Source organism: Styela clava, chromosome 4 (genome assembly GCF_964204865.1).
Source record: "Styela clava chromosome 4, kaStyClav1.hap1.2, whole genome shotgun sequence".
Lineage (NCBI taxonomy): Eukaryota > Metazoa > Chordata > Ascidiacea > Stolidobranchia > Styelidae > Styela > Styela clava.
In genome coordinates, this window is record NC_135253.1 from 7,100,619 (window position 1) to 7,172,078 (window position 71,460).

The 71,460-nt window shown below is 34.6% G+C and overlaps 9 protein-coding genes and 1 long non-coding RNA gene across 11 annotated transcripts in view; 5 read left to right on the forward strand and 5 right to left on the reverse strand.

The window, feature by feature from the left end:
• Positions 1–10,053: 10,053 nt before the first annotated feature.
• Positions 10,054–13,329, reverse strand: LOC144422228 (prolyl 4-hydroxylase subunit alpha-2-like). Its single transcript, XM_078112208.1, has one exon. The coding sequence runs from the start codon at positions 13,065–13,067 to the stop codon at positions 11,706–11,708; it is 1,362 nt and encodes a 453-aa protein (XP_077968334.1). The 5' UTR covers positions 13,068–13,329; the 3' UTR covers positions 10,054–11,705.
• A 2,950-nt stretch (positions 13,330–16,279) lies between these two features.
• On the forward strand, positions 16,280–17,935 carry LOC120327039 (uncharacterized). Its single transcript, XM_039393420.2, has 5 exons — positions 16,280–16,316; positions 16,606–16,789; positions 17,132–17,210; positions 17,309–17,429; positions 17,729–17,935. The coding sequence occupies exons 2-5, from the start codon at positions 16,620–16,622 to the stop codon at positions 17,812–17,814; spliced, it is 456 nt and encodes a 151-aa protein (XP_039249354.2). The 5' UTR covers positions 16,280–16,316; positions 16,606–16,619; the 3' UTR covers positions 17,815–17,935.
• Positions 17,936–20,101: 2,166 nt separating this feature from the next.
• On the forward strand, positions 20,102–21,846 carry LOC120327047 (uncharacterized). The gene is made up of 5 exons (XM_039393429.2): positions 20,102–20,169; positions 20,577–20,751; positions 21,064–21,142; positions 21,242–21,362; positions 21,644–21,846. The coding sequence occupies exons 2-5, from the start codon at positions 20,582–20,584 to the stop codon at positions 21,727–21,729; spliced, it is 456 nt and encodes a 151-aa protein (XP_039249363.2). The 5' UTR covers positions 20,102–20,169; positions 20,577–20,581; the 3' UTR covers positions 21,730–21,846.
• Positions 21,847–22,131: 285 nt separating this feature from the next.
• LOC120327284 (uncharacterized) lies at positions 22,132–25,852 on the forward strand. Its single transcript, XM_039393739.2, has 5 exons — positions 22,132–22,451; positions 24,397–24,536; positions 24,760–24,859; positions 25,404–25,524; positions 25,710–25,852. The coding sequence occupies exons 2-5, from the start codon at positions 24,403–24,405 to the stop codon at positions 25,799–25,801; spliced, it is 447 nt and encodes a 148-aa protein (XP_039249673.2). The 5' UTR covers positions 22,132–22,451; positions 24,397–24,402; the 3' UTR covers positions 25,802–25,852.
• Positions 25,853–26,580: 728 nt separating this feature from the next.
• LOC120327023 (phytanoyl-CoA dioxygenase, peroxisomal-like) lies at positions 26,581–33,871 on the reverse strand. The gene is made up of 7 exons (XM_039393400.2): positions 33,612–33,871; positions 32,221–32,397; positions 31,810–31,947; positions 31,178–31,259; positions 29,014–29,195; positions 28,219–28,368; positions 26,581–27,403 (listed from the first exon to the last, which is right to left on the reverse strand). The coding sequence occupies exons 1-7, from the start codon at positions 33,669–33,671 to the stop codon at positions 27,215–27,217; spliced, it is 978 nt and encodes a 325-aa protein (XP_039249334.1). The 5' UTR covers positions 33,672–33,871; the 3' UTR covers positions 26,581–27,214.
• A 1,439-nt stretch (positions 33,872–35,310) lies between these two features.
• On the reverse strand, positions 35,311–45,694 carry LOC120327011 (acetyl-coenzyme A thioesterase-like). 2 transcript variants are annotated; one of them, XM_039393386.2, is made up of 13 exons: positions 45,380–45,693; positions 44,846–45,011; positions 44,574–44,704; positions 42,387–42,485; positions 41,682–41,875; positions 41,022–41,129; positions 40,482–40,601; positions 39,747–39,882; positions 39,086–39,289; positions 38,083–38,225; positions 37,297–37,443; positions 37,019–37,151; positions 35,311–36,279 (listed from the first exon to the last, which is right to left on the reverse strand). In XM_039393386.2, exons 1-13 carry the CDS (start codon positions 45,458–45,460, stop codon positions 36,148–36,150), a joined length of 1,794 nt encoding a protein of 597 aa, XP_039249320.2. In that variant the 5' UTR covers positions 45,461–45,693; the 3' UTR covers positions 35,311–36,147. The 2 variants fall into 2 exon arrangements, with proteins under 2 accessions (XP_039249320.2, XP_077968203.1); XM_078112077.1 differs by lacking the exon at positions 39,086–39,289 and having other exon boundaries at positions 45,380–45,694.
• Positions 45,695–50,456: 4,762 nt separating this feature from the next.
• Positions 50,457–51,515, forward strand: LOC120326962 (uronyl 2-sulfotransferase-like; the record flags this gene model as incomplete). The annotated part of the gene is made up of 1 exon (XM_039393323.2): positions 50,457–51,515. A coding segment is annotated over one exon (738 nt), but the record flags the coding sequence as incomplete, so codon positions are not given.
• An 806-nt stretch (positions 51,516–52,321) lies between these two features.
• Positions 52,322–55,445, reverse strand: LOC120327045 (uncharacterized). Its single transcript, XM_039393427.2, has 4 exons — positions 55,204–55,445; positions 54,639–54,794; positions 54,305–54,501; positions 52,322–54,052 (listed from the first exon to the last, which is right to left on the reverse strand). The coding sequence occupies exons 1-4, from the start codon at positions 55,382–55,384 to the stop codon at positions 53,933–53,935; spliced, it is 654 nt and encodes a 217-aa protein (XP_039249361.2). The 5' UTR covers positions 55,385–55,445; the 3' UTR covers positions 52,322–53,932.
• Positions 55,446–61,963: 6,518 nt separating this feature from the next.
• Positions 61,964–62,514, reverse strand: LOC120327118 (uncharacterized). The gene is made up of 2 exons (XR_005567487.2): positions 62,297–62,514; positions 61,964–62,125 (listed from the first exon to the last, which is right to left on the reverse strand). It is a non-coding gene; the product is annotated as an uncharacterized LOC120327118 (long non-coding RNA).
• Positions 62,515–67,858: 5,344 nt separating this feature from the next.
• Positions 67,859–71,460, forward strand: part of LOC120326867 (choline/ethanolamine transporter FLVCR2-like) — a 3,753-nt gene continuing 151 nt past the window's right edge. The window contains exons 1-3 of the mRNA XM_039393220.2: positions 67,859–68,737; positions 68,914–69,584; positions 69,954–71,460. The exon at positions 69,954–71,460 is cut by the window's right edge and continues 151 nt beyond it. Of these exons, the coding sequence (XP_039249154.2) occupies positions 68,439–68,737; positions 68,914–69,584; positions 69,954–70,348 (1,365 nt within the window). The 5' untranslated portion in view covers positions 67,859–68,438 and the 3' untranslated portion in view covers positions 70,349–71,460. The remainder of the gene's footprint in view (positions 68,738–68,913; positions 69,585–69,953) is intronic.

Below are 71,460 nucleotides of genomic sequence, written 5' to 3' on the forward strand. Positions count from 1 at the left end.
ATGAAATTCAGTGATGGGCACCCATTATGCGTAAGAAAGGCACGCATAAAACATCCCACGTAAAAAACATATACATGTCAAATCATGTACAAACACAATTAAGTCTAGTGAGAATTTTGCTGCTGTTTCTTTTCCAATATAGGGTTGCAAACGAGGCCTCAAAGAAGTTTCTGCAACACGTAGCTATACAACGGCGTGTAGCCGATTTCTTTGCTTTGTTTTAATTAGAGCTAGTGGTGAAAATGTTTTTGCGCATAACGCACAAGTAACTGGTTGAAAATACAGACAACAGTTTGATTGTTCGATTATTTAGCGATGTGTATTCGTTATCAAGAGATCCAAAATTGTGATTCGTTTTTAAGTATGGACTGTGAAGTAGAATCACAATTTCAATCAAGCTTTAATCGGGTTTGCCATATTAATCCCTCTGCAGTTGATCGGCGCATCAGACGAAATGAATTTACATTGCAATGACAAAGTTGTAGGTAACTTGGCACCAGGCTCAAACTACTGTGCCTGCTCAAAATACTGGAAAAGATATCAGCGGCCCATGCATTTTTGCGCGTCTCGTGACCACCTGCAGGGTCGCAACAAGTTCAGATCTCACTGGAACATTATACTGTTCTTGACTTTTTTCTGGTTTAATCAAAGAAATAAATATAACGTTTTATATGTGTGGTCATATTAATCAGTGAAAGGTGTTTTTATCATTCAACCTTTGGACAGAATGCTTCCAGATGCGCGCTCGGCTGTACCTTTCAGAGAAAAGGAAATGCCACTCGGTTTCGACACTAACTAACCGTGGCACATCTAAAACTAACGAGCGTCGGCAATTTTTTTTGTATGATCCCGATTCTAATAAGAAGTGTTTCTAATCAATTCGGGTGCTGAATTAGGTCTATTGCCACCGTGCAAACGTTGCAACCAAAAATGGTACTTAAATATCGACCTTCGGAAAATTACGTTTATATCAACTTTCATTCATAATGTACTTTTTTTTACCTTGGTCATTCACTATAGATTAAGCACCAATACCTAGGCTTACCATACGTCCCGCTTTAGGCGGGACAGTCCCGCTTTTTAGCGTCTTGTCCCGCCGTCCCGACAAGTCAGTCAAAAGTCCCGCTTTTGCGTTCAGCCATCCAGCATAATACACGAACATGTTTTTGTTAATGATGTTGCTGTGTAGCGCAACGCTAGCCTACTTAGTGAAGGTGAATGCATAATTTTGTTTGTTTCGTTGTTTCCCGCTAACATTGTTAGCGAACGTATCACATGTAAAATCAATTCTAATTGGTCTTGTTCGGACATTCACATGAATGTAACATTGAACAATGTCTTTTTGAAGATGTTATCTACAGAAAAGCATGCTTAGGGAATAAGTAAATACTCAATGCTCATTATTCTTTGTTCCTTTTGCTGTACATAAAAAAATCTAAATTCGGATCATTTGTATCGTTAGCGTCTATTCCTTTCTATTTTTCGAGCTGAACCCGATATTTAGACAGAGAATATGCGCATGAACTCTCGATGACAATATGGTCAATGAAGACAGCCGGGATGGCTTTGAATGTAGGCCTATGTAGTAAAATTGGAAACTATAAAGTTACAGGATCACAGATAAGGGGTCGTGTTTTTGGAGGCGTCCCGCTTTGAAGTTAAAAAAAAATATGGTAACCCTACCAATACCCATTATTATAAATTATTTTTCAATATATTATGGTCTTATAGTTGATTTCAAAAATAAGGTTGTAATAGAACCACTTTCACAAAATAGTATAAGAACAACTACTGTTACTTTAAACCAGGGGTCGTCAACTTGCGGGCCAGATCCGGCCCGCGACGCTTCACTGAATTATGGTAACAAAAAGCTGTTTTGACGATTTTATTCTTTACGTAACAGACTTATTTTGAGACACGTGTAGACTAAATTATATTATAACCTAACAAGTATAAAATTCACAATTACGCGCCTAATGAGTCTATAATTTAATTATAATTAGACAAATGGCAACAAAACGCAGAAAAGTTGATGCTAAGTGCAAATGGTTTAATGGCGCAGAAAATATTCTAATGGTAAGTCTTCGCGCGCTGCCTAAAATTTAATATCTGATCTGTGTGAAAAGTGTGATTCATCGGCCATCTGTTCGGTTTTTACCTCTCCAAAAATATGTGCGGCCTGCCAATGACTTGCAACCTTTAATTTTAGCCCGCGAGCAACAAAAGGTTGCCGACCCCTGCTTTAAACTCTGTTTTTTTACACTCAAATAGCCGTAAGAAATCTGCGACTAATACGGGATTTAACAAGGTCAAATGGAATGTCATGCCTGGCAATGTCGCAAGCTACCTGGCAGCAGCTAATTGATGATGTCACTAGAGAGCAACAAATTTATTCGCGTACGTAGATGATATTCTTGTGTATAGCAAAACCGCGGATCACCATAAGCAACATTTGCATAGATTATTCGAAACTTCAAATGAATATTGCCTAGTAATTAACAGAGGATAGAGTTAATTCGGATTCGATAATCTAATATTTTTGGGTTTTCTTAGTTGATAAGGATGGTATTAAACCAATGAAATCTAAAGTTAAGGAATTTCCCGTACCCCAGCAAAACGGCAGTTACGATCGTATTTAGGCGCTTTCGCATATTATCTCGGTTTTTACCCCAGTGTGCTTTTATTTTATCTTATTTACATAAATTGGCAGCCAATTATGTTAATAAGAATCAGTCTGTAATATGGACAGCCGGCAAAAAATTAGCTTTTGAAAAATCTAAAAATGCTCTGAGTGATTTTATTATGCTTAATCATCCGAATCTGATGCAGAACTTTCAATAGCCATAGATGCAAGTCTAAATGGCGTTAGCGCTATCTTACAACAAAAGATATAAAAACAACCTCTTTCAGTTTACAGCAAAGCTCTCAATATCGCTCAACACTATACATTTGATCATGAACTTCTGGCAGCCTATTTAAGTATTTGGCACTTTCGGTAACGTAATATGTACAAGGTCGGGAATTAATTATTCTTTTTGATTATAAACCTCTCTCTTTTGCTCATGATACCACAGTCTACAAATATATTCACACCAAGCGAAGCATTTCGATCACAGTCTACAAATATATTCACACCAAGCGAAGCAGTACAGTACCGGTCCCGGTACGGTTTACCGTACCTTTAGACCACAGTCTACAAATATATTCACACTAAGCGAAGCAGGACAGTTCGGTCTACCGTACAATTTGGCATCACCCCCATTCACCGGTAACCCAGAAAAACTTGCGCTTTGCAACGACTTTCAGAATCCGCCGTCACGCCAACGTTCGATGGCACGTGATCAAAAAGAGGAGTGCCTGCATATGCGTCCGCAGAACGTTCAGTGACGTCATAGCAAACAAAAACAAATCTCACAGAGCTAACAAAAATATTTGAAATAAATAAAAGTAATAGCCTTCTGAAAAAATTTCATCTTCAACCACTGAAAATTTCAAAGCAATTGGTCCAGTAATCAAAGAGAAAAGCGGTTTTTTAATATTTCCTCTAGGTGTTCAAAAAGTGTCAAAGAACAACAAGAACACCAAGAACAACAACAAGACGATCGTTATGTCCACTAAACGTGTCCAATAAATGTGCGAAATGTTTGCATTCCCATTTTTATGGAACCTCAAGCCCTTTATTAAGCACTCTCAAATTAGTTTCGCTTTATAATTTTACATCGCCCATCTATACTGTGACGTAACAAGTGACTTATTCCACTCACTTCTACGGTCTTATGGAATTTTCCTCGCCACGAGGCAAACGCTCGTTGCACTTCATGGAATAGAGGGGATACTGTGCCACTATAGATTTAATTGTTGATGTTTTTTTCGCTATTTTCGGGTTTTGTCTCATATTGTCAAATGATCGTAAGGTGGGTATTTTATAATTAAAGTATCAGGTTTATTCATATATTTGCAGAATATTTTACGTATCGCTATATTGATCATTGTCTTATTATGTATCCTAGCATACTTGTGGCTGTTCTTTGAGTCCTTGTCAAAAACAGTTAATTTATCACTAACACTAATACCAAGACTGTTAACACTGACGACAACACTAGTTGTTTTTAAGCTTGCATTTATTGGCTGCTTTTAAATGCATCCACAATTTGTTAGCAGGGAATAAAGTTTCTTTCAAAGTAAGAGTACGGTCATTGATATTACAGTGTGCAGCACTTATAGGCATTAGTGGGATTGTTGGTGTTCATATTGCAGTGCTGTTAGTTGTCGGTGTATGGACTGAAATATTTCATTTGGGATCCAAGGGACAGGACTCGACTTTAGTTACCCTGTTATTCGGGAGTCGTGGTGCGAGATATTACCCTACGCGTACTGATTCCACAACAACGTTTATATGACAATCAATATTTATGGGTAAAATAGTATTGATAGAACAAAGCATTAACTGATATTCCATCACATATAACATTCAAGTTCTTTAATGATATACACCAGATGGACACAAAAATCTATTGCAATATAAATAGACAATTCTCTAAATAGCATGTTCGAAATAATGCCGATCGTACTTGTTTTTGAGTTTATCCAATATTTGACTCATTATTGTTCAAATTCAACTCTTTGTATCTCAAATTTACAAGATGAATAACGGGGCAAGTTGCAAAAAATCAGTCTTTATGAGTTTAAACTGACTGAATCAAATTTGGAATGACTTCTTCACACGCCTTTCTGGAATACACACCAAAAATACATTCGAGACAATGAATGGTACATTCTGATTCACTTTGGTAGTTTTTGACTAGTTTTCGAAGTTTTGTTGCTTCTAGGGCGTTTTTAACGATGTAATGTTTAAGTTGCATTAATATTTGGGATTTAATCCGGATTTTTCGTTCGTAATATTTCTCATTTTAAAAAAAGAATTTTTTCACATTCGTTGTTTTGTTTTTGTCACAGTTCCATTCCAAGTCAAGATAACGACGCCTTGAGTTGATTTTTTAAAACATTGGTTTTTTTTTGTTGTGTTTGAACTGATTTACGATCGATTGGCTTTCAAAAGAGCTTTTTTTTATCCGATATTTCTCGAACGATATTATCCTTTCAACGAGTGTGTTTTTATTCATCTGCCAATTTTATCAAGTTCTGAAAAATATACATTTTCAAGTATTGATACAAGTTGGTTTCAATATTTTCTTCTTGGCAGTTTTGAAAAACTTTTTTATCAATGGGTATACACGTTCCAACAATATACTGGTGGTGTATACCAGTGGTCGGCAACCACCGGGCCGCGGCCCATCGCCGGTCCGCAGAAAGGTTACTGCCGGTCCGCAGAGAGGTGACACAAAAACGGTCAAGGTCGTAATAAAACCTCTACAATCTAACCACAAACCATACGACTAAAAACAGCACCAAACAGTAAACCAGACAAACACAACACCAGGGGTCGGCAAACTCCGAGCCAAATGCGGCCCTCGAGCTCTTTTGTTGCAGCCCTCGAACGACCCGACATTTAATACATGAAACAAAAATTGATCCTAAATTTATTATTGTCTCTACACGGATTTATGTGGTGACAAATGCTGTACGGCGCTTGTTATGTAACAAGTAGCGTCAGTTGTATGCCGTCCGAGTTAATTTTGATTTTTAAAATTTAAAAATGGCTGGGAAACGGAGCGATGGGGGTCGAGCATTCCAAAGTGCTTGAACAGAAAAATATTTTTCCTTCTTGCGCATTTCAAAACCGGTTTGCTCGATATGCCCAGTCAGCATCGCAGTTGTTAAGGGATTCAATGTTAAACTCGTTACGAAACGAGTCGTCGATAATTCGACCTCGAGACCCGGGACTGCGCTACAGCTCATCTGTGCGACAGTGCAAAACGTGTGATGTTCACGTTCGGAAGAACATATGGCCTTGAGCAGCTTCAACTAAAATGCATTACACCTAGATTAAATTTCGTACTCGCTTGTCAGATCATTATTTGGACGACAAGTTGCCATAAAAACATCATTTTTCACATTGATAATAAGTAAATAAAAACAATATATTGTTGGATAATATATTAAAAAAATGCCACATACACATCTCATTGGGACAGGCTTTCAGCACTGAAGGGCATCAATGCGAATGCGCCATAATTTGAAGTTTAATTAATGTAGCGATTGTTGAAGGCGGAAATGTTGCGGCCCGCGCGCTACCTGAAATGTGTATATTTGGCCCGCAAATACATGGAGTTTGCCGAAGCATGTCTGACTTCATAAACAATTGCCATGTCAGTAAGTCGCAATAAGAAAGCCCGTATTAGAATCTCTTCCATCAGTTCGAATAAGATCTCCCCAACAGAACGATCAGGCATTGTTAACTTTCCCGAAATCTTATTAATGTGAGGCCTGGTTTTCAATATTGATAACTATAAAAACGAAATATCGAAGTATAGGCTGGATGTAAGAAACACGTTACGTGTCTCAATGTCGACCATATCTCGAGTATGAGAACAGTTAATGGCCATCAAACAAATACAGATATCGCATTGAATAGCATCAGCGTCGTTTTTAGTATATTGTCAACATAAATTTCCTAATGCGTATAATTTATTGCATAGGCTTAGTTCGTTTGTAAAAAAGGTGGTCCGCCAAAAGTTTGGTCGGGCTTTACCGGTCCGTCACTTGAAAAAGGTTGCCGACTACTGGTGTATACATTCATTTTTTAAATAAATAGGTGAGCTTGCAGACGCACACCTGGAGATCCCGTTGTTGTAAAACATCATTTTGAACACTTTAAATCGATCTAACGGCGCGAGATCAAAATATTTGTACAGTGAATGAAATAGCTCCAAATATCCACGATTGATTGAAACTGAAACTGACCTCTCTCGCAACGAAAATTAAAATTACTAAAATAAAAAATACTATGAAATATTTTTAGAAACTAATCGATATATTTCCGAGGTATGCAGTAAAATAGTCTCGCGATTGACAATAAATTCAATTTTAATACTCACGTGATGGATTATAGTTTCTTTCCTTTTTGTAATACATTTTTCCTGCTGCATTTTCCTCATAATATGTTGATGCGATGTGCAAGAATTCTAGTCAGATTCTTTCACATTTTCATTTGACCCAATTTCTGTAGTCCTGATACTTTCACAACTAACAAGGTTTTGAGGAGATTTATCATGAAAATTATTCTTCAGCAGTTCCATTGTTGTTGTCGGAATCGCAATGTACGAAGTCTGGTCGGATAATTCATCTTAAAGATTATTTTTTGTTGTGGCTTTTATCGAATGATGTGTAAATTATATTGTACATTCTTTCCCCCTGCCAATAAGGTGTATCCGTTGATGCACTTGGTGATAATTCGCTACTCGTTGACCAGGAAAGCTCGGAACATTCCGAGAAACTGTCTCTGTTAACGAAGTGATTTGTGAACTTTGCGAATTATGCGAAGAGAAATTTTGAATTTGTTCGAATTTCCTTCCCGCTGTAGGGAGTAATATTTCCGAACTTACGAACGGCATACGTTGAGGGTATTCAACTGATATTTCTTCATTACTTGATTCTGCAGTTTCTGAATTATAACATCTAAATCAGTGATTCCCAAAGTGGGCGATATCGCCCCCCAGTGGGCGAAAACGATACAGAGGGGGGCGAAAAAGTCTAAGGGGGCGATAGGGGGGCGATTTTGCGATACCTGTTTTATGTTCGGCGCACTTAATTCTGTACTCTGTGTGCATTCGCAGGCTTGAATCACGTGGGCGATTATCACACGCGAAAGGATTTCTGGTCTCGTCTTCGCAGTAAGGCAAGGTAGTTTGCGTATCCCAGTGGTCGGCAAAATATGGCCGGAATAAAATAATCTTGCCCGGGACGATTCACTGAATGGACCTTTCTCCGACCTTTGACCGCGGAAAATTCTTCCCATACTTTACTATTTTAAAATTTTCGGTGCTTATTTCAAGAGTGGTTTCGCGAGTTGTTGCTTGTAAAATGGAGTATTTGTTTCAAACTATCATTCTAATACACACCATTTAACAATCTGTTTTTTAAAAGTACCGATAAAGAATTTTAGCCTAGTTTATCACAGCTATTTCTACACTAATTTTTGATTGCTGTATTTAAACTGAAACTCATAGAAAGACAAAGTAATCATTGACTTAGTTGATTTATATTCAAATTTCCGAAAAACAACTAAAAACTAACGAATATAATTCAAAAACGCGAAAATGAGGTAGTGTTCACGACCACGCCTGAAAATCTGTCTAAGTGAGAGTGTCTGAGCGGATGGGAAGGGGGGCATTGTTACGTTTTTTGCATCTTGCTGATTGGCCAATGTCACGAAGTAAACAAGGAAGTCTATGCTCGGGGAAATATCCAAACGGCGGTTTTGACGATGAAATTTTTTTATTTATAATCTACGCTCGAGGAGTAAATTACATTTCTTTACGTAACAGAATTTATCGTGAGACACGTTTATACTGAATTATACTATATCCTAACAATTTAGTGAACAGCCACTCGTTTGACGAGCCTACAATTTACTTATAATTAGACAAATGGAAACACGCAGAAAAGTTGATGCTGAGTGCAGGGGTTCAATAGCGCAATTTAGGAAGTGAAATGCTATAAGGCAAGAGTACACGGCGGTTTTTGAGGAGGTAGAACCCTGGATTCTTTCATTCCCGACCTATTATATGGTAAAAAGGGGGTTTTCAGCCGTGCTACTATTGCTATTAAAACAACGAAATCACCTTTCTATCAGTAAACGGGGTAATTTTAGATATAATAAAAAACTCGCTGAAGAACACCAAGCTCATCTATCTCATTAAAAAACACTATAAACTATGATTTGTCTTCTTATTTGGTGTGTAATATATTCGTTTCTGACTTTACTTTTTTTGTAGTACAGGGGGGCGATGAAGTTGTATAAACTAGTTTAGGGGGGCGATGGTCAAAAAAGTTTGGGAACCACTGATCTAAATGATATGAACGACGAGAATGAATCATCGCCATATACATTGCTGGCATATGACGTTCTATCATACAATCGTCATGTATATATTTTTGGTTTTAAATATTATATCAATGTTGCATTTTCCCTTTTATCGACGTTATCCAGTAATGCTTCATGTATTGGATTGGCCGGCTTTTTCTCAATTTTATTCTCTCATGACAATCTTTCATCAGTGTTGGTTTCTTCAAACTTTATGCAGCAATGTTTACCCTAGAGAAATTTCCTATTTTAGCAATTTTTCTAGACTTTTCATAGTCTAGAAAAGGCCGAAGCCAAATTCTTACAAACAGCTTCAAAATTTTATATAATATCCTTCGGATTCTTTATTTTTTCATGACATCGGAAGCCTGTTCTCAAGTTCAGCCATGGCTGTTGTTGAGAACTTGTTTTATGACATGGAATTAATGACCTTCTTAGCGTTCTAAAGATAATTGGGACGACGGCAATCCACCAACTGAAAGTTCAGCCATTACATGTCCTGCATGGTGACTGTACATTGGAACCCACGTACATTTGATTCTTTTTCGCAAAATTGAGTGCAAAAACTCAAATATCCAAGACATTTCTACCAAGCCAATTAACCTGCTTCTAGATAAATTTATTTGAGACCTGAATTGGTAGCTTTATTCGTATTTATCAATGTTCAATTACTTGTTTTCACTCCGTTTTACTATATTTTATCTGGTATTTACTTCGTCTTGGCGAGTGAATTTGTGTATAGAGTTCAATAGGCGGGGTTTTATTAACACAAGTTTCATTTAATAATTTTTAGAAACAAATAACCTATTTACTCATTATAATTTTGCGTTGTGAGGGATCAAGCAGGAGCTTATACCAATATCCGATTACACGGCGGTTTGGCGGATCTCAGTGTGGTGGCTGACTGATTGTGGATATTGAGAGTACCAATCGACAATTTATGATCTAACTAAATGATAGAAGAATTACACCGCACCCAACAATTCCAACAATGGCGGCGCGATGAAACTGCTTCAGATGTTGTAACATACTGTATAATTGATATATATATATATAAGTGGCTATTTTAAAAACATAATACCAAATGTTATTGAAAGTGCAATAAAAGCACATTCTAAACATTTCCAGACCTTTCTGTCCAATAACTCAGCTGTATGCAATTCCTGTTTAGACTAGAAAGTAGAATGTTATAAGATTGGAACAGGCGATAGGAATATTAAAACGGTGTCCATTCATCCACCCTAACAAATTAATTCTTTCCGTGATTCTCTACATAACGAATTGACTTTCGGTAGAGTAAAAAATATATTATTGTAATAAAATTGGAAATATTTCCGAAGTTTTATTGGCACTGGAAAAGTAATATCTATTAAACCAAGTAGACGATGATTTTCGAACCAACAACAACAATAGAAAAAGTTATTACCCGATGGCAACAAGGATTAGATTCAAGCAATTACATTTATTGCTTAGGAAGATAATAATATTAGACATATTGCGATATGCGACCATATTTTATGTTATAGTTTCACAGCGCCGTGTCATAAGCATAATACTATTTTTAGGCCCTGTATGTCTTCGACAAACATAACTGCTTCTTGAAATAATTAAAGGATAGTCGACCAAATCTGTCTTACGTTTCCATAACATGACATAACTTCCACATACTGATATTTATATATATATATACCAGTATATGTCACTGGGAGTCGTTACCTATAAAGATTGATAAGACATTTAAAAAAAAACTAAAGATAACGTTTTTAGCTATTATTAAATCAAATTAATTTAATAGCTAATTTAGTTGTTGCAAAACACTAAACGATCTCTTCACGTCTCTAATGTTATTCAAAGTTCTGTTAACTTGTCTCCAATCAGTTGTATATCTATTCATCAAATGCAACTGATCCAATGGATTATTCGTTGACGTTTCCAAGTTTTTTGATATTAATTCACCATCTTCCTTCATTTTCAGCAACAAATGATCTAATTCATCGAACAAATTGGTTAGCCTGTCTATTTGTTTAATCCATACTTTCAATTGTTTCATTGAGTCAGAATCTTCAGGAAAATGTTGCCCAAGAGAATCATCTGATATTGAATTACAAATAAAGCAGGACCATATTGCGAAGCATAAGCATATTGTAACTAAAAAAGTTTGCATTTTATATAATATTTTTCCTAGAAAAAAAAACGATTTTAAGATTAATTCACATAAAAAAGTAGTGCTACAGTTGGTTGTGGGAAAATATCCACAATCATTTAGGCCTTGACGAAGAAATAGGAGTAGAAAACTTTAACAAAATGACAGAAAACTTTAATGTCAATTATTGTGATACACTTCAATTTTTATTTTACTTCGGTATATACAATTATACACAGCACCAAAATACTGAAAACAATCAATATTTCGCTTATAGCATAAACATAAATTTAATAGCGTTTTAAAATAAATTAAACAGTAATAATGAAAAAAATCGAATTTCGACATATATATATAACACCTGGATTTATCTCAACAAATAATGAAATTGAATCTACGTCGTTAACAATTATATTTACCAAATTTCGGTGTAATAATTTCGCATTCTTATTCCGAATCATAGTGTTGAATTTGAAATAATCTACGAAATGTTTGTTGCTTTAAATAACTAGCTTTGCGTACTTTTGAGGATTATTAATGATGTGCATAGACCCTCTTTACGCATATTAAATATCATTACACGATTCTTCCTATGTATTCAGTCTTTTTACACATTTCTTTTTTCGTTTCTCTTATCCATTTATTTGCCACCCATTTATTTCCAACAAGAACATGACAGGCGGAATGTTTTGTTCTGTTGTCTAATGAACCTGATTTATCCAAATTGTGCCAAAACAGGGCGCTTCCTTTGACTGGGGGAACAGCAAGGCCGGGATGTAGAAATATAGTAGACCCTCCTTGCTCTACATCCGATAAATAAAGCATAAAAGTACCTATACGATTTGAAAAAGTGTATTCCTCCGTTTCATTTTTCTTGTGCCAGTCAAAGTGCGGAACATAATGCCCACCGATTCCATAGGTTGCCACTTGGAGCATTTCTGAGGGTGACATATCTAGACCGGTTAAATGCCCTATACGATCGGAAATCTTTTTCAATGTGTCGCCACCGTCCGAAAGCCAACAATTATGTGCAATTCTGGAAGACCCAATTTTTGTTACTTGTGTTTTATCTAAAACCGTTTTAGCGCTGGCAAAATGATCCATGCAAAAACTTTTCAGTTCTTCAATTTCATAATCGGATACAACGTCATAAAAACGAGCGATATTGGGGTTGTCGGTTAGAACTTCCATTTTGTAGGGCTGCAAAATTAGCCATGGATCTCGAAAATTGTCCCACAAGTAGCATTTGTATTGGTTTATATCAATTGGCAAGATTGGTTTACCATCTCGGCATAATTTCTTGCATTTCAATAAGTCTTCTTCGTGTTTTATACCATCTCTAACAAGCTTCTCGCTATGTTTACATGGAGATCCTGCTAATATACGTTCCAATGTTTCGTTGTACCATTCAAGACATAGGTCAATAACTTTTTTGCCGGTCGCAATGTCACCCATATCCGCACAATCATTAGCTGTCATGTTATACTTGACGGGAAAGCCATTGATATTACCCTGGGCCAGGTCTTTTGTTTTCAATTTGTACAGTCGTTGAACCAAAAACAAATTTTCCAGCACGGCGTACCTGTCTGTAAAATTGGGGAAAATGTTTAATTTTTCTTTCAAATCAGAAAATATTTCCTTATTTTTAAAGTCTTGAACGTCCTCATGAAGTTGTTCATTAAATTTCTCTCCGGAGGAATCATCGTCTAACATCGGAATATTATTTTCAAGCTCATATGTCGCCTTCTGTTTTAGATTTGATAAAATATTCCTTTCGTGATCTAAATCATTTTTCAATTGCCTCAACATGTCCAAGTCTTTTTTCATCATTTCCTGAAATTGAAAGGCTGTGCTGTGCCAGCCATATTTGTTTTCAGTCGCTGCAGAAATTATCCCGAGCAAAAAGATCAAAAATGCTCCAATTAGTTTTCTTTTCATGTTTATGTCACTAAACCTGAAACGCTACTGTAGAGCTTGTATAAAGTGTTAATGCTGGTCTCAAGCAACGCAAAGATTATACCAATGTCGCGCTGTTTTAAATAGCAACGAAACCGTTTGAATATCGACCGTCGTGTTTTGTTTTGTGTTTTGTTGTATCGAGTAACCGAGACTTGCCTTTTATTCTATTGTTATGATTTGTAAATCTTTAGCATTGTATTCCTAAAATCTATGTAAAGTAAAATAACGAAAAATGAGTTATATTTCCAGTTAATTCCGAGCACAATGGGAGTCCACACGAATGCTGACTATGTATGTAGCACAAATAGATTGAGTTAATGTATTATTTCCCACATTGGCCATTCTTAGTCCAGCGCGGTTTGCTACATTTCAAACTTTTTGTTGATGAATAAATTTCTGTGTTTTGAATAGCGTGAAAATATTGTTTAAATTGAATCATAAACCGTTAAGTTTTGAAATTGCTGTCGATGGTTATTTTACTAATTGACGGTTAAAGACCGAATCATACCAGTGCATACACGTGCACGAATAACATGAAACTTGCATACCTTATATACTTATATACCTCATATAAGCTGATACATCAATCTCTACGTGTTGAATTCTAATCAACTGTAAGTCTTCTGAGATGGAATGTCAAGCAATTGTGTTGGGCTGAATAACAAAGATTTTACCATAGCAATGCCATACTCGCAATGAAATGAACCAAATTTTGATAAGACGGAAAAAGTAGGCCTACATTGTTGTAAGAGCAATGTATGTTCCGTTTTGTATTTCTCGAGGTATATATGTAACATAAGAATAACGCATCCAATCCACAACTGCATCCGTGAGGTTAAGACAGAATCAGATCGGTTGGTCGATTGACCTTACACCATTACTTCAAATTATGCCAATCAATCTATTAAGCGTGTTTCCAAAATTATTATCATTCCTTTTTTATTGTTGTTGGTTTAACGAAAAGCTCAAAGGCAAACGAGTAAGAAAAGTTCATCGTTATTTTAATCTTACCCAGGCGTGAAACGAAAAGTCAAATTAGTAAGCATATCGATCGTTACAGAAATTAACATCACAAGCTCACTCAACTTGATATAACATATTATATTTCTTAAAATGCAGTTTATTATGATATTAAGACTAATCAAATGGAATTACAGTTAATCAGTAATCAATTGTTGATCAATCTATTTTATTGCATATAATGCAAAATCAAATACACGTGGTAGAAATTAATATTCGTTTGAAGAAAATCAAGCGTACTAGCGAACACAATGCTCTCTATGTACAGCAGATCACGATTATTTCCGTTAGATTATTATGATAGGAAAGGTAGGTAGGTGGTCACGCTCTGATTAGCTTATTGTTGGATATTTACCCAAACGCTTGGAACCTTGCGCTTTCGAGGACCTGCTCAGTATCTGCTACGTATTCTCTCGAAACAAATTAGCATAATACCATGCCGCAATATGACAATAATAAAATTCAAATAAAATCCATTAGTCAATAACATTAGAGAATTAAATCAGTACGGGTAGCATAAGTATGTCATGGCCTTATGAAACACGAAAACCAAAGTTTTAATACAATTAAAATAATTTGTTTTACCTTATTATACACGAAGTGTTGCACTGTTGGTAATGTCATCAGCAACTCTTGACCCATGCTTTTCTGATAATAAAAGAGTCACTAATTAATGATAATCAAGACAAATGGTACGCACACCAACGTATTTAGGTAATTCAGTCAAAAGTCCAGAGGAAGAGATACAGGAAACTGGGCAGCCCACATCCGTTAACTGTTGAAAATATAATATATTCAAACAGGCAATTTAGTAGTATTGTAATAAGCAATGATAGGAGCATGACCTGAATGCGTTATGTTGTTAAAATTAATGTTATATTGTTTAACAAATTCTTCCATTTTTACATGAAACCACATTATCAAATCCCATGTCTCAGGTTTATTATATTAACGTGTTAAGAAAGATGGCCACTTAGTTCAGGAGTCCTAAAATTTTATTTTCATAACCATGGTTACCCTGTTACAACAACCATGTTAAGGTTGAATGTGCGAGAAGGAAGTATGAAGGGTTCATGCTCTGGTTAGTACGTGCAGTAAACAATGTAGGTCATACCATTGCCGGAAAATGAATTGCCATTCTCCTCGTCATAAAATACAAAATATATATATTATGAAATATTGATCGATCAAATTTTTTATATACTAATTTGATAAGCACATTTGAAACTGTCATCTTTTTATCCACAAAAAATGATCTGTATTATTATAACACTACGGTACACGAGACAGACCTGTGATCTTTTAACTCGAGTGTTGTATTTTTTCTGTTTTCGGCGTGAAAATTTGATTCCCTCAACTAATATACCAATCGTCTTTTCATTTTTTTAAAGTAGGATAATTGTAAATTGTACTTAAAAATAGGAAAGGTCGCAATAATGATATTACCATATCTTCAAATTTTGCTATGGGGCTCAATATTCCACTCCAAACTTTCCTGGTTCTTGTAGTTGACCGACCCACGTTCATGTGGCTTTTCTTTTGATGATTTATTTTTTGGAATTGCAGTTAGCCATATGACGTTCGGTGGAGTTGTGCTCTCTTGTTAACATCACAACATGTTTGTTAAAATATTGCACACGAAATGAACCTATAGATCGTTTTGTTGTTGTTGCTGTTGTTGTTAGTATTCCTCGTGTTGTTGTGAAAAAATCTCCCTTATCTTTAATAACTAGACCAAATGCTTTCAAATTTTTAATGGTTAAAGATTGTTGTTTCCGAAAGAAGGCTTTTGAAATTAAATTTATTTCTTGTTAAAGAGTCAAATGTCGAATATTTCTTATACAATAAGCTGTATGAATTTAAATTTAATATACCTAAATCTTACTTAAGTTCCTGTAATTTCCATATTCGAAAATATCAAAAAATTAATTTATGATACGTTCATACTCAATTAAATGTTAATTTTTTTGTGTTTTTTAAAGCAATTTCACCCCCAAATGCTCTTTATTAATTCCCTTTTTTAATTTCAAGACTAAAAGGATGTTGGATTCAATATCCACCCACTTCCTTGCCTATCCGATTTATTTGGGCGAAGGCTTGATAAATAGGTTAAAGATCGTAAAAATTAAAAAAGCATGCACAATCTATAAAACGACATAGCTCTACGTACAATTACTAGTTTCGGAGATCTGAAGCAATTCAACACAAGTAAGGATACTGTTGTGAGTCTTTTTTTTTTCATTTTAGTTTGAGTTGTAAATTTCCAAATTGAGTAACCTACAAGAAGTATCTGAATAGATCAATTTCCAACTGTCCAATCTTTTCATACAATTTTTTGAGAAATATAAATCGCCATTGTTTTTGATAGAGTTATATTTTGCTCCCATTTTTAGGCCCCACTCTGACATTGTCCTGCAGAGCGACCGCAATAGCTTGGTCAATTTAGATAAATTTTTAAGATGATGACTTTTTTGTTTTCTATACACTTCTCGAAAAGAAACAAATCGAACGATGAAATTGAAAGCGACCATTTTTGTTATTCTGCTGGCTATGCTGGTGCTTGATCAAGTGGAGTCAGGATGGTTTCGTCGTGGGTGGAGAAAAATCAAACGCGGAACAAAAAAAGTATGGAGAAAGGCAAAACATGTTGCAAAGAAAGTTTGGAAAAAAGCGAAGAAATCGTATGTTAGACTCAATAATTCAATCTTAGTTTTTATGGACTACCAGACGATTACCATCCATGAATGAAATTTATTGCCGAGAAGATTCATTCATCATGTGCATTCCATGCTATTACCAGGTTTTTATTGGCCTGAAAATTATGACAGAATTCATTTCTATATACAAATAGTTCACCACCATACCACCCTAATATTATGTCACTGTCTTTGCTAAAAAAAAGTTTCTCAATCGATATTAGACTAAAAAAATGTAAACGGGGGTGGCAAATCTTCTTAAATGATTTGTAACAAAAACCAAATATTTGTATCCTGTACAATTATGAAAGTGAGAATTTTTTGCAGATTGACTGGAGCGGCCAAGAAATGGGCGATTGCAAAGCTACAGAGTTTTGCAGGAGATATGAAAAAGCTACAAGAGAAGGTATAAATCATAGGTTACGTTCGTTATATATTGGTTTAATAAATTGGCTTTTTCAGTACTATAAACCAATGTCAATTTAATTTCTTCTTAATTATCAGGATCAAGCATCATACGACGAAATAATGGAAAATCTCCACCAGGTGATTGCGGATGAAACCAACATTGAATTTGCAACAGATTTTGCGAAAGGACTGGATGAGTTTGTGAACATGGATGAAGGCGAGTAAAAAATTATTAAAAAATTCCCATTAGTATTGAAATAGTCGAAACTACAAATTAATGTGAATTACAGATGTTAAACGTGGGGCAGAACAAACCTCGTAATAAAAACTGGTAATATATATATTTCTTTAAGTCCGGGCTTTGATTAGAGAAGTATTAAATTATATAGTAATTTAGACAAAACAACATTATGTGTTGCATTTTGAGAACAATGTTATGGCCTTATATTTTATTGTTTTGCATTAAATACCAAAAAGGCGGTCAAAATGGTTTAATGGATATATATCTTTCAACAGACGAACGCTTTTTCAAACTCAAAAATGAGATTTTCAGCAATGACAATCAAAGCGAGTATGAAGAAGACGATGTACTTGTCGAATAGCTGGTTTAAGATGATCAGTGAAGCTCCTCGTCTCGGAAATTTTATGATTTATGCATATTTTTTTCACGCGTAATTATATACGGATACAATACGCAAATATATAACATGTTCATGCTCTCTACACTGAGATGGTATAAATGATTCAGGGGTCGGGTCATAGGTTGGTAGTGCAGATCTAATATCTAAAATAATTGCCTAGTCACAGCACATAGGTGGCACTGTATTGGTTACATTTGATCGAATGCATTTTAAATAAATGGAATTGTCTAGTAAAAATATAGTTTACGCTCTGATAAGTTCATTGTTGGTTATTTAATCAAACGCTTGACCTGCTCAGTATCTGCTACGTAATCTCAAGGAACAAGTTGGCATAAGACATGCAATAATACAATTCATTAGTCAATAACAGTAGGGAATTAACTCACTAGTGGTAGCATAATTTGTCATGGCCTTATGAAACACAAAAACCAAAATTAAAATACATTTAAAATAATTTGTCTTAGTGTATTATACACGAGGTGTTGCTCTGTTGGTTATGTCATCACCCTCTTTGACCCATGCTTTCTTGATAACAAAAGACTGACTGAATAATGATATGAATAATAATAAACCAAGCCATAGTATAATGTACACACTGTCAACGGATATCAGGTATTTCGGCAAAGGCCCTATGAATATAATATAGCCAAACAGCCAATTCGGAAGTATTGTAATAAGCAATAATGGGAGCATGGCCTTAATACGTTTGGTTGAGTTTTCTTATCACGTGGTCAAAATTCTATATATTTCACGTTGCTAATGTTGTATCGTACAAATTTTTTTCATTTTCACAAGTGACCACATTATCAGCCCCATGTATCAGGTATGATGTTAAAACACTATTGTTACAAAATTGTGCAATATATATCCATCAAATCAGGCATACAAATATATATAATATTGCAATATTCAATCCACTTGGAGGCATATAGGTAAAGATTGGAAGAGTTACACTTTTTCTTCGATTCATATTTAATGTTACGGGGTGTGAAATTAAAATTCGGCGTATTCAAATCTGAAATCCATTTTGCTATAATGATATATTAACGTTCTAAGCGAGCTGGTCACTTAGTTCAGGAATACTAAAGTTTTATTTTCATAATCATGGTTACAGCAATTATGTGATGGTTGAATAAGAGAGAAGGAAATGTGAAAAGTTCATGCTCTGGTTAGTGGAAGTGCAGTAGACAATGTATAATAGAAAATATCAGGACATATCAATATATTGTCCTCTTATACTTATAGGTATGTAGGTCATAACATTGCCATAAAATGAATTGTCATGCCTCTCGTCATAAAATACAAAATATATATATTATGAAATATTCATCAACCAAATTTTTCATATATATACTAATTTAATAAGCACATTTGAAACTGTCGTTTTTTATCGACAAAAAATGAACTGTAGTATTAAAACAATATGGTACACGAAGCAGACATGTGATCGTTTAACTGACTTGTTGTATGGTTCCTTCTTTTGGCGAAAAAATTTGATTCCTTCAAATAATATACCAATTGTCTTTTCGTTTTTGAAATAAGTGTTAATTAAACTCAAAGATGAAAAGGTCGACATAGGGCTATTACCATATCTTAATATTTTGCTATGTGACTCAATATTCCACTTCAAATTTACCTAGTTCCCGTATTTCACGGACACACATTTATATGGCTTTTCCTTTAACATTTGAATGAATTTTTCTGGCATTGGGGTTAGTCATATGACGTTCGCTTGTTGGATTTTTTCACTCGTGGTAATATTACAACATGTTAATTATATTATTGGACACAAAGTGGACCTATGGATCGTTGGGTTGTTGTTGTTAGTATTCTTCGTATTGTGGGTATTATTGTTGTGGAAAAATCGCCTTTCTCTTTAATCACTGGCACAATTGCTTCGAAATTTTCAGTGGTTAAAAATTAGTATTGTCACTAGAATGCTATTATTATAATAATATTAAATGTTATTTTTTTGTTGAATCTGTAAAATAATTATCGCACAATAATCTGTATAGAATCAAATCTAATATAACTAACTCATAGTTGAGTTTATGTTATTTCCGTATTCGAGATTATCGAGATACTATTTCATGATGCGTTCATACTTGGATAAATATTATTTTTTTCGTGTTTTTCAAAGCAATGTTTTGTTTTATGTTTTTGCCAATATCCACCCACTTCCTTTCCATATGAAGTTTGTTTAAGGAAGGCTTGAATAGGTCAATGTTTGTAAAAATCAAAAAATCATGCAAGATCTATAAATAGACGTAGCTCTACGTACAATCACCAATTTCGGTCTGAAGCATTTCGATACAAGTAAGAATACTGCTATGCGTCTTATTCTCATTATTTAAAGTTTGAGTTGTAAATTTCCATTTTAAGTAATCTTCAAGAAAAATATAACTAGATCAATTTCCAACTGTCCAACCTTCCATACAACTAACTCTTTTAGAAATATAAAACACCATTGTTTTTGATACCGTTAATTTTTGGTGAGCTTTTTGTATTCTATGCACTTCTCGAGAAGAAAGAAATTGAATGATGTTAGCTCTTGTTTCGTTACTAGTGCAATTTTGTTAAGGAAATTTTAAATCAGCTAAACGGGTGCGACTTCCCCAACAATAATGTCATCAAGTAATCATGAAAGATTCATGCTTTCTTAATGCTGGCTTGTGTTTTCGAAGTAATATATATATTTAAAATTATCTCATACTATTCTACAGTTACCATGAAAATGAAAGCTACCATTTGTGTTCTTCTACTGGTCATGCTGGTGTTTGATCAAGTGGAGTCGGGATGGTTTCGTCGTGGTTGGAGGAAAATAAAACGTGGAGCTAAAAGTGTATGGAGAAAGGCAAAACGCGTTGCAAAGAAAGTTTGGAAAAAAGTGAAGAAACCGTATGTTAGACTCAATAATTCTATCGTATTTTTTATGGACCACCAGACGATGATCAGCGATGAATCACATTTATTGCCAAGTAGATTCATTCACCGTGTTCATTTCATGATAATACCAGGCTCCATAGGCTTGAAAATATGGCACAATTCATTTCTTCATAAAAATAATTCAACACTATGACACCCTAATAGTATGCCAATATCCTTGTTGGAAATTATGTAAACGAGGGCGACAAAGCTTATTAAAAGATTTGTAACAAAAAATTATATATTTGGATCTTGTACAATTATGACAGTGAGAGTTTTTTGTAGATTGGCTGGAGCCGCCAAGAAGTGGGCAACTGGGGCGTTACTTGGCCTTTTGTGGGATATGAAAGAGCTACAGGAGAAGGTATAAATTGCATGTTACTTTCGTTATATATTGATTTTTAAAATTGAGCTACTCCAGTACTATGAACTAATCTCAATTAAACTCGTTCTTAATTATCAGGATCAGGCGTCCTATGACGAGATAATGGAAAATCTCCACCAGATGATCGCAGATGAAACCAACGTTGAATTTGCAACAGATTTCATGAAGGAACTGGATGAGTTTGTGAACATGGATGAAGGCAAGTAAAAACTATTAAAAAAAATTCATTAGTATATAAATAGTCGAACCTACAAATGAATGTAAATTAAAGATGTTAAATTTGGGACAGAACACACCTCGAAATAGAAAAATGTTAATATTTAACAGGAGAAGTATTACATTATCTAGTAATTTAGACACAAAACAGCATTATGTGTAGCCTACTTAAGACCCATCCTTTGGTCTTATATTTTTTTCGCGTTCGTATTAAATAACAAAAATTTGGGGGAAAATATCTATTGCAACTAACTCTTTCAACAGACGAACGTCTTTTCAAGCTCAAAAACGAGGTTTTCGTCAATGACAATGAAAACGAGTATGAGGAACAAGATGTACTTTTTGAATAACGGTCTAAGATGATTAGTGAAGATGCCTCGTCTCAGAAATTTCATGAATTATGATTTATTCATTTTTTCATATATACGGACACAATATGCAAATATATAGCATGTTTATGCACTGTACTTTGTGAGATGTTATAGGTTAAGGGGTCGGTTTATAGGTTAGTAGTGCAGATCCTATATCTATAATAATTGCCTAGTCACAGCACATTAATGCCACTGTATTGGTTACATTTCATCGGATGCATTTTGAATACATGAAATTCTATAGTAACCTTCTGAGGAAAAATTACAACCCGTCTCACCTATCTACAAAGCAGCAATAACACTTTTTTGTGTACCAACACACTCGTAAACACATAAAATTTGCGGTGTGCTAAGTTTAAAACCTTGGAGCCGACTGGGTGAATCTGAGAGTGTGTGACCTAGCTTTGAAGAATCCTATTAAAATGCTAACATGAAATAATATAAAAATTCTCATCAAAATTAAAATGAATTGCTTTGTATTCATACGTTTTTTGTGCCTGTCTCCCATTGTTGTATAGTAAACTGATATAAAGGCAGGAAATACTTACTTAATGTTGCTAGGTCAAACTATCGGGTGATATTTGATAAATCTCTATATATAGAGAAATCGAGACTAAGTGCATCATTTTACTCAACGTGGGTGTAAGAAAACTGTCGTGAAAGAGATTTCTGAGTTGGCAAAGGAACGTGAATTATTTAAAGTATGTCCCTAATAACAACCTTATTATATCTAAATTATCCAATTTATAAGTAAAATTGATAATGTAAATTTATACAATTGAGATAATCTGAACTGTGGACTGGATTATTGTTCTATGGCTAGGCCACAGAGAATCTTTGTGTCAGTTAAGATGAAAAATACTGTTAGTTTTGCGTATACAGAACAGTCGTGAAATTTTACTTTACTATATATATATAGGCTACAGCGATGCGATGCTTAACACACACAACCAGACTGTTTACTGTGGCCCGCGCTATAAATGTATTTGCAAAGAGACCTTTTAAAGTTTTAGTATTTTATATTCGTCATAAGTATCTTTCTTGATTTTTGTGTGATTGTCGCGGCCTTCTACATCCAAATGTCGGTTCTGTTTATTACGTATGTATTAAATCCTGCGCCCCGGTCGACAACCATGTTTTTTAATGAGCACAATAATAAGATTGAATTTGAAACCCAAATTTTCAAATTAATTCAATTCTGATTGCTATATTTCGTGTTGGCTTTGATCATCCTTATTGCCAACGTAAAACAAAAAGTGAACAATATATTCTACTACTCGCTCTAGGATTTGTTGTCCTTTTCTGTCTGTATTTTTCCGCCTTCTTTATGGTATTTCAGCGTTAAATAAAACATCTAAATTGTTGAGGGTTTGGTACTCAGTACTCACTATTGCGACCCGCAATGAATTTCGTCAGCGAAAGTGGCCGCGACTCTAAAGATGTTGGGCTAGGGCTACAACAGACCTGCCCAACCTTTTCGTCTCGCGGGACACTTTCACATTCACAAAATTCGTTGCGGACCGCGAACGTTTATACCAAATTGTAATACCAACTAAGTCCTGATTTCGGTATAATTTACATATTAAGTTACATAAAAGGCAAGTTCATTAACATAAAATAAGACAATTCAATTATAATTTACTGGTTACTGAGTATATATGGCTGGCTAAATATTCTAATATCAAGTTGAACATTAGAATACTGTAGCAGTTTACTATTCGAATATCTGATAACACGGGACATGAACATGACACTCGCGGGCCGCCGAATCGAAGAATCAGTCATTACGCAACACACTTGCGGATTTCTAACGACTACGCGAGAATCTACACGCAGTTTTCACTACCAAACAAAGACATCAAAATTGAGTGTTACGTTTGAGTGTTTTTATTCATTCATTTTCAGTGCTGTCTATGATACTGTCTCAATGTTTAAGTGAGCATAATGTGCGCCAATGTCGCGGGAATATCAAGTTTTAGTGGGCCGTTTCGTAAAATTTGAAACAACAATACAATTAATCAATGAAGTAACATTACATATATTTCTGGAGGAATATACTAATTTGAGTATGTGGCAATGCCATTAAGTGAATTTTATCAGAATTATTGACGGATACGAAGTGACGACATTTCCGAAATATCATTTAACGTAAACATATCATAAACAAAAATACAAACATAAAAGAACAACGAGCCCCGAAGCCAGTACCAAAGATTATGTTGACTTTTAAGTCGAAAAAGCCTAAACGATAGAAAGTAATCAGAATGAAATTAATTTGGAAATTTAAGCTCCAAATTTCATTCCTATAATTGCACTCAGCGTTCCTCCCCAATGATTGCACAACATCTTTCGAGTTCGTCGAACAGAACGCACAGTTTCGCGAAAAACGAACCTCGATGTTCACCAGGGCTCAAGACTTGACACACACGTAATAAAAAGAACCGGCATTAGGATTGGAAAAGTCCGATGGGCCGCGGGTTGGGCAGCCTTGGGCTACAGCACACGTAAATACCATCAGGTATAAATCAACCATTTCGATTGTTCATACCGAAGTGGTTTATAATGTTACTATCAATTTATATATATCGAACCACTGTGAGATATATGTAATAATATATCTAAATTTATTTCTAATGCGTATTTTAGAAAATCATGAAATTCAAAGCAACGATCCTCATTGTGTTATTTGCGTTGGTCGTAATCGAAAGTACTAATGGCGGCTGGACAAAAGCCTGGCGAAAAGTGAAAGAAACGTCAAAGAAGGCCTGGAAAAAGACTAAGACTTTGTATGCTACCATTTTCTTAAAACAAATCTGTATATTTACTTGGAACCGCGTTTTGTCTAAGGGGTCCAATGACAAAAATTCATTTATGGTAACCGAAAGGACCCATAAAGTTAATCTACCTATAGTCAATAACGCATCATTGATTTTCAATTCGAGAAAAAAATGATTCTGAAGTTGCCGTTTTTTTATCAAAACTCACACAATACATTTCTTACCTACGCAGCGCCAAAAAAGTTGGAGAAAAAGCTAAGAAAGCCCTAAAATGCACATTTACCAAGAAAGCATTGACAGTGGTAGGAGACATGAAAGCGCTATATGAAAAGGTAATGCATATTACAAAATGTTTAACTTATTTGTTTCGTAATGAATTGTCGAGTTGGTCCCTCTGACGATTTTGACACTTAATACCGTTTTTACAAAATTCTGACAAAAGCCAGGCTCTGTAAATTTCCAATATGCTAAAATAAAAATTTGCACAAAAGTTCATTGTTGCAAATATTTGTTTTCGAAAAAATTTATTCTCGCAAGTTTCCCTTGCCAATTTAGATTCTACCAAATTGTTCGTCCTCATAAATTATTGTGACAAAGAGTCCCCCGTTGAACGACGTTCTGGGGAAAATGTCATCAACATTCCACAATAAACAGGCGGGATAACGTGCAACTCAATAGATTTCTTGTTGCCGATTTTTTATCCCTACCTTTGTTCGCACAAGAATTTTGAGTCATGTACATAATCATTTTACATGATTATTATTCACTTTTCATATTCCTCTTATAATACATCGCATGGTAACTTTATTTTCAAGTAATAATTCCCAATTGTGAAACATATCATCTATTTGTATATATTTTTTTTTCTCTTTTTAGGATATCAATGCGTACAACACGTTAATGAAGGACTTCAATATGGTTCTCACTTCTAGCTTAAATGATGAAATGGCAAAAGAGGTCGCGGATGAGTTGGATGATCTGTTTAATTCAGAGCAAGGTGATTATCAACATGGTTTTATCGGGAAGTAATCACAAGAGATAATATCAGTGTATTATCGCCATTACATTATAGGCTTTTGCTCGGTATAATAATAAAAAATCGCATACCATATATATACATAGAGTTAAACTTTTGAGAAAATCGGAGCAAGCGTCCCTTACTTATTCTCTTCCATATAACAGGCGAAAGCAATGAAGACGTGGGAGCTGCTCCGTCTAAGGATGAAAAGGCACAACTACTGATGTCTATTCGACGCGCTCTTGACAGAAATTAAAAGGATGTTCACGATCACGATATCTGCATATTATTATTTTTTGATTATATATATACTATATATATAAATTTACCGCACTAAACAGCATTACTGTTACGCCTATATATAATTTAATGAAAAAAGGTCGTCTCGCGTACATGAAAGACGGGATTCAACCTAACAGGTATCTTGAATCACATCTCAAAGCAACGTTTAAACTCACAAATAAAAGATAATTTGAAAAATAGGATAGGATATACATATTTATCCCGGGGAAGAAGGAAAGCATCGGCTTAATCATATGGCGAACCACGGCCCCTCGTCCGGTTACCAGTGCAGGTCGGGTAGGGGATTAGTTAGCCAGTTATTTGTTTTCGGAAGCATGAACTTGATGGTGGAGGAAGCCGTAACCGACCAGCGGTTACGTGAACCACCCTACGGCGGCGAGGAGTCTAGCAATCCTCTCGCACATGATCATCCCCGCATGGGATTCGAACCTGCGATCCCAAGAAGGGTAATCAGAGATGCAGTGGCGAGCGTATTCCTAACGCTTAGCACGATGCGCCACACCGCCCAGCCGAATCAAACCTATTCAATGGGACTAACCATATTAGTACACCACAGATGATGACAGCTTGATCACATGGTGTACCACAGCCCCTCGCCCGGTTACCAGTCCATGTCAGGTGTGGGATTAGTTAACCAATTATTTGTTTCAGATGCACGAAGGAAGTCGTAACTGGTATCGGTTCAACGGATATGTGAATCACCCTGCTAACTCAATCTCAAAACAAAAGGAATTTTAAAATTATTGGGTTTATTATCAAATTGCATAAATAATATGGAAAATTATTAGCAAGAGACAATTTACTACTACAATTGGTTAAATCAATATAACACAAGAACGAATGTTACAATGGACTAAACACCGAACAAGTAAAAGAAATAGTAATTAATTGCATAACATTGTTAAAAATTACAGTTATATATATACAGCTATATATATATATATAACTTGCACATCATGTAAATATGAAGATGTTAATAAAACTGAAACACCACTATATTTGAAACATTTGTGAAAAAGGGCCACATACGTTATGAGCGCTTGACTTTAAAAATGGAAATGAAAAGATAGAAACGATATTACACGAAATTACAGAACAAAATTTTTATATGAAAGTACAATTATAAATAAAGCTGAAACCCTACATATCATTAGCTAGATACAAATATTTATTTGAGGCCTTGTCGTTAACATGCCTAAAAATGTTGCTAACAGAAAATTCCAAGTACCATACTCAAATGGCATCTAATGACAAACATATGGTGATATTACAAAACTGATATAGCATAAATTAAACAAATAAAATATATTTCTCCCTGCAAAAATCAGCAAAGGTGATAAATAATTACCACAAGGAAGTCATCTGATTATAAATTTTTCCTGACACCTTGAACTAACTGAAACCTGATGGAACTTATATCTTCGAAGGTGACTTCAACATCATCTCCAAACTTCTTTTTTGCAACCCCAACAACTTCTTTAGCAAGAGTTTCGTGAGTCGTACCCTCTGGTGGAATGTAATGACATTCACTGCTGGCAAAATGACCACTGATAGCCTGTTAAATGCATTAATTGCAGATGCTATATTATTAAATTTCATACTGTAATACCACATTACTTCAGATTTTCCATATTGACAAGCTTTGCTCAAATAACCAAAGCTCGGAAAATATACTTTCCAAGTCTCCACTGCTCTGTATATCAAACCAAGTGCTACAAATATGCATGTCATCACACAACTAATTACCCTGTATTTGGGGGCACAAGTTTTGAACATGACATGGAGTAATGATTATATATGAGAAATTCCTAAATTTCTTATCGAAGCAAGGTGGCTGGCCAGTTAGAGCTTCCCCCAATATTGTAGGTCATGCATTTGGAAGAAATTACTGAAAGAGTGATGCAATTGGCTCACTGTTCCAAGCGTTAGGAAGGAGCTTCCCATAGCAATTCTGATTATCCTGTGAGGATTCGCAGGTTCAAGTCCTGTGGGGTATAATTATGTGCAAGAGGATTGCTGCTGTGGGCGGCAATCTCTCCACCGTTACGACCATGCATCTGAAAAAATCACTGATTTACTGTTTCCATGCCAATCGCCATATCACTAAGTCGCCATATCCACCTTCCTCTCCGCCTGGATAAATATCAAAATCCTATTCTATTACTATACGCAACCTGGAATGATAACAAAAAAGGAAAAGACAAGAGCACTTGATTTGCCGTCAGATTAAACTATCATAACGAATTTTGATCAAGTCCGATAAGGTTCGATTAAGTGAGAATTATTTTCAATTCGCTTGTGTTTTTTTCTCTTTCTGCAAACTTCAACTAGCTTTAACATGCAGTAATTCACGAATGATGCAAAGCTTACCTTCCTATACCCTTGACTGATGTTAGTTCCTGATCCATGAATTAGAAGAGGATGAAAGAATACAGTGTCACCTTCATCCATTACCAAATGAACGCGAGGAGCATTTTCATCATAATCGACAATTCCATGATACATCTTGTTCACTCCTCCCTAGGATTATTTTTGATAATACATATTCAATAATGCTACTGAAAATATCTATAGCAGTAAGCAACTTCAATACAAACTGATCCTGCACAATTGCTTGACATCATTGTCTCAAACAAGGGCAACATGAAAGGGATTGCCTATTCTTATTTCTCCATACATAAAGATTTTATTCAAAGATGGTTTTTTTTTCTCAATTTAATGAATGCTATGAAATTGGAAAGAAATGTGGCAACAATATGTGCATAATTTCTCCTCCTATCTTTCAAGTGACATTAATGTTTTTTTCTTATATTAACATTTATTTTCCTATATCTTATATTATTTTGTGTAGAAATACCACCAATTTACTATTTTATTATCCCGTGTTGCAATATTCTACACAATACAATACTATTATTGTTGCACGTATTAAATTTCAAGAATATTTATACCCAATAAAGACAAATTTTGTTCTATATAATTTATATAAATCTCAATGAAAATTAGTAAAATAATATTGAGTATATATCTAACCAAGCAACTTATTCTATAATAAAATCAAAGAAAAATATTTGTTTCACTAGTATTTCAATTTAATTAATTTAATCGTCAACTGTTAAATGTCAAGAATGACAAGAAGTAATGTTATAATTTAACAAACTGTACCTCCCATTTTGGATACTGATGTTCTTTCAATGGACCCTTGTGTGTTCCAGGCAACACAACCAGACAACCATTGGTTCGATCAATTTTTTGCATTGCAGTCCATGAAGCAACAATTCTATCTTCAGGTCGGAATATAAAATAATGAAGATCTTGGTGGAGTGGATGACGAGATGTTTTTTTACCTAAACATGGAACAAGTTTAAAACATAGTTGCCATGAGTAATACTAGAATATTGGGCTCTCCAGAAGTATGTGTGCCAATATGGAAGTAACTAATTTTGTTTGCCTACTTTACATCAAGTTGTGTAAAGGGACGAAAGCCTATGGGCAACGGCTATATTCACTTGGCTGACACAAACAGCCCCCGAACTCGCAATAGAACTAAATGGGGAAAATCGGAATAAAATTAACCCTAACCTGGTATACATACTACAGGAGCATCGAATATTGTATTGTATTTCTATAATCAGAGTTTTCACTATGATTGGAATGCTACTTTGCCGACCTCAGTCTGTATGATCCGCAAAGGTCATATTATTTGAATTAGAGTCAAAAAGTAAGAATAGGTAATATTTAATGAATGGTATTATTCAATGAACTTGACCTGCAAGCATTGCAGGGTATTTATTAGAAGTATTCAGGGTCACAAGATAATTTTTAATTAAAAGAGTGAGTAATCTAATTTGGCATTTCTTAAAAATAACATATCATTATTCCGACAAAAATGTACCAGACAATTTGTAATAAATTTGAATAAAACATCAAAAAGAAAAAAAGATAATCAATTCAATCCTGGATCTACCTAGGTCAACTAAAAGATTAGCTTCAACAAGGGGATTAAGATTAACTGACACAAAAGATACAGTTTTTTATGATAGTTGTAATATAAATAGATTTAATACGATCATTGCTAAACTTAATAACTGTGCAAATTAGCCACATATGGAGGAAACAATATTCTGATAATTAGAAGAATAAGAAAATATACTGCCATAATTCCTATTTACTAAATTATTTTTACGTATTCCGACATATTTTACTACTTTGAACTTATTAAATCAAATACAACTTCTTGTTTCGAAATGGCAGCTTGACATCGAAATTAGAAAAAGTCTGAATCATGCATGACACAATAATTGAACTTTGAACTCCTGAGACAATACAAATTGCAACATGCTATGTTACGTGACACAGACAATGTATAAATAGAAGAGACGACCATGCACAATCAATTAGAAACGTTGAAGAGGTCTCATGTATGTATGGGTCTTGTTTGACACATAGATATACCCTATGTATAAAATAATTATGTCTGTATTTCAATCTGTTGGGTTGTTTGCTTGTTGTCAACTGTTCTTACCGAGGTCATCAGATCAGGCATAAAAAGATATTAATGATTAATTTTCAACCCAACTCACGCAATGCCTGGATAATATTAATGAGGTTGTGAAACAAAAGAATTTGAATTGCCACAAAATCTTTGAACATTTCAAGTTGAAACATAGAAATCAAATCAATAAAATATCCACAGGTACTTTGATTTAGTAGCATAAAAACAATTTTGATGTAAATACAGTAAATTTAATGATAAGTTCTATACAACATCAGGATTCCACTAGAATCAAAATTAGATACTTCTATGTCTTTTGATATTCATACATCAATATCTTATATGTTGCATTTTCGAATGGAAAGACTTTAATAAAAAAACTTTGATTATACAAACATCATGCAATTTGGAAAAATACTGAATCTTACTGTCTGCATAGAATTTTCAAATCTAATACGTTAAGCAACGTAAATCCAAATGTATTTAAAACCGCAGCACAAAGTATGCATAACACATCACTACAAAACACAACATATCGATACAGTACAACCAATTTAGCTTACGCCACATTTTGAAGTTTTGATAAAATCGCTTAATTATAATAGTTTACTTGTGACTTCCAAACCTAAAAATGAATATAAAACACTACCTGAAAGCAAAACTAAAGCAGGTAGAACTTTGAAACCAAGACCAAAAGGTGGCCCCTGGTCTATAATGACAGGAGATCAAAAAGTCTAAGTTTCTAAAAAATGTGACACAGGGTACTATGGTTTTACTATGGCAATATACCGCTGAAGAAAATAGACCAAAGAAGGAATTTTAAAAAACATCTACCTGTATCAGGAGGCTTGTTGATCAACATGGAATGAACAGCCATGATATCTGGTCCAGTTATTGCTTCAACATATTGAAGAATCTTGAAATATAATTTACTTTTAACAAATAGAAAATAATTTAAACCATGGATAAAATATTGACTTAAGATAAAATGTTGACTAGAGTAAAATGTTCCACCATTTTCGCTGCATATGTGTTAGTGTAACAGAATTGTCGTTCTTATGTTTGTGCCAAAACCACTACGTTATGTGGTTCAAAATCTTGCATCACAATTCACAATGATAAGAAAACCAATGTTTTATTGAAAGAATAAGAAAAGTTTTTGGCATTGGTCAGACAAAATGTTACAGAATGATAGTTGTAAAAGAGTGCCGTCAGATATTTGAACTAATCAATGGATCTAGTGATTATGAATTTAATATTTAGACAAATTATATCAAAGTCATATTGCATTAACTTGATGATATAGAAAAATATGCAGCTTTGAAACTCAACATTTATGTGTAAATAAGTAATACTCAATGCAAAAATTACAACGAATGACTAGCTGACCGAGTTCAGCACTAGTTTGAATTACATGATAGCAATGAAATGTGAACCTAGGCAATGCGTGCCGTGAAGTGACTCACTCTTGGTGAATGAAGATAACTAAACATGACAGGATCCATATAATAATCTTGTATCTTTGTTATGGCTTGTTCTCCTGCGACAAACTCACTTTTTGCAATGCTGACATCTCTCATCATTGTCATTCTAGGGATGGTCACCTTACAAATAAAGAAAAAAAATTTAAATGTTTGTTAGAGGCTGTCGTCATCATATAGAGGAAAATTATTATAATTAAATATAGATAACAAATAATTTGAATTAGGTAGCAATATTTGAGAACAAAATTGAGATTTGTATAATTGTTTTATTGGAGTTAGAATACGTCATGACGATTTAGAATCGATTTATATTCAAATGTATTATTCTTGTCTCTCATGGTTTATTATTTAAAATAAATATAGAAATGATATAAATCATAAAACAACACCAACCTGTTTCATACAAATTTCCTCGAATCTTTTCTTATACATTTCGATTTCATATTGAGGAACAAGCTTCTTAATAACGAGATATCCATTGTCTTCAAAAAATTGTTGCTGATCTTTTGTTAGAATTCCATTCCAATTCAAGGTGTAACGATACTTTGAAGCTGATGTTTTTTCCGGAACCTACAGAAAATGGATTAGTTTCTGAAGTTACGGGAGGCTAGTTATGATTTGCAGATTTTAGGATTTAGGTAGTTCAAAAGCTGTTTTGATTCAGGAGTTACAAACTCATTACTGCATTAACCTAATGACCCCTGGTGTTCCTGGGTCATTTTGACACCCTTCTATAATTTTTTCAATATTTCACCAACCAAAAATGCCAAAGACACCATTAATGTGTCCCTGAAAAGCTTATTTTCGTCGCTTCCCACTAAAACGCGCCCACATTACGTAGCGTAAATGCGTCCGACCATATGCCAGTAAGAAGAGAGAAAATTCAAAAAATTTCGAGAAAAAGTTTCTCACTTTTAACGCTGTGGTCGACACGTGATTGATATGCGAGAGAAAGAGTTCTCTTTTAGAAGAGCTATACGTCACCTTCAAGATAAAACAAGACTGGGATTTGTAAGTGAAGTGATATTCGTTTTATCGAAGAGCATTTGATCGCGTGCTGTCTGGTATCTTTGTTTGTTTATTATGAGCCGAAGAACGTTGCTCGCGCGTTCAAAATACTTCGTTTTCAACTAACAATAGATTATTTGGTTATTTTTAAGCTTTGAAATACTCATACAAATAAAATTGACCTTGTTGCAAAATAAAAATTATACATAAAAAAAATATGATGACATCACCGTAATTAAGAACACTCGGATCAAGCATGGGTAATTTAAACTCAAACATTTTGAGTTTTGAAATTGGTTTTGTTCACATGCAGACCACTATGAAATACTATTGACCCCCCAAAATACATTTAATTTAGCCATAAACCCAAATTATGACACAGATCAGCCATTTATGGCAGGGCCGAAACCCTAGGGTTTTAAGAGATAGATATACTTATACAGTCTTAAGTTTAATATTTATTTTTCACTCATCTGGTTACTGTACCGTAAAGTCTTAAAATAGATTAACTAGTTATTTTACGCAGTACTGCAGTACAATAATGACTAAAGTTATAATATGTAATACAGTAATATGATAGCTGGATAGTGACCGAGTGAGCTGGAATTCTCATATTTCTTATTTTGCACTGGGGAGTTTTAAAATTTAGTTGACTAACGCTATAACCGCCGTACTAAGTCTGTAAGTTGACTACATCCCAGAAGAATCAGAGAATTGGTTTTCACAAAATTAGTGGCTACTTTGAAAAAAATACTAGAAGGCAGTTCAGAACTCACCAGATTACAACCACGGGTATTCAGATGTCCACCAATAACGTTCAGTCTACCCGCGCTCATATTGAACCGACCTAAACTGCTACAAAGGACCGAAGACTGGAAGAGAGAATATATCAACGAAGATCGTCAACAAGACAAACCCGAGTTGGCTGAACGAATATTTTATATTGACAAGTGTTTACATTTGCACGCGTGGTCGCGTATATATATTCCCTCATTTACCAGTCGCCTCGCCACCATAGGAATCTTCTGACGATTGGATTTTCATATTCATCCCGGAGGAGAGGAAAGTCGTTAAGACGCTTATTCATATGGCATGCCACCGCCCCTTGTCTAGTTACGATCAGTCAGTCGTATCGGGTAATGGATTAGTTGGTCATACAAGAAATTGAAGGTGAAACCCACGATCCCTCATTTAAATTTGTGATCACGGTGGTTCTCCTGCATACTTTTTGAAGGTGCAGTAATAAACTTTACTGAGGTGAGATGAACACCACGGTAATCGCTATATCATTTTCAGTTGGAACTCGGCAACACATCCTCAATGACGGCCAATCAAATGTTCAAGAATAAAATTTTATTTTGCATAACATGTTCAGACAAAAGTTTCTACGCAATCTTCATCTCCATCGTTATGATGTTCGACACCACCCGATGCAAACAAAAGAATTTGCTATATTCACGTATCAATATGAAAAAGTATTCTATATACGAATCCAACAAGATAACAATAAAAACGAGAATATCGGTCGGAGACTGAAGACTTATCGATCGAAACTGCGGTTTCAATTCATGACTTCATAGTGACACCGCGTGTCCCATCACTAATTAATTGATAACTCCCTAATTATACGACATAATTCATCCAAAATCAATAGGCTTCTGGTCCGAGATATGATGAATGCACATGCAAAATTTGGAGCCGATTCAACCCCGCCTTCGTGAGATATCGCGTGCATCTAACAGACAAACAGATAAATATCTATCAACATACTTACCGATCTAAAGACCGAAAAGTGAAAACTCACCAGATTGATCCCTGCCTAATAAAATATCTCGGTTGTGCAAATAGTTAAATTGAATTATCGATACTTTTGAAGTGTGCGTGGTTTCTATGCAATTTATATACGTATTCATGTATATTATTGTCCTCTTATTTGGGCGTCTCTACATCACCGGTCTTTTGACACTCTACCGAACCCGCGCCGATATCATTCTTTAATTTTCCGTTCTCACAAGGCTAAATTTAAGCGCGCTGAAAATGGTAAACTCTCACACCACTTGTGGACAATTCCATCTTGCTATATTGAATTATACCACGTTTCGCTTTTTCATTTTTCTCTCGCTGGGACTGTAGTTGCAATGAAAACAGCACTACTTACAAAGAAGTCAACACTGTCATAATTATAAACACCCTGCGGAACTCGCAGAACGCTCATTGTCCACGCCATTGGTTGTGGAATTTTTGCCCAACGATCCCAAAGACTGCGTCTATACGCAAGAGCCCTCCATTCCAAACATCGAAATGTCCAAACAAATCGATTTCTTTTTCCCAAGCAACCCTATGTATGCTCTTGAGCTATATCATCGTTAAACGCAGGTTTCACTCCTAATTGGCTAAAACCCAAAGATGTTTAAGATGGCTTGGTAATCTACCAACTTTGTGCTAATTCAACTCATTTTATGTGTGATCAGAAAATACTACTGCATTAATGTTTACTTTGAAAGCTTGAAAAACAGAACCACATATGCAAGGAACATTGGTGTAGTTATGCAGTATATAACGAACATGACAAAATCAGATGAAAAATTATCAAAAATATTCATGCAATAACTGTGAATTTAGAACCTGAATTTTACAAACAAAATAATCATTAAAATAGTGAAGGATAAAACATATATATATTGTTATGAATAAAGTTGTTCATGAAATAATAAAACTATTAGATGCATATTGCATCTATTGTTCACCTTTTCAAAGTTATATGCACCCGCAATATAAAAAAATCATACAAATTATTGCCTCAGGAATAGTTCAATATTAACGAAAATGCTTGCAAAATGCCCACTGAGTTTATTCATTTTAACTATGAAAGCTGATCAGAATGGAATCATTTAAATCAATTCCTTGGCAATGAGAAACGCAAGGAATTCAATAATAATACTAAACTTCAAATTAGTGCATCCTCAAGAAAATATTTCAAGTATAGCATTATAGCAGCTAAAATTGGAACAAAAAATTTGGTTAGCCTACTTATAATATATTTTATATGTAAAAGTTGAATTTGATCACAAAAAAAAAAATTTACTTTTAGATGAAGATCCACAATTTACAAAATCTTGAATGTCATGCTACACTCTAGCATGGCATTGCAGCTTCAAATTACAAATATTTTACAGGAACACATCAATATTACAAAATGTTAAATTATAAAAAGGTAAGAACATCAAAAAATTACTGGTAGTTTTTGCAACCATGAATAAGTAAAAAGTTTCAATCCATGAAACATTTTAAAATATCATACAAAAAGAGCTATTAATCAATTAATTTATCAACAATATATTTCTCCATCTTTTTATAAATTATCGAATATAATTTACTGAATCCAGCAACGTCTCGTGTTATGTACGACACAAGTTTAGGGTTTGTTTCATTGTAGTAAGATATCTGAAAAGAACATAACATAATAATTAATGATAGAGGGGTGCAATGTTTGAATATTGGACCAGATTATGAGTACAATAGTTGTCACAGTTAGGAATAAATTGACAAGTTATCAATGAGCTACATGTCGATAATAAGAAGCCAATTATATGATGGAATATTAAGCATTGACTGTTTTAATTCAGGAGTGTGCAAACTGCGGCAGAAAAATTGTGCAGCCCGCGGAGAAGTGCCAATTTTGAATTATGTGCCCACGAAACAAGTTTTTAGTTTAGTTAATCTGTTACGTGCGAGCAATTTCAACCTCTTTGCGTATACCAGTACCTGAGTGCCACTGTCATATTAGCAAAACTAGCTAGAAAAATCCTGTTGGAAAATACACAATGTTATAAAAGCGTGTTTCTCACTGTATTCATCAAAAGTCGGTGTGACAAAAAATTTTAATAGCAGTTTTCTTTAGAATTTTTCGCATTTCAACTCAACATTTCTGCAAGGACCCCTAACAATGTCATAAGATCAATGACAAAAAGAAACAATTTTTTGTGCTTGCATCTACAGTTGAAACCCTATACCCACAAAATTAATTTGTTCCTCCCCTTCGTATGTAGAAAATTCTGTAAGCAGGGACACATTTTACAGGTCAATGCCCTAATCTGCCCGCGGCTTAACCCAGTTACTTATATCTGACCCTCTTGTAATAAAGGTTGCACACCCGTTTTAAATTAATGCGAACCCCACCAACCTCTGTATTCTGTCCAGGCTCTTGATAAATTGTGAATCCAGCACAAGCAACTTCCAATTTTTCATGATCAATCTCATTCGATAATCCACCTCCTTCGACAACAACTGATCTCATTGCTATGATATAGGGCTCTCTGATTTGATAAATAAAAAAAACGATGAGAGCAACTGGCATTACCAAGTAAAAATAGACCTTCTTACTACACATGTAAGAATGAATAGTTTGAAAAAATAATCAGCTTTTTAACACAATTTCAGAGAGTAAAAATAATGTCTCACCCTTCTATTGTTGGTTCTCTGCATGAATAAAGTAAATCAAAATAATTTCTTTTCTTCACATTTTCATCTTCGTTAACGCTTGATCTCATCACAGTGTGATAAACACAGTCGTCAACACCAGGGGCACCTCTTATCAGATCACAACTCCTGACAATCAAAGTGTTGTAAATAATGTTATTAAATAATTAATGCTATTTGAGTTAAAAAACCTATTCATCAGGGGTTGAGTGTTCTCCTAGCACTTTTTTATCTATAGAATGATTTAGTGTCATCAGTCATGAAGTTGCATAATCCTACTTATTTTGATTTGAACAAACTGAATGTACATTTTAAATCTGAAGTTTGAAATATGCTTGCCATCGCACCTCTCATTACCCTGTGGGGCTCACATTCGAAGCTGATTCGATTCGACTCCTTACTGTTATAAGGATCATAGGATTCACGCCACCACTGGCCAATTATGGCTTTCTCCACCATCAAGTGTACATGCATCTGAAACAAATAACTGGCTTACCATACCCGACATGGACTGGTAACTGGACAAGAGGCTGTGGTTCGCCATAAAATTTGATGACCTAATTTGTTCACAGTAAAAAAAAAAATTTTCACGATATTCGCATTTTTAAAAAGCAGCTTCTTTGAATATATGCAATCATAAATTTCATTCAATCTGAGTTCATGTGAATATCCTCATCTTAACTTACGTTAGAGTAAGTATAGTAATCAGATCAATCATCTTATTATAAAAGTTGGCGCTAAAATAAGAATAAATAAACTAAAACCTACTCCATCAAGGGATCCCATTGTGTTCTTTGTCGTGGATCACTGAGAATTTTGTAAGCATGATAATCTGTGACCTTTGAACTACAGAGTCTTTTATGAACTTTGAATTTTAAAATTCCGTCACTTTCAAGGGTGCTCAATGTTAACTGCAAAGCAAAAAATATTTAATTAGACCAGAGAACAAAATTAACGAAAGATAGACAAGATTTCCTTTTTCACCCCTGGGAAGAGGAATGGGATAAGGTAAGTGTATTATATTTATTCCGGGGGAGAAGAATGGCGATAAGACGGCCTAATCATATGGCGAACCACGGCCTCTCCTCCGGTTACCGATCCATGTCGGGTATGGGATTAGTTAGCCAGTTATCTGTTTCAGATGCATGGACTTGATGGTAGAGGAAGCTGTAACCGACCAGCAGTTAGGTGAACCACCGTACGACGCAAGGAGTCCAGCAATCCTCTCGCATATATTTAACTCTGCATGAGATTCGAACCCACACAGGGTAATCAGAGGTGCGGTGCGAGTGTATTCCTAACGTTTACCACATTGCATCACAATTCCAAGCCAAGAGAACAGACTGAGGCCGCTTATTTATATGGAGTACCATGGTCTCTCATCTGATTACCAGTTTATGTCAGGTATGGGATTAGTTATCCAGTTATTTGTTTCAGATGAATGGACTTGATGGTGGAGGAAGCCATAATCGCCCAGAGGTTACGTTACCACCGGTGGTGAGTCCAGCAATCATCCTACACATAATTATCCCACACGAGATTCGGACCTGCGAAACCACGCAGGGTAATCAGAGGTGCGATGACAATCGAATTCCTAATGCTTATAGCACACCAAGCTGGGCCCAAGTTACCCAATATTATCACCATGAAAGGGGAAGGCAAAAAATAAATGAATAAATCTCGAATTTCAGAAAAGCTTAGAATAAATAGCAGTGGAATTTGCAGCTATGAGTTATATTAGCTAGATACTTTATTGAATGCAAATGAATACCTTATTTTCACTTGAAACTTTCTTCCAATCAGTTTTTGAAGCGAGTTCACTCATTGTACTTATGTTATTCAAACTGAGATACATGAGATTATTTTCATTCAAAACAACAGATAGTTTTTCTTTCCTTTTACCAGACAATATATAACGACGATCTAATCGTATCTTTCCTCGAGCAATTGCCTCCCGATGACGTCTAATACCATCCTGTTATATATAACAAAAATAATACAATTGCATTAACATTACTGATCTGGTGAAATAATTTCAAGGTGTCATTGTATATATTTATATATATTTTATTATATTCAATAACAATATGCAGTAATTACATATAAATATTCAATAAATTTTGATATCTGAATTTGAGCTTAGGATAAACTATTATTCCAATTCAGCTTAGGGGGAGAAAAAAGCCAATAATATAATCGTCAAACCAAGTCATGTTAGATATATTCAAGTATGGAAACACTAGTCCTTTGATCAACTATTTGACAATCTTCTTTTGCAGAAATGTAATTTGAGCAAAATGACCTCTACTATGACCTCTAGTCATCAACCCCCCTAAACGCCAACCTTTTATTATTGTTAACAATTCACCCTGATTACTGAAATGGGTGAATCTAAAGACAACTCTACAAGTTCATTTAACAACAACACTCACTTCATCATGGTTATAGTTGAGTGCAGGAAGTTCCAACTCTGATTCAAATGTCAAGAATGCACTGTTAATGTGTCTCAATTCACCCATTTCTCCCTCTTCACAATTGTAAGCATCAACTCTCACACCAACTTCTAAACTGAAAATTTATTTCTACTCTTATTGTAATTTCCAGTATTGTTTCAGTTGAAGCAATTGCATATGAACTGTGTTGAAATAACTTAAATCAGTGCAATTCTAATCAATACAACATTATTAAAATGAGTTTCAGAATACCAGTGTGTATTTATCCCATCTATATTTAGAGTACAGCATAGGAATATATTTCAATGATTGATGCTGACAAAAATAAATCCATACTTTTTATTAGTTTCTTTATGAGGCAATTCACAGTAGCCACTGATGAATAGAAGGCTGCAATTTTTTATTTTTTATTTTTTTTAATCTGGTTTAGCCTCGCCTGTCCAATTTAGAACAATCTGGGGAAGTAATGGGATTGGCAGTGGGGCTTGAAAGCAAGATCATTTACCTGCAAATCCAATATAGTTAAACCAATGCTCTAATAATCCATATGTAATCACATCATCAAGCACTTACTTACATGCATACAAAATCACGTTAGAAGAAGCCATGATTTAATTCCTCATTGAAATGTATTTGAAAACGTCCTCAAAATTAAAAACTTGCTCTACCCCAAGACATATGGTTGATTTTAATGCATAAAATATTCTCACATACCTTTTTTCAAATGCACAGTTCACAATTGATTGCAATACGATTCTGTCTCCGACTTGACTTGAACCTCTGAAATGTACCATATCGACCGATCGTAACTTAACTACATCCTTCACAAACCGACTGCACAAACAAAAGATAAGAAATGAATTACAATCTAAATGCAGGAGATAAAAAAAATGAAAAAGTTCCCTAAAAATATAAATGCTCAGTTAATAGTAAATGCCCTGAAGAATGATATCTATAGAAGGAGAAAAATATTGTATCGAACAAACAAAGAAAATTTGGTGTGCATAGGAGTAAAATTGCTTTGTTTCGCAACCGGCACTCCAGAGGTATGTGTACCAATATGAAGGTAACTAATTACTCCCTATACGCAGGGAGTATATTCACTTGGCTAACATAGACAGTCACCGAACTCGTAATAGAACTAAAATGAGGGAAAATCTGAATAAAATTATGGCCTAACCCTAACCTGGTACACATACTACAGGAGTGCCTCACAACCTAATCTGCATATAAGAATTAGAAGTAAATACCTACGCTGCACTAATTGATCCAATATTTTCAACCCATGCTAATATTTGTCCCCCAAAAGTATTACCGTGATGATTAGCATGTTGCGGAAGTACAAGTTCAACACTTTCAACTCTGAAAAAAAAATTTATATTTGACCGAATAATTTATCAGACACAAGCTATTGTTCACACAATAGAGATTGAATATGAATTTAAGCATGTCCCATATTTCAAGCTTACAGATCTCGGAAATTGTCGAGAAAAGGCAAAAAGATGAAGTTTGGTCCAAAAGAGTAAATAGGTATGTAGATGGAAAAGGCATAATTCTCCTAGCCTAAAAACCACCATATCTTAGGCTATTCGTTTCAGTATAAATAATGTTCATTAGCATGAAAATGAAATCTCCAATTATTATCATTCTGATGGCAGAAATGGTATGATTGAATATGAAACAAAAAGTCAAGTATGCTGAGCAATGTTATCTCAACTATATGAAACCCCTCTCCGCCACGAAAGTTAAATGTGCCAGGCCTGGACTGGAAAAAAAAGTTTTCTATATGACTAAGCTTATCCTCTTTAGATATATAAGATACAATACAACCTAACTTATGCAATTCCTTTTTTGTCAACCAAGGGTTTTTCATAGTAATTGTTAACTTAAATTAACAATAGATTTATACCTAACCTAGTCAACAATCCATTTACAACTGGTCCATCAGTAGTCTCTTCTTCATCTGATTCTGTGCAGTCAGCCTCATAACTCTCTACCAAATGTGTTATAGTTCTTGAGTGGCTTATTCTCACTCGCTTTCTTTCTTCCGCAAGTGAGTAACAAATTTCCTCAGAATGAGATTCACATAAAAATGGTGGCAGTTTTATCTGAAAATGAGGTGAAATTTTGGTTTTCTATAAAAAGATTACTTGGAAGTCGTAAACCAAAATCAAGTTTGGAAAAATTGCAAATCAGTTTTAATGCCATATTACATCTAACTTTACCAATTTACCTGAACTGTTAGGAATAAATTGGCAATATTTTATGTTTTGTTGCCATCAAATTTCAATAACTTCACACAATCTACAAACTTTTAAATCATAGTTTTATTCAATGACTGTTCAATCATGGAGACAAAGAAAATGACTAACTTGATTGTATAGGTTCTCAATCAAGTAAAAAGACAACTTCCAACTTACATAATTAAAATGACAATATCAACAGTATATATTTGGTAAACACCTTTCCCGCTAATGTACTATGCAAACATATGTGAGATGAGTATTGACGATTTTTGGCTTCGATATTTTGCTCATTAGTAATCAGAGAATCGCAACTTTAATCATCAAGTCACAAGCAGTGTTAATTTATAAGTTAACACAAAATTAACAAGTTCACCTTTCTTCCAGCCCTGTTCAAAGCTACAAATGTCAAAAAAGCTTCACAAATAGTTTTCTTCTCTCCTCCAAGATGCTCTTTTGTCACCTGCACTCCAACCTGGACAAAAATCAGATTGCATAACACATTATATACATATATCAAATCAAAATTGGTCTTGTAATTCCATGTTATTCGATTTTTTCTTTGATGTGTTACTTTTATATATATGTATATATATATATAAATTGCATATTGAAGACAGCTATAGAAGATACATTCTCCATAACTGTAGTTCTTGAAAACAAATTGTTATGGGTGCCGTTGCTCAATAGCCAATTTTGGTTTCTCGCGGCTCCACCCAGGGATGGCCAATACCGAATAGTTCACTATTTCGAATACCTTCGAAATTATTTTTTTCGAATATGAAATTTCGAATACTTCGAAAATAAAATCCACTAATTGAAGCTTACCTAAATGTATGTAGGAATTTCCATACAATAAGCAATGGAATAACTGCTATCTACAAGTTACAACCTAGCTATATTACCAGGCATTTCATATTTGCAGATTATTGCAGCATATATTTTATATACCATGAGTCATGTTAACAGAATTAAATTAATACGACAATAGTGGTATCGATGATGGATTTGAATATTTGCGCAACACAAAATCATCCTAGTAAAATGCCCATACTTTTAAATACCAACCATTATCCAAATTATTTGTCGAAAAGCAGGATAAAGTATGAGGTATTTTTCCGACTTGTGACAATTTTTTCGTGAGTACAAAAATACTAATCAAAAATTAATTATATTTTGGAACTTTACCACACATTTCAAGTCCGCAGATCGCCGTTGTATGTTTGAGTAATAATACTTTTATTATTTCATAAATATGAAAATAGGAATCAAAAACTATTTATAATCTGGTAGTTTATCACCCATTGTAAGTCCACAGATCGCCGTTGTATTTTGTAAATACGAAAATAGGAATCAAAAATTATTATTATATTATTGCCGTGATATTGTGCCGAATATAATTAGTTTTGATTCTTATTTTCGTACTCACGAAAAATTGTCACGAGTCGGAAAAAGACTTTATATTTTATCCCGCTCTTGGGAACTAATTTGGAGAATGGTTGCCATTGGTTTGTATTTAAAAGTATGGACTTTTTACTAGGATGATTTTGTGCTGCACAAAATATTCGAATCCATGACCGATACCACTACTTAAAATGCCTTACCGTGTTAATTTAATTCTATTATCATAACTCAAATGTTGGTAAATCGGGCAGTTTACCACACATTTGAAGGCCACAGATCGCCGTTGCATTTTAGAATTATTAGTTTTATTATTTTGTAAACACGAATACGAAATTAATTATAATTGGGCAGTTTACCACGCATTTCATGTCCACAAATACCCGTTGTATTTGGCATTAATTCGCTAATCATTTTATATGTTTAGAACCAGATCATGTTAGTTTGGTAGAATCATACTCACAGAATTAACTATTTTGTGTTTCTCTTTAAAGTAACGATAACCAGCCTGTGATTAAATATCATGATTGGCAGACCCTAAGACCCAAATATAAGGTTACACAAATCATGCTTGAGAAGACTCATGCGAATAATAAGCAGGCCACATAGAAATTAAATAAACATACTTTCTCAATTTTTCGACGTAATGGAAATGAATTCGTAAATTAAAAGCCCCGTACACGAATGTCGGCAATGTCCACCCATGCAAACGTGCAAATGTGTCGCAACACTATGCAACGTACGGTCGCACAGAATATAAACAATCAAAGTGCCGATTCTATTTCATCGTCATTACGTGAGACAGCGTAAAAAGTCGTTTAAATATTCCCGTAAAACGAAACACCACGTTTACGGCGAAAAGTGGCTACTATTCGGAATTATTCGAAAATCAGCCGAAAAGGTATTCGAATACTTTGATATTCGAATACATTCGAATATTCGATTCGTTTTGGACAACCCTGCGCTCCACCCACCCTGAAATGCTTTCTAATTATTTATTGAAGTTTGTATATTAGGTGGGCTTTCAGTATGGTGAGAAAATAAACTACTGATTACTGATTGTTAGAAGCTTTCTTAAAATAAACAACATCAATGACATTTCAACAAAATGAATCATATCTTTACTTTAACTCATCACTTTACCAAAATATTTATCACTTACCTCCATGCTTGTGTTGAAAGCTCTATTAACTTTACTTTTTAAACAAATGATTTCACCAAGATGAACTTGATCCTCAAAATAGAGATCGTCAACTGATACAGTTACACACGAGCAACCAGCGAGTTTTTCAGCTGAAAATTAGGCAAATATTTATGGTATGAAAGTCTCGCATATTTAGACCTGAAAATGTATGACAGCTAACGGTTGTATAGAAGGTTTAGAAAATACTGGAAATTCCTTATCTTATAAAAAGGATAAATTGTCTGACATACCTGCCAAGCATGCAGAAATGTCCACCCATTTTAATAATTGACCACAACTTAGATGTCCATATTTATCAATGTGGCTTGACTGAATGATCTGACACATTTCCACTTTTGTTTTCTCGGGTGACTTTATTTCTCGTTTGTCCTCCATATCTGCAAAATCCATTCGACTCTGGAATAAAAGAAGTTCGATAAGAAAACATGGAAAAAAAATAATAAAAAAAGTTGAGAAAGTATGGTGCCAAATATTATCGCTACAGATGCAATTTACAAAAATGTCAAACCTTTGGTATCCACATTCAGACATTAGTAGCGAGGGTCTACAGCCAAATTTAGTTTTATTTAGTTTATACAGTTATAGCCTTATAGGCTTCAGACATGTCTGCATATGAACCAACCAACAAACTGCTGAACTGACTGACCTGGGCTAGAACTCATCCCCAACTCTATCAGTCTATAGAAATGCCTTATATTTATATGCCTTATAAATATATGCCTAAATATATATGCCTAGAACTTGCCTTTTACACAACAACTTACATGCAATTTTGAAACAGTGGTGCATTGTTGTTGACGCCATAAATACATCAACCCATCAACCAGGTTGGCTAAAGTAAACATTGCTTCTCCAAATTGCAGACCCTTGTTTGCTACACCAGATTTACATGTCTGATGACAATAAATCTTGATAAATTGATATACAAACAATAAAAGACATCACTGAGCAAACACTAACGACAAATCAAACACAAGATAAAACGCGTGTAAGCAATGCCGACATTTGACATAAAGAACTGCAAATCCCGAAAACAGCGAAACGTGTAAAATTTGTTTATGTGGGCGGTTCGGAGGCGGTTTCTCAACGCTTTATTGGTTGGAAGTTTATTTAGGGGATGTTTTCCTGACCTTTGGTACCCAGAAAATTCTTCTTCGCCACTGAAAAAAATTTGGTTCTCATTTCAAGAGTGAGTTGGCGCCTATAAACTGGTTTATATGTTTCAATTCATCATTTTCATTCAATTTGGTCAAGAATAAACTGAGACAGACTAGACTAAAATCAGCTATCAATAGGCCCGTTACTAGGATTGGGATTTTGGGACCAGTTTTTTAAATCCCGGTATCGGGATATCCCGGGATTGGGCCGTATAATCCCGGGATTTTTCGAGATTAAGTAAAAATTGAAACAACCTGCATGACAAAAAATTACGTATTTCTTTCATGTAATATCGACACAGAAATATTAGAGCATCTAGGGCAGTGGTTCCCAACCTTCATTATATCGCGGCACACCATTTAGCTCTTCAAATATTCGCGGCACACCTATCACAAAACACGGACATTTTCTACCCATAAAGAGTGCGATAGTCGAACGCGAACAAATGAGTAATAGTTACCGATATTAGTACTGTTTTCTTACATTGACGTAAATGAGAGCGTTTTCGGAGCACCTCACATTATATTGTAAAAGTTGCGCGGCCGCACTGGTAATACGTGGTCTTCATTTGATGGCAAAGATCGGATTTACTATGTCGAAACGCTTATTCGACTTTTCAAACCGCAGAAACTATTCGAAAGAAATAACCGTTTTTGTTTTCGAGATATGGAGTAATCTTCAATTCCACCACGCTTTCGTGGAGTAGTGCAATTTACTAAATTTATGAAGGTTTTATCAAGTTTCATTGCATCAGTGTTTAGACTACCACGCGTTTTAATACTGGTTTTATTAATATCACTGGCGTGATTATTTACTGGCGTGATTACAGATCGCAAGGGTGGTCAAAATAGAATATTTTCATCGAATCGAATAATTTTAATGAATTGTCGAATTCGGCTGTTGAATTCGGGATTTTATTCCCATTTTCAACTTTTAGAACGGCTTTGATCTTTTTTGTCACCGTTTGTAAATTACCTGTCCTAATTTTAATTGAGCTAAAAATAAGATCACCTCTTACGCCGGAATGTGGATATTTATGAAGACGACAGTTGGCCGTCTTGATTTTATTTTTCAAAAGTGTGGCTGTTTTATTTTCGTATTATATAGTGAATAAAAACCCTGCAAAGTCATTGCGTGAATCCTGAATGCTATTTTGAGTTCAAATCATGATTAAATAAGTGGGCAATAATGGAAATTCTACTAGTCAAATAATTATTGCCTAGTACAATTTGAGAAAAATTTCGCACAATAATTTCACTTCCAATCAAACTGTAGGCGTGGATGGCTTTTTTCAAAATAAGTATTAAATAAAATGGTATACCCTACCTGAGAATATTATATATATATATATATATATATATATATATGTAGATAACAAAGCCATAAAATCCCGTGATTTTTAGGAAATAATTGCAGGATCGGGATTGAAAAAACAGTCTAAATCCCGGGATTTCGGAGTCGGGATTTCCCGGGGTCCCAACCCTGCCCGGTACCAGTAAGCGATACGCAATTAAATGTTTTAATAAAAATGAAGGTTTCAAGTATCGAGAGAATTTTTCTGGGGTCGAAAGTCGGGGAAACGTTCAGGCTACACAAGTAAATAAACAAGTATGTCGATGCGCGAAGGAACGTTCGATGAAATTTCAAGAACTTGAAGACGTTTAGAATTTGTTAATGGTTCTGAACTTTTCCTGCTAAGTTCCTTCCTTTGCCAGTTTCTTCCTTTAGTACAGTTTAAGTAGTTAAAATGTGTGCATAAATACGTATTAGAAACTGCAAAATTTACCCGGGGGAGTAACTCCTTCCCGGTTCGGAAATGTAGCTCTTTCAGTCTGATACAAGTTACTGGATGAAGCCGAGTGCGCACCTTTATTTAAGATAGCCTTTCTAGTTACAGACACAAAAACTGTTTCCCTTTGTTGTTGATCTTATGGCATTGTTAGGGGTCATTGCAAAAATGATGAATTTTAAAGAAAACTGCTATACAAATTGATTGTCTCATCGACTAATGAAATTCAGTTAGAAACACGTTTTTATAACATTGTGTATTTTGCAACTGAATTTCGCTAGCTAGTTTTACCAATATGATATTGGCACTCATTCACTCAAGTACTGGTATAACGAAGCAAAGAGATTGGAATTGTTCGCACGTTACATTGTTCCGAGTAACGTTCAAATGTTCCCGAGTGAATTAAAATTACTTGAAAGTCTAATTTTATTAATGGCGTTATTGGACAGTTACAAAATTACCCAGGTCAGTATTTCATCAAATAAACGAATAGCTCTCGAAGCCCCCTAGGTTGTTTTCACGGAACCCTGGGGGCACCGTACGGAGCACTTTGCGAACGTCGTAAAAATCGTTTTTAGGTGAGTATTAACTTCAGCATGTCTTTATAGTTGGATTATAAATACCATCGATTCTTTACTGCAATGATACATCGTCAACTGGTTAAAAATTGTTTTTCTGCAGATCCTTAGCAAACTCCATTGAATCTAGTAACTTCGCGTTAACTTAATTTTATTATTAGCAGATTTAGCAAGTTTCACGCTTTGGATGACTTTTTTCTATGGTATCCATAGCTTATTCATTCATGCTCTGTTAGGCACTAGAAATCATCAAGTGTGACCGCGAGGTTAGTGTCCAATATGAAGCATTGAACAACATTTCATTTGAGGTTTGGGAGATCTGTGCGAAACATAAACTTTGATTACAAATTTCTCTAGGTTATAGCCTTGACGTGCTTGTATAATAACAGAATTGCCTTCACATTACATGTGTGATATTTCCGGCTGCGGTTTGTTTGGCTTATCGAAGCCACTGTGGAGCCTGGTTTTAAGATTGGCCGACTTGGTATCGCAGTAAATTGTTTACAGCGAAGCAATATCGAATAGAGTCATAGGACCTACGGAGCATAACGTTATGTCGGAAATGTAAAACTTGTCTTTGTCAAAAACTGGTAATTTTTAGAGACACATTTATATGTAGTGTACAGAACGGATTTGGAACATTAGAATACGGCCATCCATTATATTATGTTTACCATGTGATTGCATCTTGCAAACACGAGTACAACAATTTTTCACAAATCTTATTAATGTCAAGTTGCCATAAGTCTACTTTTGGTGGGCATGGTTGTTGGGACAATCTATTCATATTAGTGTAATTAATTTTCAATGGATAACACATTCGCCAAATCACTATCCCCTTGGCCAGTTTAGACGCGCTCTGTTTGATACGGTGATAAGCAAATAACGTCGAGTTTGACGATACAAAATCAGACCTTGGTGACCAATCCTCGGGGAGTTTGAAGACGTAAATAGACGGTCCGGCTAAGGCAAATAAAGAGTACGGCAGGAAATAGATGAAGTGGTAATGTAAAGGACAGGCGTGAGCGAAGGTGCATTCTTAGTATTGTTTAGTTTTATATTTTAATCGTTCAGTCGTAAACCCACTAAATAATTTAGCTGATTCGTTTAAGACAAATTTCAGTTTTATTTTTATTCTACGTTCTTCGTTCACTTCTGTTTGTATAATTTGCTTGCAAGATATATATATATATACTTTTTGAGTATCTAGCTAGATAGAATCTAGATAATGTAAACTTCGAAAAGAAAGTCCGTAAAAAAAGTCTAGAGCTTTAGCAGGTTGAATTGTTCCTCTTGTTTACAATCCGAACGATGTCATCTGAAAAACAAACTTTCGGTCGTTCGATCTAGAAGAGCAAATATATTAATACTACGATAATTGTATCATGAGCCTGCTACTAAGAACTGAACAAATAGAGATTTGACAAAAAAAAATGATCAAATTGGAACTATCTGTATTCATTCAAACCGCAGTAGTTAATGATACTGACTAAACTCTTCAGATAGAATATCGTTTTTTTAATATAATTTGTTGTTTTTCAGAGACATTGACAAATATTGTTTTCATTTTAGATTTGTTATACCAATAATAATATTTGAATCATGATAGAAGGTGTTTCTGCCACGTACCAGACTAAAGTTAGAATTGTGTTCATTTTAACATGTGTCCTCGTGATGTCATTCTTGTTTGTTGAATATTTAGAAGTGGAAGTAACATTTCATCGTTGGGGAACGCCGAAATCAAAACTTGAAGATCACAGACAAACGATCGTTTTTTACAATAAAGTTAGTAGGGGAAAGTGGGGAAGGTTGGGACACTTTTTTTCTTTTGCATATTTTGAGCCGTTAATTCTGCATATTCTCTTAAGTTTGCGGGTCTAATGCATAGAGGGGTAAATGTAGTTTTTATTCAGCAACAAAAAAATTCCCCTGCGACACACATCTTACTACCAAAATGCTTTGAAAAACGTCTGTCAAGTGTCCCACTGTACCCCACTTGTGGGGCACAATCGGACAGACCCTGGGGCACAATGGGTCAGTCTGTCAAAATTCAACGAAGTATGCCCTTAAAAATAAGCAATTAATCAGCATAATCGTCTAAAGTACGGGGAGACTTCGAATTTGAAGATTTAATATTTTTAAAATCAATGTTCAACTGAAATAGTTCAGATATTTTGACAAAACATTTTGCAAAAAAATTTGATTATTTCCTTCCTCGAATCTAAATCTGGAAATATTATTGATTCTCGAATATATTCCATATTGGGCCATGGGTCGAAAGAAACCATTATATTACACAAAATATAACGCATCTCTAAGTCTGGAAGCAGATCTTTTTTAAGTGTAGCTCGAGAATTGGCGCAGAGAAACGAATTTACTTTCTATAAACATATTTTGAATGGAACGTACAGACCGAAGTATGATGACCTCATTTCCGAAGTGGAGCATATCTCGTCTTTACCGATACCTGGTATATACCATAGACATATGTATTTTACAAAGTTTGAAAAGTTCGGATATAGACATCCAATATATATTAATATGATACGAGACCCCGTGGACCAATGGGTATCACTGTATTATTTCCGTCACAATGGCGATGGACGACATCGAAGGGGGTCAGGAAGCGTCACCGACATAAACGATTGCATTTTGAACAACCTCACCACTTGTGAGATCCCAAAAGAGTTTTACATCGGAAACTTTTTTTGTGGCCAAACTTCAGCATGTTCGCGGGGAAGTTATGAATCCGTAGAAATAGCAAAACGTCATATTGACGAAGATTACTTTTTCGTAGGATTACTGGAAGAATTTGAAACAAGTTTACAAATTTTAGAAAAGATTTTGCCCAAGTATTTTTTTGGTGCAATGGATGTCTGGAGAGAAATAGAACGAAAATTGAAAAATGAAACAACCACACTCAATAAACATGAGATTAAACCGGAAACGCGTGAAATATTGAGAAAAAAATTACGGAATGATTATGAAGTTTATTTTCATATTAAACACAATTTTAACATACTAAAGAAGGACTTAGGTTTTACTAATTCTTAAATGTCATTATTTATATCTCTACCTTCTTCCTCATTTGTTTGAACATGCAAAGCGGAATATGTCAAGAGCTTTTACTTGTCTTCTCATTATTTGCTTAGACGTTTTATTAAAACGCTGTATAAGTAAATAGATTACGTGAAGTGCGAATCACGATATTGCAAACGTTAGTACGATGATGTGTTTTACATTTTGAACTAGCTACTGTCATTGTGATTGATGTGTACATCCCACCTCGTTTTGGAACTGACTAAACCTGGTTTTTATCAATATTATGTCAGTGATATGGAATACTAATTTATAATAAAGTTTATGACTATATCACGTAGGCCCCCATCCATGGCTGAATTAACCCTTAAGCAAAATAAGCACGTGCTTAGGGCATCAAGGTATCGACAGTATATCAGTGTTTATTGAAATGATGCGAGTGGGTCAACAGATTCAGACCTCAATATTGGCCCAGTTGAAATAAATTTTTGCCAATTTTTCTCTCTCAATTATCATCTTGAACTTATTTATGAATGTTTGTAGGTTTGAGAACTAATCCCAAAAATATCATGTAATTAAATCATAACTTGGCCTTCAATTAGTAATGAATACTAAAACTGCAATTTCGGATATCACGGAACCCTACATTCCTATCATTATTATTTTTATGTTATTTTTATATATAGGGCAATGATTATTTTTCTTACTCTCCCACCTGAAATATCTTATCTTCGGACAAAAGTTTTCAACTTTACGATTATTCTTTTTTACGAACCGTAAAAAATTGATCAACGAAATATATATCGTGTTTATGCCTTTTATAAACAATGTAACAAAACCCGGAACCCAACGGAAATGTAATTTTGTTGATTTTCCTAATATACATACCGTGGGTTAGACCTATGCTATTGTTATGCAGAACTTTCTTTCATCATTTACTGTTGCGTGACGCTAGAATTATTTATGCCGCATATTCGAAAAAAATGGTCTATTATAATTTTCCTGCATAATAAAAATTGTCTAAATAATTTCGATAAACGATCGTTATGTACATTAACGTGTCAAATGAAACATTTAAAATAAATGAAAATTTTGTTGATCTCCAGTACGATGGTTATGCCGAGTTACATGCCTCAAAAATATGATGATTTTCTTCCGGAGATTGAAACATTTGTTGAAGGAGAGAAGGATATCCCTCAGCCTAGCAACGATAATAGGTTGGTGATATATTATACCTGGTCGACATCACCACCCATCTTTACATCACGCATTACAAGAAAATAATAAGCTTCACCACAATTTGTACACCACAGCATCTGCCTTCATTACAAAACTTGGCATTGGAAAATGTAGCTTGCAAGTGGTGCAACATAACAACCAACGGATCTTTTGACGTGTCACCCGAATAAATATGAAGTCAGATGTCAAGCTGAGACAAGCATTTCAAAGTGAAGATCCACTTAACTTTTGGAGTCTAATTCCGGAAAGAAAATATCCCAACCTGATAGATAACGCCCATAAAAATACCGCTGTATTTGAATAAGCTTATGTAGGCCTATGTGAAGCGATTTTCTTCCCAATAGTCAGAATCAAAAATCAAGTTAACTTGAGTTGTTTGTATGGATCTCCTTTCAACTTTAAGGTTTGAAATTTAGTTCCGGAACTGAAAAGTTGGGAACCACTGCTTTGCAGTTATTTGACTTCAATCAATTTACTTCAATGTTAGGAGGTAGGGTTAGAAATACGGCCATAAAATACGCCAGCCCATTAAGTCTGGTTCTTCTACATACTTATTGCTTACTAAACACATAAATAAGTACAAAACATACTTTTGCGTAAAAATGAAATAAAAAAACATTGACAGAAAAAATATATTTCCTACGATAAACCCAGTCAGTATATGCCCCTATTAAAAATACAGGGATGCGAAACTAGGAATTTATTTTTATTAAATTTTTTCTGTATCTTTTGTATTTTTCATTGAAATACCCCTTGCATCGCCGAAAAACTGTTGCGTTCTGGCAGTCTTAAAATTTTAACAAGCATGTTTATCCGAGATATCAGGGAGACGTTTTGAGTAAGAAAATAGCTCACATAGCTCACAGGGTTTATTAAAAAAATTTTATAAAATAAAGGCTTTATTACAATAAATACTGTTCAGTTAATTTAAATTAGCATATTTGTTTTTAAGGTCGAGGGAATAGAGTTCAAAGTTATAGATTTTATTGGACGTATTTCAATTTTTAATCTTTTAAACGATAAATATTTGGAATTATTAACCTGAAGAAAAAATATAAGATCTATAATGTTTTAAACTGGCATTATTCTGGAATGAGCCTTCACAATTTAAAATTGATTGTCAAGGCCCTCGAGGTTTGAGGTTCTAGGTTTTAGCCTATCCTAGCCTATTGGTATACCCGGTACTGGTTCGAATCTCATGAGTGATGTGACAATGTGCAAGACGTTTGCTGGACTCTTCGCAGGGAGGTTCACGTAACGGCTTATCGTTTGCGTCTTGCGTCCCTAAAAAATCCCTATGGAAAACTGATAACATGACTGGTAAAAAGATATAATCAACGTCACTGATTAGTAGAAAGATAGATGTAGTAAAAGCATCTAGTTTGAAACAACTATATATACATGGGTGTAGCGTTGATTATTGATATGCAAAAATATTAAATACCCCTGTAGATGGTAACAAATAATTTACTTAAGCATAAATCCACGTATATAGAGCAAACATCTGTTGCCTTCTAAGGGCCATAGTGTAACTGGGTTGGTATCGCTGCTCTGGGTATCTGGTACTCAACTGGCCCAGGTTGGTTCTGTGTCGTCCAGATTACTTGTTGTTGCATGGTTGCAGTTGGATAAACCTAAAGTGATATAGGAAATACACACTTTTGTCTAGTACTATATATATTTGAATTGCATACATGGGCATATACTTTCGTTAATTATTTACTGAGAGTTCTTGAGAACTTATTCATATATTGGGTAGTCTAGGCGGCATTACTATCCACACCTCATAAATCACCTATACTGGCATACACAAATATATTTAAGTCGAACCATGATGGCTTTCCGTTAAACGTAAAAAGACAGTCTCTTTGTGTCTTTGAACAAACCTGGGCGCCTTGTGGTGGTCCCCTTGTAATATTCTTCGTACCAAAAGCTTCCAATAAACCACCCACAAATATCATCATGGCTGAAACCCAGCCGAGGTAATAGGAATATCCCAAAACATTAGCGGAAAGTGTTTTGCCGTACGTAAGCGCACCCAGTAATGCGGCGTATGCTGCACAGCCAATTCCTATCAAAATACCTGGAAAATTAAATCGGAAATTATTATGTCAAATTATTTTCAATGTGATAAGTGCTAGGCATAAGGTTTGCAATGAAAATTGACTGATAAACTCTAAATCAACTCTGTAACAGCAGTAAAACAATTCAAATTTATACTTCCTATAATATCCATCGCCGCTTCTACTTTTACGTCTCCAGTACCAGCAAAAGCAAGAACACCAGTTATGATGCCAATAAGTAGAAAAATGCACGCGATGAACAAAACTGCTCTAGTTGTAATTACGATAGTTCCAGCTTCATCAATCGCCCATCCTATATAAAAATGCAAGAAAAACTTTTCAAGTGTTTTTTGTGTTTTCTATTTCAGGAAAACACGTCAAGTAGGAGGTACAATATAGTGTCATTTGGTAACTCATTACCTAGTGATATATAACTGGCGGGGATGGATTGTCCTATGAGTGCATTAATTTGTGCATTTGCAAAGAAAAGCTCAACACACACTGATGCAAAAAAAAATTTCTAGTCAAGCATAGCCATGAGAGAATACGAATATAAATTTATGTTTAAATAAATCTCTATCTTTGCGTATATACTATATACCGAAACTACATTGCAATATACAATGTGAAATATTTAGTGATTTTTTTGTGAATACTTCTTTTTTCAATATCTTGCTTTTCCCTATATAAATCGTTAATCGTTAAATCACAATTACACCCACCTATTTCTGTACACCGATAGAATCCAAAAATATTGAAACATGATTCAAACAGTCCAGAGTGAGACGATGAATTCGGTTCGTGCCAGTGGCTTGTACTGAGACAAACGATGAACAAAATTGAGCCGAGAACCTTGGTGATGTTTCCCGCGATACCGATTTTTCTCATCGGTATTTTAGCCATTTTTTTCTATTGTTTTTTTATTGACCGGATACAGTGGTTAGCAGTTATAAATAGGACATGGGTTTCTAGAAATATTTCAAATTAGTAGAAAGGGATACAAAATGGTATAGAAACATGCAACAGTCCAGATGTAGAATGCGGAACGACCAGAAGTTGAACATTCTAACATTAGACGCGTGGGGTCAGGCATTTGCGGTTTCGGCATAATCATATCTAGCCCCCACAAACCAACAATGCTAACAATAATAAGCCAATACTTGACTATGCGCCACCAATGAAATATTCTATCTGGATCATAGTGTACCTTCACGAATTCAAGAGCATACTAGAAGAAATGGCTTAATAAAGAATGGTTGGTATTTTCCATAGGCGTTCTATACACTATGACTAAAGAATATTGAAACTCTGTTCTAATAACTTTAAGTAAACTTGAAAGCCGATGAGTGGCTGAACGACATAACTTCTCTCACAATCTTTCCATGTGCTGCCAAGAAAAATAATGACAAGGGAATGTGTGCGTGGGCAACGTTATAAACATGCTATTGTTTTGTTCCAGGTTACACAAGTCGACTTGCCTTTTGTAGTGGTTTAGTACGTTTCACATTCCATTGTCGAATAATTAATTGGCAACTGTAATATTATACTGCTTGTTCCATATCGTCATACACTTATCCGTTACAATACATATATATATACAACCAAAAAGTCCCAAATCCTAAATGTGCAATAGATATTAACAAATGTTTTTGTAATTGACCTAACTTTACATCTTAATAAGGGCATTTGTTTGTGAAATTGCAAGTGGGAATTGAATAAATAATTTTGAAGTATTTTTATGTTTAAAATCTTTCAACAAATCTGTTTTATGTTTATCTTGCAAATTCTTAGATCAATATATTAACCAGGCTTGTTCATGGGGCATATTTTTCTGTTCCATTCCCATCCCATCCCATGGGATTCTCATTGGAAAAAAAATCAATAAAAATCGTTAAATTTAGATTTAGCGTCAACTAAATAGGACTACATGTATACGACGAGACATGCAAAACAACAAAATTCCCAGACTTTGTTAACTTTATATTCATGACTGTTATACATGTGTTCATCAGCCCCTTCACGAAGTATATTGTTAATGCTGAATATATTTTGCTTTCTATAACTAACAAGAGGGCTATGCTCTAATATATGAACACGAAGTTAGTTCATAACGAAACGTTTTACCATCAGTTCCCCAAAAATCATACGGTTTTCGTATCCCACGTGTCCCATGGGAAATACAAATGTGTACTGTCCCTCCCGCCCCATCCTATAGGACGTTTCCCATGAACAAGCTTGATATTAACAGGATGATGGTTGATGGTTTCGGTGTGTTGCGTCACTCTCAGTCTATTCAAATTTTTTTTTTTTCAGAAAGGTTCCAGGTTACAACTACAAATTACTACAAGTTACAAGTAACAACTACGCATTTGACAGATATTTTCCAATTTAGATCTGAAGTAAATTACTCTACTGAAATCTTTAAAAACAATCATGTATGACAACTGGAAGCAGTCATCGATGAATGTCGCAATCACATCAAATGCTGATCAATCTTCATTGAATGTCCCAATATTATACTTGTTTTTATTTTATTGTTAATACCATACAAAGTTATTGTTTTCCTATTTACCTTAAACAAAAGTCAAACGATTGCATTTTGCCAACGAATTGAAAAGCCTGATGCACTGTTTTGCATATAAAACGAGACTACATGGCGTCAGTTTGCAATGAATTCTAATTGAACTGTTGCCGATGACGTGAGCGATAAACAATGCCAATGCGAATATATATTCTCATTGCTGAACTTATAATCTGCAACTGTCGATGGGCACGAATGTCCGGAAATTCAAAAGTCGTTGATACAGAAGTTCATGGATGAAAATATTTACGGGTACAAACGTTTGTGGTCCGTGAAAAGGTCCGTAGATGCAAGGATTCGTGAAGCTCAATGTCTATGGATGAATATCGTATTGGTATGCAATTGAGAGTTTCTAGGCACCCAGTTCGACCTAATATTAAACTCCTTTGTAAAGCAAAAAAGTCACAAAAATCACACAGTCAAACTTTATTACTGCTTTAAATAACTTCAGCTGTGCATAATATATATAGCAATCATTTGCTTACAAAACTGAAGCTTGGTACGGTTCATCTATTTATCTTTGAATTACGTTATCAAATTCAATATACAACATTAATTTTATTAGTTTATAATTACCAGTGATATAATATGAAGTAAGAGGTCAACACGTATTATGTTACGAAAACGAACGTGCTGAAAATAAAAAAGAAAATTATATAAATCCAATTGTTTGTAAGCTTTTATTAAGGTGGAGATTTAATGAATTTATGACAGTACTAAACAGATTTCAGCATGTACACACGATTGACTGCCACTGTATAGTTATAAATTTTCAACGAATTATTATGCAGAGGTTATGCAGAGTTTCCAGACGTCTTCTCCTTCTGACACCAATATCTTCTTGTTTTCGCAGAATAAAATTGCTTGACATTTGTTTGTAAGTAGCGATGTTCTTTACCTTCCGAGTAAGTGGTTTGACCTCGCTTTACAGTACACGAGAAATTAAGTTAAATGTTTGAAATAAAATTTACACAAAAATTCAAGAGTCATTTTTGAACAAGCAGTTGAGCTCTCTTCATCTGTTTTGCATTCTAGTTGGCCATTTATTTTGTTCTATAGCATAAGATTTTCCTTAATATGGCTGTTCACATTCTGATATCTGCATGCGCATGTTTCCTTTTTTTTTCAATGTTGGGTTTCTGATATTCCACATGCGTGAACTTTGTTTTCTATTTGGGTGGTGTGATTCTTTGTGAGGGTTGTAGACAGTAGAATTAAACTCCTGTACCTAATATTGTAATTAGGTGACCAGTCGAGGTATATTTGGATTCTCCCCTATTGTTATTGTTTCTGAGATTACTAATTAATTTTGAACAAGCAGTTGAGCTCTCTCCATCTGTTTTGCATTCTACTTGGTCATTTATTTTGTTCTATAGCATAAGATTTTCGTTAATATGGCTGTTCACATTCTGATATCTGCATGCGCATGTTCCCTTTTTTCAATGTTGGGTTTCTGATATTCCACATGCGTGAACTTTGTTTTCTATTTGGGTGGTGTGATTCTTTGTGAGGGTTGTAGACGGTATAATTTAACTCCTGTACCTAATATTGTAATTAGGTGACCAGTCGAGGTATATTTGGATTTTCCCCTACATTTTAACTTGCTGTAGTACTATATGCTGTATCCTGCGTGTGTACAAAGTTTTTATCCTTGGTCGAATTTATGCTGTGTATAGCATGCAAATGTGTAAGAGTTAGTGTGATGTTAATGACTAAGATAATGGCATACATGTGTGTGGTTTGACCGACATCGAAAGGTTTTTGCATGGTTTGTGAACAATTTCTCTTGTGTCCCAACCACAATCTCTTCTTTCTCAGGTCTTTCAACTAGCAGCCCAATGATATTTAATTAATATTAATCAATATTTACACAATTCAACAACTTCCACTCAAAGGTGTAGGGTAGTTTTCTATTGATTCCTTATTTGCAATCATTGAATATTGTACTCGCAGATATATTTTTCGTTTTTCAGGACGTCATGATGATCAATTTAAATGCTATCTATGTCAACATGAAAGGTGTATACATCAACAAAACTTGCAGACTGATGAATCATCCGTGATGAATTTGAACTAACCGCAGTGATCAACAACCTCAATTAAAGTTACTTGCCTATAATCCATGACCCTAGAAACCTTACTTGAACCTTAAACACCATATATATTCCCTTAACCAATTTTCCTACCTCTGTATCATACCGCCCTAATTAATTTTAATCATGATTACCGGTACTGTTATTGATTAATAGTATTTAAAATAATTTGGACGCTATTTGGCTTGTTGTGGCTTCTATTTGATGAGTGAAGCAGGTCTAGCCCACCTCTTCATACATCCAACTTGGCAATTCTGATTGGGCAATTTGGCATTAGGTGTAGCGGCCATGATTCTAAACGGTGACCCTTATTATTGTAACTAAACTGGCGACGGTAACTTAGGGCATTGAACCCTGACCATTTTGGTGTTGGCGGGATCTCTTTCGGCGTGAGCCGCTTGGAGGTAGGACGTATAAATTTGTATCTTAATCAATCGGGGGGCTTTTGGTATTATTAAGTAGGCGTAGTTTAAATTTACATCATATAATTCTATTTTCCTGTTTCGTATAGTTATTATTGGTCCCTCCTGTGTAATAGCACTGTATTTTACCGGATTACTGTTTGACACTATTTCATAATTATTTGACTACTATTTTGACTCAACAATAAACATCTTTGGACAATCGTTTCGAACTTTGAAAGGAACTCAGACAGAACCGCGTCATCAAAAATAAAGTGCCTGTACGATCTATTTATTCCAATCACCCTAACGAGCACATCGCCATCGTATGGTGCTGAGCCGTTATATTAGGTGACTCCAATTATAATCAGCTTGACGATATCTTTTGAGGAATACTTTTCTATCCACAATACATTACTCTTGTTGACTAATTCGGTATCAAATTTGGCAATCCTCATAAAATTATTAATTTGGTGTGGCAAAAGAATTTATTCATTTTTTTTTTATTTGTTTGTATATTTTCCTTCCTTTTTACTTTTAAGTCTCGCTTTTTTCGCTTCCGACAGTATCATGTCTCGATGATTGTGTGTGTGTGTGTGCGTGCGTGCCTTAATTAGTTTTTTTTTTTTACTTTTGGGTGAGCGAACACGTACTACTTCTTTTATCAATACCTTTTCATCTAAAATCTGTACGTTTCAAACCTTCCTCTAGGTTTTGTTCGCTTTCCCGATTCTATAATCAGTTACTTTTACTTTTGTTTTTATATATTTTTTTATCGTCTATTGCTGATTATGGAGTCGAGTTTTTTGCAAGAGCCGGTTTCAGAAAACCTTATATACAGACAATAAAATATGAATATGCTGCCGATCGAATACGCATATACAGCCTACTCAATATATATATACAGCGTATGAAGTGTTGTACATAGACAATTGATATATTACCATGCACTATAATGACAACGCACGGTTCATACTGTTAGATATTAATTTAGAGTCAATATCTAATACACACTCGATAAAAAAATAACGTGCTCATGTTGAATTCGTTTTCAACAAATTCTTGAATGAAATACACGCATTAGACGAGTAAAATCTGAGCGTACAAAAACATTCAACGTTTGCTTTCATTGAAGCGTCATTCAGGGTGCCTCTGCATGTTTTTTGTGCGTAAGGACACATGCATAATCAGTCGTTCATGTATGGAAGGATGCTTTAGAAATATTTAGTAACAACACCGATATTTATCAACTTTATTGGATATATTATTTATCTATCTAGTGGTCTTAAGGCAGACTAAATTAATTGAAATAAGATACAAATTATCATAACATCGGTTTCATTTTGTTTTATTATAATTTGCAAAACAACTCTAGAGTTTTATTATTTGAAGTAATAATATACAGCTAAAGGTGATTGGCAATATGTGGTGATTCTGCGTTTTTCTCCAGTGAGAGCGGTTATTTATATACAATGACCTGAAAGTGCTTCGTCGAAGGTTTAAATATGGTGTTAAATTACTACGATCCGATGAATTCCACTTCTGGTGCGATTGCGCCAATATACATTGTTCCCATTCATACTTTTTTTTTGCACGAGAGAATGCAGTCAGTTATAGCATTTTTAAATCTACCACAATCACGCAAATAGGTATCGAGTTATATCAGCATTTGAATAGACTGTCCGATAGCCAATAGCAGTGAACCAGGCACAGACTAATCCAAATAGAATTCAACAAAGCAATGCACTGTTTGATTACGGCCTAATTTTCTACAATTATATACATATGAGATGGTGCTTAAAAAGTTTATAATTTTGTGTAATAAATCATCTGTCGACATGGATCTTTGCTCTTGTGAGTAGTAAGGAAAAGATTTCTTCCTTGTATGATTAAGTACTTTTTGCACCCGTTTATTTAGTCGGAACCTACGAGGCCTGCAACGCCGAATAGTTTTGCCCTTTTGTGTTCAATTGATGCAATATTAAAATGCGGATATTTTGCATTTACGACCCTTAGCTGACAATGAATAATTCCAAATTATTTTGTTTAAAATCCGTTCACATGCATTTAAATTTTTTGATAAAATGCTTGGATATTATTTTACATTGGCAATCATTTTTGATAAGCATTTCTAATTATAGATTGTACATCAGTTTTCGTTGTTATGCATTGCGAAACAGATGACGAACCTCGGAACCTGAATTTTCAAGTTCAGACGCATATTTTAGTACTTCAGCATATTTTAGGGATGGGATCAGCATACTCACAAACAGGCCATATATATCTGCTGTAGCCGATAGAAATATTGAAACTGGACTTGTATTGATTGCAGACAAGGGTATGGATGAGCTTCCTCCGATTGCGATATAAATCGAATCAGTCATTTGCGTACAAAAAACAAAACCAATTCTGTTCATCAGTTTATTTACGACATGTATTTTAAAATTTTATATGATAAATGACAAAAAAAAAAGTCTGGTTTCTTAATTTTCTGTTTTTTTTCTGGTTTAATTTCCCCATGTTTGTCATTCATCTTACTCATCAAACGAGTCTCTATCAGCAAAATACTCTGGAAAACAGGATTTTAAACACAATTAGTTTATGCTAGAAGAAAAGGCAGGAAAATATTACTGCAGAAAACTTGCTGAAAATGAAAATAAAGAAGTCAATAAAGAGTACACATTTGATCTAAAAAGAAGTTATTAAAGAGGTATCTGAAATTATTGAGGCTTATACTCACGATTGACAACTAGCACCTCTACCGCCCGGCACTCCTGTTCCCATGCAATGGCATTTCATGCATCTGTTCAAATAAAATGTTTCTCCCGGTTGATGCTGATGCCCATTACTGTCATTGCAATGATCAATGAACCCCGTGAATGCATCACAGCCACAATAGAGGGAAAACAATCCCAAAACAACAAGAATAATAGTCAACTTCATACTGATAGTTATTGCCTGTTCGATTTTTAAAACAGAGTAACAAAAAGTTTATGCTCAACAGTTTTTCGAGCCCTTATCTATACAATTTTATAGCGTTTAGCGAAGGAAGTTCATTGAAGTTCAGGTTCTGTATTTAAACGGTGTTTTGTTTTAACAATATTTAATTCAAGAAAATATAAAAATAGAATACTTTTTCTTAAAAGAAATAAAATCTTGTTTAAATATTGAAACTTATGTAAAATGAAGAAGTTTACTTATTTTACGTTTAGAAGTCATTTCAAGTGATTGGGTTCGCTTTGAATCATTACACAATGTTGAATATCAAAACTTGTAAGATTACACACTGTTTCAGGAAGGCTTTAATTTTCACGAATCTGTATTTGTTGTAACAGAACTGGAAATGATAATACAAAGACAGAACATCAAACAATTTCGGGAATTTCAAAGCTAAAATTGTGTGTTTGTTAGAAAATTCGGTAATCAAAAGTAGGCTGTTATTTGAAATTGTCATATTGATAAATTTTCCATTGCGACAACAGCGATCAATCTGTAATTCCGCAGATTTTTGTCAACAAAAATAGTTTAGATTATTCAAAAATTAAAGATTACAAAAGTCAATGACACGCAGGAAAATACTCTCTCAGCACGGATAAAAACGTATTTGTAATATGCTGATAACGCGAGCAAAACAGCAACAAAATTGAGTCATTACATCAATTTTTCAAAATTCAACTCGAAAAGACAGCTTCAATTTGCCCACGTCTGTCTGGACTATATTCCATATACGACACAGTGGCCTATATTTATACGATTTCGGCTTCCTTTTAGAAAAAAGCAAGCAGGATATTCATTTTTATTTTCAATTTTCCTTGAAAAACAGCTGTTGGAATGTGTAACCTATATACGACAAATACATTCAAATTGACATCAGCACAGCCAGCCATTAGTTGCCATTGAAATTCAAAAAGACCAAAGTGACATAAAATACTTTTTGTTACTTCCTGAGCCAGAAAATTTTACCCAGAACAAGAGTACAATTATTAGGAAGCTACTGAAAAATCAAATATTTATTTCTTATTTTTGTCAATATTCGAATTATCAATTATTACATGCACGCAGTCATGTCATTAAAAATGTTTGACTTACTGAAAGTAATATTACTAAAATACCAAAATTAGGATCTTTATATAAAAGCAGCATAACTAATATTTTATACAAAAAATACGACAACAAAGCGTGAAAAAAATTTATTACTTCTCAGCAATAATTCGGCATGGAATTTGGAAGCTATATTGTCCACCATAGTTACGTTGCACATGAAAGATACACAACGGATGGTCAATATAAAATATTCAGTTTCGCTTTCAGTACTACAAACATTCAGTACTACTTAAATACTTCGTTGTATACAATGCAATGTCTATATTGCTTTGTTAGTACGTAGATACAAAGGCTTTTATATTATTGGTTTTGTATTTCTGTCTTATGTAGAGTAAAATTTTATACTTTAATTATCAGCATAACGAAATGAAAGTTTTACGTTTTCACAAAAACATTGTACGTTCATCCCGAACAATATCTACCAATTTCTCTAATTTTAATGGCGGTATATGACAGCAGAAACGTATATATCATTCGAATTATTTATTATAAATTAGCACATCAATACTCACCAGGAATAAAATTCTATCATTGCATTGGGAATATAACAAATTGAGTTTTGCGGCATAATTACAACTATGATATCAAGCAGATTATGCTGGCTTGAGTTTTGTTTTTTAGATTCACTCCATGTTATTTTATTTGAAACTTCGGAAAATTTTTGACCTCAATTTTGTAAGGAATTATATTTTATTGGTAGGGTACGAATTATTACATTTACAGCGCGATAATTCCAACACACACCAACGCTGTGTAATTACGAAGAATTTTAGTATTAGCACGGGAGACGGAGACTGAATTGGTATGTTTATAACCTTTCACCGAAATCTATCTATATTTTACCTTTTTTATAACTTGTCTTGAAGGTAATGCAGACATTTTTCCCGACGTTTTCATAGAAAAAAACACGTATTTTCTGTCTAGCACTAATTTCCTCTTGCTTTTTTAGAATATAATTGTGTGACCCTTATGACACTATTTAGTATAAAATTATTTTGGGTTCAAACCAGGTTTAGCACAAACAAATATTGATCAAATTTTTTTTGAATTTTTAGGGCTTCCCTATCAAAAAACTCAGTGAAGAAGCGATAGGGTTGGTAACGTATTGTATATACATCTACAACAAATTGCAAACATACACTGCTAATCCATGCATATACAGACGATGAAATATGCTCATGCTACTCGAATCTCGAATATATAGCCTACACATATACGGCTCTATCAATATGTATACACAAAGAATTGAGTGATGTGCATACACATCCAATTGAATTATATGTTTTTATTAGAATAAACAAATACGGATCCATTCAATTTCTCCTTTTAAAATATGAATTACTAATATGCACTCGCCAAGTAATTTAATACGAGATAGCGATCCGAGACCGCCGACTTATTGATCTAGCGGCGTGTAACCAAATACCTAAACGCTCCACATCGCAGACAGAACATTGTTATGCACACAAATGTTCGCAGCGACGAAAGTTAGGGAATCCCCCGAAACAGAAACTGCGGTTTCTATTCCTTCGCTCTGACTCAATAGCGACACCGCGTGTTCCATAACTAACTGATCAATACCTCGCTAATTATACGACATAATTTATCCAAAATCAATAGGCTTCTGGTCCGAGATATGATGAATGCACGTGCAAAATTTGGAGCAGATTTAACCTCGCCTTCGTGAGATATCGCGTAACAAACGAAAGTGTCTAACAGAGAAACAAACAGACAAACGAGAATATCGTTCGGAGATAGAAGACTTATCGATCGAAGGTTAGGGGATCCCCCAAAACAGCGCTCTTACTCCATAGTGACACCGCGTGTCCCATCACTAATTAATTAATAACTCGCTAATTATACGACATAATTCATCGAAAATCAATAGGCTGATCTGATCCGAGCTATGATGAATGCACATGCAAAATTTGGAGCAGATTCAACCTCGCCTTCGTGAGATATCGCGTGCATCTAACAGACAGACAGACAAACACGCAGACAAATACCTATCAACATACTTACCGATCTTAAGGTCGATAAGTAACAAACAAACAGACAAATACCTTTCAACATTCTTACCAATCAAAATCGATGAGTAACAAGTTTAAAAGAGATATACTGTATGTATTAGATTATTGAATCTTTTAAGAAGTCCGACGCTCACTATTATTTTCAATGGCTCTATTTGATTCACTAGTATGATTAGGATCAGTCTGGACTGAAATGAACCTTTTCCCCGAGCATCGATTTCCTTGTTTACCTCATGGCATTGGCCAATCAGCAAGATGCAAAAAGGGACGTAGAAATGCTCCCTTTTCGCATCCGCTCAGACACTTTTCTCACTCCGACAGATTTCCAGGCGGTGTCATAAACATTACTTCGTTTTCGCGTTTTTGAACTCTATTCGTTAGTTTTCAGTTGTGTTTCGGAAATTTAAATATAAATTAGATAATTCAATGTACACTCTGTCTTCTTGGAAGTTTTAATTTAGTTAATAAATTAGTGTAGAAATAGCTGTGATAGACTGGGCTAAAATTCGTTATTGATACTTTTAAAAAACAGATGCTGTATGCAATCAATCATAATGCTGGTTCGAAACACATTATCCATTTTACAGGCGCCAACTCGCTAAACCCCTCTTAAAATGAGCCCCGAAAATGTTGCTATGGTAAAGTATAGGAGGAATTTTTTGCGAGTCAAAGGTCGGGGAAAGGTCCATAGCATGACTGCTGGAGTGTATACTTATTTATTTTATTAGTTTGATTTTTACTTAAAGTATTCCAATGAGCAGTTAGTTGCACACAATATTGGCTTATCATAATATTGGATGTTGAGTTATCACTCTTAGATTCGGGCCAAATTTTACTATAAACATTCGAATTAACATGCTATAATACACATAAACACATTTTTGCAATTTTGTCTTGTGAAAAAAACGGAATTCAAGGTCAAACAGAGATTATGCTTAATGTAACCCTGTTGGAATCAGCAATAGATAAACCTGGATAGATTTCGTTGAAATTTTGTGACTATTGTGGCGGCTTGTATTCAAGTTATTTGTAATTCGACAACACTAGAGAGCAATTTTTTTGCACTGTCGCGCTATAGCTTTAATTGGCACCTCTCCAGAAAAATATAATGATTAGAATATCGAGGTCGAAATAAAATAAACCACGAGGGTTCATATATGGCCTAATGGTTAGGCGTAAGACCGAACTGTCTCGGCATCTCAAATTAAACATCTATGGTTCAAATACCGTGTCCCTTGCCTCCAATTCAGACGCGCTCTTTTACGTCCACGTGATATGTGTCAATATATAGTACGACATACGAATCGTTTGACAACGCCTATTCCTTCTGACACCTAAACACATGTACACATCCATGATCATTCGTGGATATTTGAACCCACTGACAATTACATCTACATCTAGTGATATATGCAGCCAGAACCATTGCACATATGGCTTAATCCAGGGTTGAGATTCGAAACGTCACTTAAGAGAGTCCTTGGAAATTGGAAAAGTCGCTAAGATTATTTTTATATGAGTTAAACGAGCGATTTCACAAATAATTGCTACTGTCTGCGTGACATGTTATATAGGCTTTACGTATTGTACCACAAGGACATCGAAAAGTAGTCTTTGTTTATTTCAGAAAAGTGCGTCTGGTCATAAAGATGCCGTGACGTATTTAGTTATGCTGTTAGCTATAAAGTAAAGTGATAGGCCGAAACTAAAAATTCCATAATGCTCCATTTATTTTTTGCATCTTTGTTTACATGAAACTTGTTGCAAAAGAATTTGGTGTTCCTCGTGATGGTGAAAACTAAAAGGCTGATTTGTGCTTTGTGAAATTATATCAGCATATTATATTTTGTATTTCACCAATTCTTCTTTTTAATATGTTTTGACATATCAGAACTCCTGGTCGCCTTTTAGTGGTATTTCATTTCCTTCTGAAAATCATTGCTTTAATAGGCTATATTATTCATTTATGTTTTTATATTCAATTGGTCGTAGATAGAAATAAGTAAAATGTATATAAATATATATTTCTTTGATTTCGTGTGGTTTGCTTCTGAAATGCTTTGTGACTAATTAAACGGATCAACAGGATCAAAGTACACTGCAAGCGTGTAGCGTTTTTTGGTTTGTATGTTATGGTTTTGGTGAGTATACATGCATTCTGCAATATTGCTACAGTGATAAGCAGGCGTTATAAATCATCTTTCGATTTAATTAAAAACAATTCGAATGAGTAGAGAAAAGGGCAATGTGTGAGTTTCACTTCCAAAACTCTTTACTTCCCTATCAGTGACAAACGTTCCCATTTCAAATATCGATGCTAGTCTATTTCTGAAGCATGTGAATGCTGATATTTGTGCCCGTTTGTCCAATAGGAACTCACTTTCAAGTCGAAATCGTATATTTGTTTGTATTTCACCTGCTGGGCAATTAGAAGAGCAGACAATTAGGGGAGAATTAATTTTTATTTTCTTATCGTCTTTCTATTTTCAGCAAGCTATCTCTAATTGAATAACCGATTAAAGTCTTATTTAGAAAACAAGTATCCATGTAACATATATTTCTGGCAGATGTTCTGATTTTGTACAATACAATGGTACTAGAAACATAAAATTGGATTCGTCTGCTTACTTCGCTTCGAATCATTCATTCGTAAAGTAATAAATCTGAACAAGATGCCATTATTGAATTTAAAGCAATATTAAAAATAATTATTTCCAGGTTGAGAATTTTATCAAAGTTATCTTAAGAATGGTATACGTATTGTACAAAATCAGGTGGTGCTATTTAGTAGTTGTTTGGTTTGCCATCTTCACAGGTGAATACTCATCATGCGCATATGGAATCGTGAACAACATAGTTGCCAGATACTTCAATGTTTCACCATCTTCAGTTGACTTTTTACCGAGTGCCACGTTTATGGTTGGATCTTTTGTTCTAGTTATCATGGCTTTATTTCACAGTCATATCAGTGTTCGAATGCAATGTATCACTATGACACTTGGCGCACTTTTGGGCGCAATGACGGTGACAGTCGGATTTCTACAGAGGTATGGGAACGAATTTGAGTATATAATAGCTAATATTGATGATATTCATACAAGTTGATTATTACAAAGCCTCGAAATCGAACCACGGTTTTCCAACCCTCATTGTCCCGGTTTGTTGTTTTATATAAATGGTAATATATACTGTAATTCCTAAATATGTCAGATCATATTTTCAGTGACTTGTACTACCTCGTATTGATGGGACAAATTTTCATCGGAATTTCAGCAGGAATATCTTTTGTCATTCCTGTTACACTGGCAGCAAACTGGTTTTCTGAAAAGGAAGTCGGGACGTCAATTGCGATCGAATTCAGTGCAATTCATGCTGGTCAAATGTTATCATCTTTACTCTATCCTTTGCTATTAAATGACGTACTGGATAGTTCAGAAGGAAAGTTTGATTCCGATGCAGTTCGAAATGCTTTTGCAACGAGTTTTGGAATTATTACAGCGTTTCTGCTTATTTCCGTCATATTTGCTTGCTTATATGCAAAAGATCATCCACCAAGTCCGCCGAGTGCATCTCAAGAAAAAATTTTGAACTCGTTAAATCAAAAAAAGACTGAAATGAATATGGAAAGTATTCTTGAAAGCTTGAAGAAAACTGCATCACATTACCGAAATATCAACTTTGTTTTGATAACGATTGTGTTTTCTTTTGACTCATCTTACTTTGCGATGACAAAAATTCTCATCACATCGTTAATGATGAAAACATTTCCAGATATACCAGAGACACTCCCAGGAATAATCAGAATTGTTGGCAACATACTTGCTGTTTTCTTCTCTTTAGCTGCTGGGCCGCTGTTGGATAGATTTGGACGTTACAAGTTATTCAGTGCTTTGCGTAAGTGAACCTTAAAGTGTGTTTGTAATTGGTACTACCTGACTTATGCTTGAACAGGTCCGGGCGCAATAAAAACTTATCAAAGATTTCAATGCTTCAATCGCCGCAGCGGTGTATAAATATATGTATATATATTAGGATATATATTAACTTATAATGATAAAAAAAAATTTAAGTCATTTCGTATTAGTACGTCGTGTTAAAATCACCGCTAATTCATTTTCAGGGCAATGCTGAAACATTCGTTATTGTTAGTGTTCAATTAAAACACTTCGGGTGAATGACAACGTGGCACAGTTCTTATTGCGAGCAACGCCAATTATATTATAATTAATATTCTAAATTTTTAAACCGCTTTTTTGTTTCAAGCTATTGCTGGACTTATACCAAGCTGCATTTCTATATTACTCGCACATCATTACAAGTGTCTCACAGCTCTCATATTTTTGTACCCGTTAACCATGGGACTGCGTGGATTTTCTGAGGTAACTCTTGTGGAATATTTGACGGAAGTTACGTATCCCGCAGAAAAAATCACATTGATGTGTGCTCATTATATACCTTCGCTCGTGTTCCAGAGCATTTTTATCGTGGTGGAAAGAGTTTTGATGGAGACTTACGATGAGACTATTGCAATATTGGTACCACTAACTGCATCCGTGATTTCTCTTCCCATGATTATGGCAGTAACTTCAATATACCGCAGGTCGGACGTTGACAATTCTGAGAAGACTACTCTTGTAACCAATCGGACTAAGAAGTGATGTATTGAACAACAATAATGAGAACATAAAAATAAGTGCGCAACTGTTATCAAAACCGAAGCATCAACTATATCTGAAGCAAAAATATATCAAGATTGAATAGAATATTGCGAATCTTCAAGAAAAATTTTAATATTCATTGCAAGAAATAATATATCCACACTAAGCAAAGTTGGTAGGTATATATATATATGTATGGCCGCTATTTACGAGATTTATTCCCACGAAATATGTAGAACGATGTTTTGCAGGGACATTAGGAGCCGTGTATCACGGGGAAAATATTTGAATTAGTCATAGTCGTAATCAAGGCGATGCTGTTTCATCCAAGTGCATGTATTTGAAAAAATTATTTGGTTAACCTTCCTCATACCCGATATAAACTGTTAAACGGAAAAGAGCACGCTGTCTTATCGATTTTCTGGTCCCTGGTTGGTATAACTATGTAAATCCTATTTTTATCCCTCTACGATGATCTTATGAGTCGATTTTATTACTTTGGGACAATTTTGCGTTAAAGTTGTTAAAATGATGATTGTATTTTCAAGCATATACTTGATCACAAACTATAGGTTACTCAAGAAATGCACCGAGGGAGTATAAGCTACGATAAAACCGATCCTTGTTTTCCTGTTTCACCAAAGCTGATATTGGATCAATTCTCCGATTTGAGCTTAAATTTTTAACTTACTGTAGAAGGTGTTTTAAAGTAAAACTACGGACCAACTTTGCTGACCTGTTTTTCCCTGGTCGGCTTAGCGCGAACATTTGTTTTTTGTTGTTCCGAAATACAAATAAAGTTAGTATCGAAATCATATTCATAAAGTAAAAACTATAAAATAACTCAGATAAAAACAACAAATGATATACAATATTCAATAAAATCAGAAAGTATAGAAAATGAATATCGTAATGAGAAAAGTCACAGTAAGTTCAAAACTTTGGTTGAGAGTTTTGCAGACAGTGCGCACCACGACATCGCCACTTTATACATACGGAAAAGATAGGTCCAGACAGGTATCTTGCTTGCAATCCAAACCGTACAATCCAAAAGATGAAAAACATAATATAATGTTTGAATTTTTTTTACAAACAAAGCACTTATAAGGTTC

Coding starts and splice junctions, on each gene's coding strand:
- LOC144422228 (XM_078112208.1), bottom strand. CDS start 13,067: ATGAAAAGAAAACTAATTGGAGCATTTTTGATCTTTTTGCTCGGGATA.
- LOC120327039 (XM_039393420.2), top strand. CDS start 16,620: ATGAAATTGAAAGCGACCATTTTTGTTATTCTGCTGGCTATGCTGGTG. Junction 16,790..17,131: donor TGGAAAAAAGCGAAGAAATC/GTATGTTAGACT, acceptor AATTTTTTGCAG/ATTGACTGGAGCGGCCAAGA. Junction 17,211..17,308: donor TGAAAAAGCTACAAGAGAAG/GTATAAATCATA, acceptor CTTAATTATCAG/GATCAAGCATCATACGACGA.
- LOC120327047 (XM_039393429.2), top strand. CDS start 20,582: ATGAAAATGAAAGCTACCATTTGTGTTCTTCTACTGGTCATGCTGGTG. Junction 21,143..21,241: donor TGAAAGAGCTACAGGAGAAG/GTATAAATTGCA, acceptor CTTAATTATCAG/GATCAGGCGTCCTATGACGA. Junction 21,363..21,643: donor GTTTGTGAACATGGATGAAG/GCAAGTAAAAAC, acceptor CTCTTTCAACAG/ACGAACGTCTTTTCAAGCTC.
- LOC120327284 (XM_039393739.2), top strand. CDS start 24,403: ATGAAATTCAAAGCAACGATCCTCATTGTGTTATTTGCGTTGGTCGTA. Junction 24,537..24,759: donor TGGAAAAAGACTAAGACTTT/GTATGCTACCAT, acceptor TTACCTACGCAG/CGCCAAAAAAGTTGGAGAAA. Junction 24,860..25,403: donor TGAAAGCGCTATATGAAAAG/GTAATGCATATT, acceptor TTCTCTTTTTAG/GATATCAATGCGTACAACAC.
- LOC120327023 (XM_039393400.2), bottom strand. CDS start 33,671: ATGAGCGCGGGTAGACTGAACGTTATTGGTGGACATCTGAATACCCGT. Junction 31,948..32,220: donor AGGAAATTTGTATGAAACAG/GTTGGTGTTGTT, acceptor TTTATTTGTAAG/GTGACCATCCCTAGAATGAC. Junction 31,260..31,809: donor GTTATCTTCATTCACCAAGA/GTGAGTCACTTC, acceptor TTATATTTCAAG/ATTCTTCAATATGTTGAAGC.
- LOC120327011 (XM_039393386.2), bottom strand. CDS start 45,460: ATGTTTACTTTAGCCAACCTGGTTGATGGGTTGATGTATTTATGGCGT. Junction 42,486..44,573: donor CTTTCAACACAAGCATGGAG/GTAAGTGATAAA, acceptor ATTTTTGTCCAG/GTTGGAGTGCAGGTGACAAA. Junction 41,876..42,386: donor TGAACAGGGCTGGAAGAAAG/GTGAACTTGTTA, acceptor CCTCATTTTCAG/ATAAAACTGCCACCATTTTT.
- LOC120327045 (XM_039393427.2), bottom strand. CDS start 55,384: ATGGCTAAAATACCGATGAGAAAAATCGGTATCGCGGGAAACATCACC. Junction 54,795..55,203: donor CTATCGGTGTACAGAAATAG/GTGGGTGTAATT, acceptor ATTTTTATATAG/GATGGGCGATTGATGAAGCT. Junction 54,502..54,638: donor GGCGATGGATATTATAGGAA/GTATAAATTTGA, acceptor TTAATTTTCCAG/GTATTTTGATAGGAATTGGC.